Here is a 60,948-nt window from a genome sequence, read left to right on the forward strand (position 1 = left end):
CACTCTCTGTAGTGCCTTACGGTCAGAGGCCGAGCAGTTGCAATACCAGGCAGTGACGCAACCAGTCAGGATGCGCTTGATGGTGCAGCTGAAGAACCTTTTGAGGATCTGAGGACCCATGCCAAATCTTTTCAATCTCCTGAGGTTTTGTCGTGCCCTCATGACTGCCTTTGTGTGCTTGGACCATGTTAGTTTGTTGGTGACGTGGACACCAAGGAACTTGACGCTCTCGGCCTGCTCCACTGCAGCCTCGTCGATGAGAATGGGGCGTGCTCGGTGCTCTTTATCCTATAGTCCACAATCATCTTGTTCGTCTTGATCACGTTGAGGGAGAGGTTGTTGTCCTGGCACCACACGGCCAGGTCTCTGACCTCCTTCCTATAGGCTGTCTCATTGTTGTCGGTGTTCAGGCCTTCCACTTAACTGCAAATCTAATGATGGTGTTGGAGTTGTGCCTGGCTTTTCATTCATGAGTGAACAGGGAGTAGAGTAGAGGGGACTGAGCACGTAGTGGATGTGTTAACCTACCCTTGCCACCTGGGGGCAGCCCGTCATGAAGTCCAGGATCTAGTTGCAGAGGGAGGTGTTTAGTCCCAGGGTCCTTATCTTACTGATGAGCTTTGAGGGCTCTGGTGTTGAACGCTGAGCTGTAGTCATTGAATAGCATTCTCACATAGGTGTTCCTTTTTGTCCAGGTGCGAAAGGGAAGTGTGGAGTTCAATGGAGTGTGCATCATCTGTGTTGGTGTGGTATGCAAATTGGAGTGGGTCTAGGGTTTCTGGGATGATGATGTGAGCCATGACCAGGCTTTCAAGGCACTTCATAGCTACAGACGCGAGTGCTACGGGTTGGTAGTCGGTTAGGCAGGTTACCTTAGTGTTCTTGGGCACAGGGACTATGGTGGTCTGCTTAAAACATGTTGGAATTAGACTCGGACAGGGAGAGGTTGAAAATGTCAGTGGAGACACTTGCCAGTTGGTCAGTTTATGCTCGCAGTACACGTCCTGATAATTGGTCCGGCCCTGCAGCCTTGTGACTGTTGACCTGTTTTTAAAGGGCTTACTCACATCGGCTGTGGAGAGCATGATCAGTCTTCCGTAACAGCTGGTGCTCTCATGCATGTTTTAGTGTTATTTGCCTCGACGCGAGCATAGAAGTAGTTTAGCACGTCTGGTAGGCTCGTGTCACTGGGCAGCTCTCGGCTGTGCTTCCCCTTGTAGTCTAATGGTTTGCAAGCCCTGCCACATCCGACGAGCGTCAGAGCCGTTATAGTACTATCCGGTCTTAGTCCTGTGATGTTTTGCCTGTTTGATGGTTCATCAGAGGACATAGCAGGATTTCTTATAAGCTTCCGGGTTAGAGTCCCGTTCCTTGAAAGCGGCAGCTCTAGCCTTTAGCTCAGTGCGGTTGCTGCCTGTAATCCATGGCTTTTGGTTGGTATGTACGTACGGTCATAATTTTGCTGTGTATTTCGGGTGGAATCAAGACATTAGACTGTACCAGAGGCCATCGAAATATAGGTTGTGGCCGGGGAGGCCTGGCTGGCTACTTTCCTATTTGGCTGGTTATCCAGATACCCTTTGAATCCATTTTCCCATTCACTGAGTTGCTGGTGCTCATAAAATGTATCATACCTTCAGAATTAGCAGAGCCCACTCTGGAAGTTTGATACAAATGTAAAAAATTATTTTTAACATCTTTCCTCCTAATGAAGTTTCTGTGAGAAATGCCAGAATAATCTGACATACTAAAAACATTTCAATTTTCAATTAAATCTACTATTTAATGGATGTATTGGTAATCCCTCTCCCTCTTTCTCTGTCCCTCAGCCCTGTGATGATCAAGGACTGTGGTGTGGAGTGGGTGATTCTGGGCCACTCGGAGAGGCGCCACGTGTTCGGGGAGAGTGACGAGCTGATTGGTCAGAAGGTGGCCCACGCCCTGGAGAGTGGCCTGGGGGTGATTGCCTGCATCGGAGAGAAGCTGGAGGAGAGAGAGGCTGGAACCACAGAGGAGGTGGTGTACGCCCAGACCCAGGCCATCGCAGGTAACCGCTAGGTTCAAACCCCATGTTCGCTGTGTATCACAGGAATGTATTAGTCTGCTCATCTAAAGCGTTCTCATCATGCAAGCGTTGAACCCTTGCAACACCAGGGTTGTGGTTCGATTCCCACAGGGGACCAGTAGGAATATGTATGCCCCCACTAGTAAGTTGCTTTGGATAAGAGTCTCTGCTAAATGACCAGTGTAAACATTTAGATCCTTTATTTTCTCTCCTGAATGACTCTTTGGGAAAGTTGACTAAAAATGTCCATGAAATCTTCATTTTATATATTCTACCTGCTCTGTTGCACTCCTTCCAAAAATATTTTCGCCATTTTGGTTTAAGTTGAAAATGTTACTTTTTATTTTTTTTAATGAAAATATACATAGACAAAAACAATAGACAACTTACGATTTACATACATTTCAACAAACAATGACATCACACCTTCTCATAACTTTGCCTGACTCTGGGGTCCATTCCATTAGTCTACGTACCGCATGTTGTATTATACATCTTAAGGCAATTAGTGGTAGGCCAAACATAATTTACCATGATCTACATACAGTGCCGTCCATTATATTGATGTAAAGTTGTTGTTGTAGACAACGTGAAGGACTGGAGCAAAGTGGTGCTGGCTTACGAGCCGGTGTGGGCCATCGGTACTGGCAAGACAGCCTCACCCGAACAGGTACGACTCATCGCTGTTTCATAACAATATTTACTTACCTACAACATGCATACTTTACTATATTTTTTTGTAAGTTACACACAGATCTGTGGGAAATGGAATTTGGTTTTTGTAATCGCATGCATTTCATTTTTTTTAAGTTGGCAAGAGTTGTCTGTACATGACTGCAGTGAGCGGGATTCTGTTACGTGAAAGGCACCCGTTGGCTTCTTAGGATGGCCCACTTCCATCCAATCTTTATAGACCACCACATGTTTAGGCCTGCAGTACACTCACTAGAAACGAGCACTGTGCATGTTGGGCTAACAGTCCACTGTAGTCACACAAACGGTTATCATTGTTGTCAGGGAGATGCTACAATGACTGGGGTTAAAGTGCAGACTGACAGCTTCAGCTTGAGGGTATTTTCATCCATATGTGACCATTTAGAAATGATGACACTTTTTGTAGGTAGTCGCCCCCCCCCCCAGTTTTAGGGGAGCAAAAGTACTGGGACAAATTCACTTGTGTGTTATGAGTCAAACCGTTTTTTATTTAGTCCCATATTCCTAGCGCACAATTATTTGCATCAAGCTTGTGCCTCTAGGAACTTGTTGGATGTACACAAGTATGTGGACACCAGTGGAGGCTGCTGAGGGGAGGACAGAATGGAATAATGTCTGGAATGGAGTGGTATCCATGTGGTTGATACCACTCGATTGACTCTATTCTAGCCATCTTATGAGTGGTCCTCCCCTCAGCAGCCTCCACTCGTGGACACCCCTTCAAATCAGTGGATTTGGAGATTTCCAGGCACAGATGTTGCTGACAGGTGTATAAAATCGAGCACACAGCCAGCCATGCAATCTCACCATGCGTAATGCCAGGCATCGGCTGGAGTGATGTAAAGCTCGCCGCCATTTAACTATGGCGCAGTGGGGGGGAATTCTATGTGAATGACTGAGAAAGTTAGACGCACAAATATCATACCCCCAAGATATGCTACGGTATTTGTGCGTCTAACTTTCGCACTCATCATTCAGGACTATACGTTATCATGGTAGAATCCACATGAATATACAAGTATTTATAAACATTTTATTCTTATTTACAATGAAAGTGACTCCAAAATGACAATACATTACTTACCATTCATATCTATTGGGAACGAAATAACCTGAAACACAACCAAAACAAACAACAAATGCATCTAACAAATTTGTAGTCAACGCAAGCTATGAATACGGAACTAAATACTTAACTTTTGACTACTTTAATATACTTAAGTGAATTTGTCCCAATACTTTTGGTCCCCTAAAATGGGGCACCATGTACAAAAAGTGCTGTAATTTCTAAATGGTTCACTTGTAGTTGAAATCACCCTCAAATTAAAGCTGACAGTCTGCACTTTAACTTCATTGTCATTGATTTCAAATCAAAAGTCCTGGAGTACAGAGCCAAAACATGTCTGTGCCAATAGTTTTGTAGCTCACTATGTTTTTAAGTAAATCTTCAACGATAGTTCCATTGTTTCAGTTTTGTTTTGTTAGGAACAGCTTAGTGGTTTATGCTAAATGTGGTTATATTAAAGCACTAGTTTGTTTCTGCTGCAAGAGTGTATTTTCTGTTTTTTATTTATTTGAAGGCCCAGTGCAGTCTAATGTGATTTTAAAAAATATATATTTTTCCTGTGTTTTTATATACATTTCCAGATGGAGGTTGGAATTATACTGTGAAAATGATAATGCACTAAAAGGGCAAGTGGTTTGAAATTTCAGCCCTTGGTGGGATGGAGTTTTGTCCTGCCTGGTGACATCACCAGGTGGTAAATTAGGTGATAGACTAGGTGATAGACGGATAAGTGAGTGAGTTCCAAACCTCCCTGCCAATAACAGCTAGTTTTCAGTTTTTCCCTCCCCACTCGGACATCTCCCAGACAGTCCTAGCAAAATTGCTCTTGCTAAGAAGCTATTTGTTTTTTTTCACCATTTTAATTCAAATTAAACACAAATTTGCCCAACTGGGGACTTATATTTTTTTGTCCTCACAAGGTCAAGTGTGATTTCTTGGGAGTTTAGGGTTAAGGTTATAATTAGGGAAAGGGTATGGGTTAGTGGAACTGAATTGTGTGTCCCCACAAAGTTGGCTGTACAAGACACTGTGTGAACTTGTCTCGCCCCAGGCCCAGGAGGTGCATGAGAAGCTGAGGGAGTGGATGAGGGCCAACGTCTCTGAGGCCGTGGCCGACTCCATCCGCATTATCTATGGAGGTCAGTAGGGACCACACTGAACTCAGGCTGCTAATAGCAACGAGAAAATCCCCAGAGCCACTGTTTCTAATGGAAATCTAAACATATGTATTGGGCTGAATAGAGTTAGAAAAACGCATATTACTGACATCAAATGGAGCTTGTAACATTATTTTAGTGTCTGTTGAAAGAATATGAATGTGCTCCTAAACCTTTGATAAAATTATTGTATGTATTACATGCACACTTGAGTGTTTTTACAAGTCCCTCCCTTCTCCAGGCTCCGTGACGGGGGCCAACTGCAAAGAGCTGGGCTCCCAAAACGATGTGGATGGCTTCCTGGTGGGCGGAGCCTCCCTCAAGCCTGAGTTTGTTGACATCATCAATGCACGTGCCTAGAGCGCACGAGCAACCTGACCTGCTGCTCGTAGTGTCCTGTGGCTGCATCTCTTCCCTGAGTTTCTGTGACAATGAATGACCTGCTGCTTGTGTTAACAAGGGATGATTTGACTCATTTTGAAATGCACTATAGTTTAGGGGCCGGCCACAGTAAAAGTCCCACATTGATAATACATGTCAGTCTCCATTGGTTGACGGATTCTGTGTGAGGGTGGGACTTTTATTATGGAATGTCTCTTTGGATGGAAGATCCTAACTACATGCATTGTAAAAATGTACATTCCTGATATATTAATAAGCACTGCACTTAATGATGTTCCATATAGGATATGTGGTCATTACTGTAAGGGGACCAGTACTTTGTGTATTGCTAGTGACTACAAGTTCCATTGTCACTAGAAGCAGTCATGCTCACGCTTGGTTTAGTCCCTCCTTTCTCTCCTATTGGTTGAATCATGTCAGTAAAGTTTTCCAGCAAATGACTGTCAAGACAGACCCACAAGGCTGAAGACCACTTGAATAAATGGTTTAGTCTGCTGTGAACTTGCGTCTGTCTTTCTGTTGGTTCTAAAAGTCGGCAAGTCTCCGGTTACTGCATGACTCTAGCAGCAATATGGCTCCTTCCACCAACCCAAAGCAGGCTGGATAAAACTTTTCAAAATGACTGAAAAGGCTCAGATTTAAAAAATCTGTTGAAACATCAAGTTTATAGTTTAATCAATGGCCTTCATTAGAACCTTTTCAAGTATCACTTATTGTATGCACCCTCCACTTCTTTCCATTAAACATAATGATTTCAGTGTTTTCCCTATTCATTTAGCAGCTTTTGAAATCGGTTACAAGTTATAAAGTTTGGACACCTCCAATGGTTTTTCTTTAATATTGTCTATATTGTAGAATTAATAGACGTCAACTATGTAGTAACCAAGTGTTAAACAAATCAAAATATTTGAGATTCTTCAAAGTAGCCACCCTTTGCCTTAGACAGCTTTGCACATGCTTGTCATTCTCTCAACCAGCTTCATGAGGTAGTCACCTGAAATGCCTTTGAATTAACAGGTGTGCCTTAAATTCATTTGTGGAATTTCTTTCCTCAATCCATTTGAGCCAATCATGTGTGTTGTGACAAGGTACATTGCCCTATTTGGTAAAAGATCAAGTCCATATTATGGCAAGAAGACTTCAAATAAGCAATGAAAAACAGTCCATGACTTTGACAACAAGGGCAGTCAATCTGGAAGATTTAAGAACTTTGAAAATGTCTTCAAGGGCAGGTGCAAAAACCACCAAGCGCTATGATGCAATAGGCTCATGAGGACCGCCACAGGAAAGGAAGACCCTGATGCAAAGGATATGTTCTTTAGTTTCCAGCCTTAGAAATTGCAGACCAAATAAATGCTTCACAGAATTCAAGTAAGACATTTCAACATCATTTGTTCAGAGGAGGCTGTGTGAATCAGGCCTTAATGGTTGAATTGCTGCAAAGAAACCACTACTAAAGGACACCAATAATAAGACTTTATTGGGCCAAGAAACATGAGCGATGGACATTAGACTGAAGAAATCTATCCTTTGGTCTGATGAGTCTAAATTTGAGATGTTTGATTCCAACCGATGTGTCTTCATGAGATGTGGTGTAGGTGAACAGATCTCCGCATGTGTGGTTCCAACCGTGAAGCATGGAGGAGGTGCTTTGCTCTGGTGACACTTATTTAGAATTCAAGGCACACTTAACCAGCAAGGCTACCACAGCATTCTGTAGCCATACGCCATCCCATCTGGTTTGCACTTAGTGGGATTATCATTTGTTTTTCAACAGGACAATAACCCAACACACCTCACACGTGTAAGGGCTATTTGACCAAGAGAGAGTGATGGAAAGGTGCATCGGATGACCTGGCCTCCACAATCACCCGACCTCAACCCAATTGAGATGGATTGGAAAGTGAAAAAAGCAGCCAACAAGTGCTCAGCATATGTGGAAACTCCAAGACTGTTGGGAAAGCATTCCAGGTGAAGCTGGTTGAGAGAATGCAAAGAGCGCAAGTCATATTTTTTTAACTAATTGATCTTTTGACCAATCAGATCAGCTCTGAAAAGGATCAGGTGTGAAAAGATATGATGGGGTTGCTCAAAAGACAAATTAGTGGAAAAATATAAAAATGGGGTTGCCTGTGTAAACACAGCTTAACTTCCTTCATACTGAACACAGAGACATACAAATTGTATCCAGGAGTGTATCTGACTCTAGGGGAGTAGTTTTGCCAAAATCCTGAAGTATACCTTCAATAGATATACACTGACTGAACAAAACATTAAGAGCATTGCACCCCCCTTTTGCCCTCAGAACAGCCTCAATTCGTATGAGCATGGACTGTACAAGGTGTCGAAAGCATTCCACAGGGATGCTGGACCATGACTTGTGTCAAGTTGGCTGGATGTTATTTAGGTGGTGGACCATTCTTGATACACATGGGAAAACCCAGCATCATTGCAGTTGTTGACACAAACCGGTGCGCCTGGCAACTTCTACACTAACCTGTTTAAAGGCCCTTAAATCTTTTTTCTTCCCCATTCTCCTTCGGGAATTGCACACATACACAATCCATATCTCAAGGCATAAAAATCCTTCTTTAACCTGTCTCCTTCCCTTTGTCTACACTGATTGAAGGGATCATAGCTTTTACCTGGTTTCACCTGGTCAGTCTGTCATGGAAAGAGCAGGTATTCATAATGTTTTGACACTCGTTTTTTTTTGGTGTAGAAGTGATCTCACGTTTGTTCAACAACAAAAAATATCCCGGACTCTGCCATCGTCCGCTGCTGAAAATTAACATTGGATTTACAAGCAGTTAACAAATGTGATATAATCAATTCACTTGCCAAACACAAAATAGTGTTATAGTGTTACATCAAGTGTATGTCATCTGCTGTGTATTTATTTGACGACTACATGGAAGGTTGTGTGTGACAGTGGGAGCATTCTGTTGCCCTCCAGTGTCTTATATTGAGAACTACAAGTAGAGCACAGCGATGTATGTGCATTGGTTGTAGAACCAGAAAAGATTTTAACATTTCAGTCATTTACTTCTCTCACTATTCAAACCTTTCCATTTACATGATGTAGGAAAAAATTGCCCCCCATATGCTGATCTAGGGTCATTTTTGTGTAACATTAAGATTAGGGGAGGGTAAACTGATCTAGATTTGTACAACACTGATATTAATCCAACAAACAAAACAAAAAGACACCAATGTGGTTGAAACTGTAAATTACAATAATTTTATTTCACATGTATTTTTTTCATGACAGTAGTTTTGTCTTTCAACAGCAAGTATTTTGACAGAGGAATCAATGGAAAGTAGGGAAAGGGGAAATTGGGACTTCAAGCGTGGAGGAATAGGATCATTTCTGCAATCATAGCAACACCAGGAGAGGGAGTGTGGAGGTAACCAAGAAACAACAACAAGAACAAGGGACGACTGCAGGGCCAGAAAAGAGAGGGGGATGAAGGAGGGAGAGTTCAGTTTGTGTCATCATGGGTGAAAAAGCAAACAACTGTGCAATACAATATGTATTCCTTTTTTTTTCTCCTCAGTCCACCTAGTTAGTCTGTCCTTGTCGGCCATCGGTCAGTGTTTTTTGTTGTTGTATACAGCAGTGTGTATTTCATTTTTTTAAACAAATTATTTGTGTGTATTTCATTTTCTCTTTTTTTTCATTGACACTCATCTCAGTCTTGCTTAGGTGTGCCTCAGGCTTCATTTCTACACTTGTGTGTCTCTATTTTCATGTTTGTGTCTGTCGGTCAGTCAGTCAGTCGGTCTCTTTACATTTTTGTCTATCAGTCTATGTGTCTCAAAATCAGAGTTAACTGTACATATTTAATGTTACCCTGTAGTTCTTCTGTGCATGTAGTTTAGAGTCTCTGAGTATAGTCGGCGGTGATGTGTCGGTCTGTCTGTCGGTCTGTCTGGTCTCACAGGGCAGTGGGGTTTCTGAAGTTATAGCCCGCAAAGCGAGCTTGATCCCCCAACTCCTCCTCGATCCTAAAGAGACCAACAGAATGGACAAAGAGAGAACGGGAAAAGAGTGATACAACAGGTAAATGCATCCGACATCCATATGCTCTAGGTAAAAGCCCAGGCAATCTGAACTTAGATCTGTGGTTAGACTAGGGGGCAACTTCTACCTGCAGCTGACCCCGTGATCAGGGAAATATAGTTGCCATTATTGGTTAATGCTGCTGTAATTGGGCAATCAGATCCTAGATCTGGGGTTACATACAGTGCATTTGGAAAGTATTCAGACCCCTTGACTTTTTCCACATTATTACATTACAGCATTATTAAAAACAAGAAAATCTACACACAATATCCCATAATGACCAAGCGAAAAAAAGGTGTCTAAGACAGAAAAGACAGAAATACCTTATTTACAGAACCTTTGCTATGAGACTCAAAATGGAGCTCAGGTGCATCCTGTTTCCATTGATCATCCTTGAGGTATTCTTATCTTAACTTGGAGTCCACCTGTGGTAAATTCAATTGTATGGACATGATTTGAAAAGGCACACACCTGTCTATATAAGGTCCCACAGTGCATGTCAGAGCAAAAACCAAGAAATGGGGTAGAAAGAATTGTCTATGGAGCTTCGATACAGGATTGTCTTGAGGCACGATACCAAAAAATGTCTGCAGCATTGAAGGTCACCAAGAACACAGTGGCCTCCATCATTCTTAAATGGAAGAAGTTTGGAACCACCAAGACTCTTCCCTAGAGCTGGCCGCCTGGCCAAACTGAGCAATTGGGGGAGAAGGGCCTTGGTCAGGGAGAACCTTTCAGAAGGACAACCATCTCTGCAGCACTCCACCAATCAGACCTTTTTGGTAGAGTGGCAAGACGGAAGCCACTCCTCAGTATAAGGCACTTGGCAGCCCACTTGAGTTTGCCAAAAGGACCTAAAGGACTCTCAGATCATGAGAAACTAAATCATCTGGTCTGATGAAACCAAGATTACTCTTTGGCCTAAATGCCAAGCGCCACGTCTGGAGGAAATCTGGCACCATCCCTACGGTGAAGCATGGTGGTGCCAGCATCATGCTGTGGGGATGTTTTTCAGCGGGAGGGACTGGGAGATTAGTCAGGATTTAGGGAAAGCTGAACGGAGCAACGTACAGAAAGATCCTTGATGAAAACCTGCTGCAGAGTGCTCAGGACCTCAGACTGGGGCCAAGGTTCACCTTCCAACAGGACAACGACCCTAAACACACAGCCAACGCATGAGCGGCTTTGGGACAAGTCTCTGAATGTCCTTGAGTGGTTCAGCCAGAGCCCAGACTTGAACCCGATCGAACATCTCTGGAGAGACCTGAAAATAGCTGTGCAGCGACGCTCCCCATCCAACCTGACAGAGCTTGAGAGGATCTGCAGAGAAGAATGGGAGAAACTCCCAAAATACAGGTGTGCCAAGCTTGTAGTGTCATCTCCGAAAAGACTCACGGCTGTAATTGCTGCCAAAGGTGCTTCACCAAAAGTACCGAGTAAAGGGTCTGAATACTTATGTAAATGTGATATTTCAGTAACAAAATACATATATATATTTGCAAACATTTCTCAAAACCAGTTTTTGCTTTGTCATTATGGGGTATTGTGTGTAGATTGATGAGGGGGGAAAAAACTATTGAATAAAATGTTAGAATAAGGCTGTAGCATAACAACGTGGGAAAAGGGGTCTGAATGCACTGTACACCTCCACCTGCAACTATTAACCCAGTGATCATTATTAGGAGTCAGGCAATCAGATTCTAGAACTGTGCAACTTCTACCTGGACCATTAACCCAGTGATCAGGGTGTTATAGTGGCTGTTATCGGTTAATGCTGCTATGATTGGGTAAGAGGCCCTCCCTGCCCTGCTAAGAGCCCAATGGGATTACCCTGAGCGGATCCCAGGTGCTGTCTGCGCTCTGACTGGCTCTCATGGGGTGACATTGGGTGACATTGGCGTGTTAGCATGAGTGTTACAGCAATTAGCTCAGCGACGCTGTTTTAGAGTGGGATGTGTATGAATACGCTCCTGGGCTGCGCTCCTGGGCTGCGCTTCGTCACACTCAGGGTGGAAGCTGGCCTTATATGCAGGTACAGGTCTAGGTTCAGTTTACAGTAACTGAATGCTACTAACCTGACCGTAAACCATTCAAGGTGGAAAGTAAAACGTACGTTCGATCAGTGTCTTGGTGCAATGTGGTCCTACTCCTATTCTTACTTTGAGGGATTGTTGACCTGTAACAGTAGCTTGTTGGTCTCTACACAGTATATGTTAGTGTATGCTTACATGCAATAATAGAAGCGTATTATTATTCCTTTGAGTTGCAGTGTTTTTTATGGAAATACAATGGGGGGTATAAAACATTAGGAATACCTTCCTAATATTGCGTTGCGCCCTCAGAACAGCCTCAATTCACTGGGGCTTGGAATCTACAAGGTGTCGAAGGCGTTCCACAGGGATGCTGGCTCATGTGGACTCCAATGCTTCCCACAGTTGTGTCAAGTTGGCTGGGAGTGGATCTCTACTCCGAATAGCTTGTTCCATCTCATCCCACAGATGCTCAATTGTATTGAGATCTGGTGACTGGGCGTGCTACTGCAGTAAGCTGAATTCACTGTCATGTTCATGGAATCTTTCCTGGACAATCTTAGCCTTGTGGCATGGGGCATTATCCTGCTGAAAAAAAATATATTTGCAGATGGATACACCATGAAGGGATGCACCTGATTGGCAATGATGTTCAGATATCCTGCGGCATTCAAACGTTGCTCCACTTTTATCAAGGATGAAAACGCTCCACACCACCACCACCAGCATGCAATGTTGACACGTGGCATGATGGATGCATGTACTTATGTGGTTTTCGCCATACCCTAGTCCTGCCAGCAGGAACCGAGATTCATCAGACCAAGCAATCTTTTTCCAATTCCCCAGTGTCCAGTGTTTTCGTTCCTTAGCAAACTGTGGTTGTTCTTGTTTTTTGAGGAAAGAAGTTGAACTCTGTACATCGTTGGCTGCCATACCCCATTCGTCTCAAGGTACGACGAGTTGGGCATTATTTTATGGGTCTTTGAGCACCAATGTTGTACTGGACTGTCAGTTGACAAACTGTAGCCTATCTGTTATGCTGCACAATTCGTGTCAGTGTCCTTTGTCCTCTTTCATCAATGAGCAATTTTCGACCCCTGTTCTGCCGTTGGCCCGGATGTCCATTGGGTAGTGGACCATTCTTGATGCACACAGGAAACTGTTGAGCATGAAAAACTCAGCAGCTTGGCAGTTCTTGACACACTCAAACCGGTGCGCCTGGTACCTACTACCATACCCCGTTCAAAAGCACTTAAATATACTGAACTAAAATATAAATGCAACAATCTCAACGATCTTACTGGGTTACAGTTCATATAAGGAAATCAGTCAATTGAAATATATTCATTAGGCCCTAATCTATGGATTTCACATGGGTAGGCTGGGAGGGCATAGGCCCCAACCACTGTGGAGCCAGGCCCAGCCAATCAGAATGAGTTGAGGTTTTCCCCACAAAATTGATGTATTACAGACAGAAATTAACATTCAATTCTCTGGAAAAAACTCTGGTGGATATTTCTGCAGTCAGCATGCCAAATGCACACTCTCCAAAAATCGGTGGCATTGTGTTGTGTGACACAACTACACAACTAAAGTGGCCCCAGTGCAAGATGTACCTGTGTAATGATCATGCTGTTTAATCAGCAACTTTCCGCAGCAACCAGTGATCCGGGTCAACAGCATCAATTTAACAGTATAACTTTAGACCGTCCCCTCGCCCATACTCGGGCGCGAACCAGGGACCCTCTGCACACATCAACAACTGACACCCACGAAGCATCGTTACCCATCGCTCCACAAAAGCCGCGGCCCAAGCAGAGCAAAGGGAACCACTACTTCAAGGTCTCAGAGCAAGTGACGTCACCAATTGAAACGCTATTTTAGCGCGAACACCGCTAACTAAGCTAGCCGTTTCAGATCCGTTACACGTTTATAGTTTTGTTCAGTGTATTTTGTCTTATCCGTTCACCCTCTAAATGGCACAAATACACAATCTCATGTCTCAATTGTCTCAAGGCTTACAAATCCTTATTTAACCTGTAGATTTAACAGGTGACATCAATAAGGAATCATAGCATTCACCTGGTCAGCCTGTCATGGAAAGAGCAGGTGTTGTCATGGAAAGAGCAGGTGTTCTTAATGAATTGTACACACAGTGTAAAAATGATTTATTGTTTTGAGGTGCAAATTCCATCAAGAAGCAATATAAGCCACCGAATAGCATTTGTCAGGATAGCTAAAGACGATCATGTTTGAACACTGACCTCATGAGCTGGTTGTACTTGGCCAGCCTCTCAGATCTACACGGGGCTCCTGTCTTAATCTGAGAGCGAGAGAGAGAATTAGAACAAATTTAGGGAAAGCGATACAATTTTGTGGTCAGATTTGTATAATGATCAGGGACCTCTGTCTGTGTGGAATGCTCCGCATCTCTCTGAGTGAGTGTGTACCTGTCCAGTGCAGAGCCCCACCACCAGGTCAGCGATGAAAGTGTCCTCGGTCTCTCCCGAACGGTGACTGACCATCACTCCCCAGCCATTGGCTTGGGCTAGCTTACACCTGAGAGGGAGAGAGAAGGCGTCAGGCAGATATATAGAGAGAGATAGCGAAACCGAGAGTAAGCAAGAGACATAAAGAGAGAGGGATAGAGAGAGATGGAGAGTAGAATAAGCGTGAGACAACGAGGATAGGTGGGGTGTGGGCGATAGACTGTCAGAGAGGGTACCAAAAGGATAGTTAAATGAATGTAGGATTCAAAGTGATTAACGGCTATATTAATACATTTTAATTGAACAACTTTCAATGACTGTTGGCTGTACCTATGGTCAAGATTGATGACAACAGTTATAGATGATGGATAGCTGTAAAAGGTCAATGATTGATGGCTATGAGTGTTGTAACATTTGACAGGTATATAGATGGAAGTATTGGCTATATAAATATGACTGATTGATGATCATGTGAATGTAAAAAAGCTCATTATTTGCTTAATTAAATTATATTTTATTTGAGCATGTAACCACCATTGACATCCCTTGCTCAAGGACTTCCAACCTGGCCAAGAGACAGACGTGATGATTGACGCTACATAAATGTGTATGAATGACATCACACTTAACTTGAACCCTACCTACTAGAGGTATTTTGGAACCGTTCCTAAATGGACCTGGGGCTTTCCCACCCGGGCCCAAAATAACAATTGTAAATATAGAGACCCATTCCGAACCGATGACAACTAGACCTGTTCCGTATAGACCTAGTCGGATCCAGACCCGGTCCGATCCAAGTGAGGGAAGCAGCAGTAAAGTCATATGTTAAGCTACTTTATTAACCGGAGCTGGGAGGGGCCGTACCCTGAGCGAGTGACACCGGGAGGAGGGAGCGAGAGACGAGAGACAGCAACCAGCCGACTTGCGCTTTAGTAGACTAATAGCTGCCAAATCTAGGTTATTTATCATCAAATAGGATGACGTTGCACCTGTCTTGACTGTTTCAAACCGGGAGAGGCTAATTAAGCTAGCTAACGTTAGCTGCATTATATTTACTTTATAATCCTACAGTTACAAATAACAACAACTCTATATTCAGAATATTAAGTAGTAGCCTATCTGTTGGCTCTTGGTCATTGTAGTCTATCCATCACCTTTAACTTTTCATTCCGTCCATCTTCCATTGATTAGATGTCTAACTTTTGCTACAGAAAGAGCCAGGCTCTATATGACTGTAGACTATTGCCGCTTTGACGACTCATGATTGGCTAACAAGAGCAGCAGCATAAATTACAACATTTCTCTTTCTCACTACTGCAGCAGTCGCGTTCGGATCTGTATGGGTCCTTCCAGACAAGTCAGTTAGAATTACACATAACCAAGACCCGTGACAATCAGATTTGACCAAGACCGTGACATTTTATCAAAATTACCTACCTCAGCTGTCCCAAACTCTTGTCCTCCAGTACCCTTATAAGCAAACATTTTTGTTGTAGCCCTGAACAAACATACCTGATTCAACTCATTAAAGGGCCTGATAATAAGTTGAATCAGCTGCTTGTCCTGGGCTACAATAAAAATGCTATTGTTGGGGTTACTTAAGGACCAGAGTGAGGAACCACAGACCTACGTCATTAGAGCTACATAAACTTATTATAGAGCATCACAGTGTTCCTTCTATATATTACTAGGTAAATCATCTCTTTTTCAAGGACAACCTAGCCCGGCCAAGTGACAGAGATTGACATCTATATACAAGTATATCAACGTGATTGATTGACTGGTCATGTGACGTGGGGTCATGTGACATGGGGTCACTTACGCCTGGATGGCTTCAGTGACAGAGCCAATCTGGTTGACTTTGAGCAGCAGGCAGTTGCAGGCCCGCTCCTCGGCAGCCTTCTCTATCCTCTTGGGATTGGTCACCGTCAGGTCGTCCCCGACAACCTGGATGCCCACGGAAGCGGTTAGGCGGGACCAGGCGGCCCAGTCGTCCTGATCAAATGGGTCCTCGATGGACACCACTACAAAGGGGACAAAGGTATTTTTATTTATTTCACCTTTATTTAACCAGGTAGGCAAGTTGAGAACAATTGTTTATTGTGTTATCAGTCTAGTTTTAAAGAAATAATGCACTGTGTGTGTTTTTTGTTTAACTCTCAAATAAAATAAATAAATAAAATTCATGTTCGATTGAATTAACAATCTTGTAGGTGTCAAATAACCGTCTGCCTACCTGGGTAGTCGTTAACGAAGCTTTGGTAGATGTCTGACAGCTCCTCTCCGCTGATGTGTCTGTTAGCATCCGGAGGAGACTTGAAGTCCAGGTCGTATTTTCCCTCGCGGTAAAACTCGGACGCCGCCACATCCATCCCAATCACCACCTTATCCGTGAAGCCCGCTTTCTCGATGGCTGTCTTTATCAGCTCCAACGCTGAAGGGAGAGACAGAAATAAGAAGGAGGGAAGGAAAGAAAGAATGAGAGAGGAAGGGTGTAAGGGTAGACTCTACCTAGCATCTGAACTAGAGGTCGGCTGATTAATCGGAATGGCCGATTTCAAGTTTTCATAACAATCGGAAATCGGTCATTTTGGACGTCGATTTTGCCTATTTTATTTTTTACAACTTTATTTAATCTTTATTTAACTAGTCAGTTAAGAACACATTCTTATTTTTAATGACGGTGGGTTAACTGCCTTGTTCAGGGGCAGAACGACAGATTTTCACCTTGTCAGCTCAGGGATTCAATCTTGCAACCTTACGGTTAACTAGTCCAACGCTCTAACCACCTGCCTCACGAGGAGCCCGCCTGTTACACGAATGCAGTAAGAAGCCAAGGTCGTTGCTCCAACGTGTACCTAACCATAAACACCAATGCCTTTCTTAAAATCAATACACAGAAGCATATATTTTTAAACCTGCATATTTAGCTCAAATAAATCCAGGTTAGCAGGCAATATGAACCAGGTGAAATTGTGTCACTTCTCTTGCGTTCATTGCACGCAGAGTCAGGGTATATGCAACAGTTTGGGCCGCCTGGCTCATTGCGAACTAATTTGCCAGAATTTTACGTAATTATGACATAACATTGAAGATTGTGCAATCTAACAGGAATACTTAGACTGATGGATGCCACCCGTTAGATAAATGTTAGATAAATTATAAAATACGGAATGGTCCCGTATTTCACTGAAAGAATAAATGTCTTGTTTTTTTCGAGATGATAGTTTCCGGATTCGACCATATTAATGACCTAAGACTTAATTCTAACATAATAACACAGAAATGCGAGCCTATGATTTGATAGAGCAGTCTGACTGAGCGATGGTAGGCACCAGCAGGCTCATAAGCATTCATTCAAACAGCACCTTCGTGCATTTTTCCTGCAGCTCTGCTGTTTATGACTTCAAGCCTATCAACTCCCGAGATTAGGCTGGTGTATCGATGTGATGTGAAATCAAATCAAATCAAAATCAAATCAAATTTATTTGTCACATACACATGGTTAGCAGATGTTAATGCGAGTGTAGCGAAATGCTTGTGCTTATAGTTCCGACAATGCAGTAATAACCAACAAGTAATCTAACAATTCCAAAACTACTACCTTATAGACACAAGTTTAAGGGGATAAAGAATATGTACATAAAGATATATGAATGAGTGATGGTACAGAGCGGCATAGGCAAGATACAGTAGATGGTATCGAGTACAGTATATACATATGAGATGAGTATGTAAACAAAGTGGCATAGTTAAAGTGGCTAGTGATACATGTATTACATAAAGATGCAGTAGATGATATAGAGTACAGTATATATGTACACATATGAGATGAATAATGTAGGGTATGTAAACATTATATTAGGTAGCATTGTTTAAAGTGGCTAGTGATATATTTTACATCATTTCCCATCAATTCTCATTATTAAAGTGGCTGGAGTTGAGTCAGTGTTGGCAGCAACCACTCAATGTTAGTGGTGGCTGTTTAACAGTCTGATGGCCTTGAGATAGAAGCTGTTTTTCAGTCTCTCGGTCCCAGCTTTGATGCACCTGTACTGACCTCGCCTTCGGGATGATAGCGGGGTGAACAGGCAGTGGCTCGGGTGGTTGTTGTCCTTGATTATATTTATGGCCTTCCTGTGACATCGGGTGGTGTAGGTGTCCTGGAGGGCAGGTAGTTTGCCCCCGGTGATGCGAAATGGCTAGCTAGTGAGCAGGTTGCACATTAATAGCATTTCAAATGTCACTTGCTCTGAGACTTGGAGTAGTTGTTCCCCTTGCTCTGCATGGGTAACGCTGCTTCGAGGGTGGCTGTTGTCGTTGTGTTCCTGGTTCGAGCCCAGGTAGGAGCGAGGAGAGGTACGGAAGCTATACTGTTACACTGGCAATACTAAAGTGCCTATATAGAACATCCAATAGTCAAAGGTATATGAAATACAAATGGTATAGAGAGAAATAGTCCTATAACTCCTATAATACCTACAACCTAAAACTTCTTACCTGGGAATATTGAAGACTCATGTTAAAAGGAACCACCAGCTTTCATATTTTCTCATGTTTTGAGCAAGGAACTTAAACATTAGCTTTCTTACATGGCACACATTGCACTTTTACTTTCTTCTCCAACACTTTGTTTTTGCATTATTTAAACCAAATGTAACATGTTTCATTATTTATTTTAGGCTAAATTGCTTTTATTGATGTATTATATTAAGTTAAAATAATTGTTCATTCAGTATTGTTGTAATTGTCATTTTTACAAATACATTTTCAAAAATCGGCATCGGCTTTTTCTGTCCTCCAACAATGTGTATCAGCGTTGAAAAATCATAATCGGTCGACCTCTAATCTGAACCACTCCGTTTCTGCTTTAGCCAACTTGTCTTGTCGTTTGTTTGGTGAGATGATGCTGCTGTGTTGCTGAAAGCAGAAATAGTCAAGTATCCACGCTGGGGTGGGGTTGAGAGTGAGGCAGAAAGGTTGCAAGACTACACACACGATTCTGTTCTAGATGCTTGAGAGATACTACAGACCAAAATCTATTCTAAGAGGCTACAGCTGACACTCCTTTAGGCTTTTCACACTTCTTTTTTGATCTTGCCAGGGTTCTGACTTCCTGTCACACCTAGCTACTTATTCAATAGTGGGATAGCGGCATCATTCTTAGCCCAAGGCCCAGTGTTATCGCACACACCAATGCAAGCTCAAGTACAAGCTTAAGCACTCACACACACACAGTGTCAGTCCAAAGATCATCTGATACACATTGCCTTGGCTTGTTGGGAAATATGAGAACACATCGTGACAAACATACAGATGAGCAGACACGGTCACAGAGGCAGGTTGCAAACTCATTACCACCTCAGGATTTAATTTCTGTAGCGTAGAGTAGTTTGTGGGTGAGAAAATGTTGTCTAGTGGTGTAAATGCACATACAGTATATTAACATTGGCACAGTCCACTATTTTCAAACAGCCACCAAGAGAATGTATAATTTGAACTCTGGTCAAAGGGTTACCAGAGTCGTGTTCAGAGGAGCACATAGCAAAAGGTTTTTAAAAACAGATTTGTACCGCGGATGTCTCGCTCGGGAATCTAACAGCTTAACCATTATAAACTCAGCAAAAAAAAGAAACGGACCCATTTCAGGACCATGTCTTTCAAAGATAATTCGTAAAGATCCAAATAACTTCAGACCTTCATTGTAAAGGGATTAAACACGGTCTCCCCATGCTTGTTCAATGAACCATAAACAATTAATGAACATGCACCTTTGGAACGGTCGTTAAGACACTAACAGCTTACAGACGGTAGGCAATTAAGGTCACAGTTATGAAAAGACACTGAAGAGGCCTTTCTACACCAAAATAAAGATGACCAGGGTCCCTGCTCATCTGCGTGAACGTGCTTTAGGCATGCCTCAAGGAGGCATGAGGACTGCAGATGTGGCCAGGGCAATAAATTCCAATGTCTGTACTGTGAGACGCCTAAGACAGCGCTACAGGAGACAGGACGGACAGCTGATCGTCCTCGCAGTGGCAGACCACGTGTAACAACATCTGCACAGGATCGGTACATCCGAACATCACACCTGCGGGACAGGTACAGGATGGCAACAACAACTGCCCAAGTTACACCAGGAACGCACAATCCCTCCATCAGTGCTCAGACTGTCCACAAAAGGCTGAGAGAGGCTGGACTGAGGGCTTGTAGGCCTGTTGTAAGACAGGTCCTCACCAGAAATCACCGGCAACAACGTTGCCTATGGGCACAAACCCACCGTCGCTGGACCAGATAGGACTGGCAGAAAGTGCTCTTCACTGACGAGTCGCGGTTTTGTCTCACCAGGGGTGATAGTTGGAGTCGGGTTTATCGTCGAAGAAATGAGAGTTACACCGAGGCCTGTACTCTGGAGCGGGATCGATTTGGAGGTGGAGGGTCTGTCATGGTCTGGGGCGGTGTGCCACAGCATCATCGGACTGAGCTTGTTGCCATTGCAGGCAATCTCAATGCTGTGCGTTACAAGGAACATCCTCCTCCTCATGTGGTACCCTCCCTGCAGGCCCATCCTGACATGACCCTCCAGCATGACAATGCCATCAGCCATACTGTTCGTTCTGTGAGTGATTTCCTGCAAGACAGGAATGCCAGTGTTCTGCGATGGCCAGCAAAGAGCCTGGATCTCAATCCCATTGAGCACGTCTGGGACCTGTTAGATCGGAGGGTGAGGGCTAGGGCCATTCCCCCCAGAAATGCGGTGCCTTGGTGGAAGAGTGGGGTAACATCTCACAGCTAGAACTGGCAAATCTGGTGCAGTCCATGAGGAGGAGATGCACTGCAGTACTTAATGCAGCTGGTGGACACACCAGATACTGACTGTTACTTTTGATTTTGACCCCCCCTTTGTTCAGGGACACATTATTCCATTTCTGTTAGTCACATGTCTGTGGAACTTGTTCCGTTTATGTCTCAGTTGTTGAATCTTGTTATGTTCATACAAATATTTACACATGCTACGTTTGCTGAAAATAAACGCAGTTGACAGTGAGAGGACGTTTGTTTTTTTGCTGAGTTTATCATTAAAGTCCCTGTAGTCTGAGGGTGACAACTGGGCTTATCGGTCTCAGGCAGGTCTGCCCCTCACAGGACTGTGATTCTCTAAATCAACCCTGCTACACTTACCCTCACTGTTCTCCAGGATATTGGGGGCGAACCCCCCTTCGTCACCCACGTTGGTAGCATCCTGGCCGTACTTCTCCTGGATCACCCCCCTGAGCGTGTGGTACAGCTCCGAGCCCACCCGTAGCGCATCCCTGAAAGACTCCGCCCCGACAGGAAGTACCATGAACTCCTGCATGGCTAGCTTGTTGCCCGCGTGGGAGCCGCCGTTGATCACGTTGAACGCCTGGAAAGGAGATGAGAGGATACAGAAGGGAATTAGCCTTTCGGCCAATACCCATGTTCCGCACGTATGGTGCAGTACATTTCCCATATTTTTTTCATATACCGTATATGTTACTTTTATCATACATACCATTATATTTCAGTGTTAATTATTGTTATTATGCTATACCACCTCCTCCTCTGATATGACAGTTGTTATATAAGTAGTGTCTCTCACTGGAACTGGCAGCACCAGCTCGGTGTTTCCCGCCAGGTCAGCGATGTGACGGTACAGGGGGACCTCTTTCTCCGCTGCACCAGCCTTGCAAATGGCCAGGGAGACTCCCAGGATAGCATTTGCACCAAACTGAGCTGTCGACGATGAAGGAAATGTGATAAATTCCAAAAGGGCTACCAAAATCTAGGTTCGGACAAAAGCCCATTCTTTCAGTTAATGGTGAACCTGAATTGATCAGGGGATACAGCTTGACACATTTGATCTGTTTCTCTGGTAGGAACCTGGAGACTCACACTTGTTCTCTGTGCCGTCCATTTCAATCATCGTGTTGTCCAGTTGTTCCTGCTCCACAACACTGATACCCTATGGGACATATATTTATAAGCATATTAAAACGTTATTTCAATTGATATGTCATCGAGGACCAATCCCTTCTTCAACAAATGAACGGATAACCCGCAACACATGGCGACTGCACACAAAAAAAGATCTCATATTTGTAGCCACCTTTGAGCAAGGAGCCAAACCCTCAAAAGTATTACCTCTTGCACATATCATAGGTATAACAGATGTTCTTGTAAAGAATCAGAGTACAACATCATTAAGTTGTAAGATGTTCGTCTCATTTCTACATGCATCCTATACCTACGTTCTATAAGTGCAGCACAATGGCAATGTGATTTTCGTACGTTGCATCAATGTGTTTTTACTGGCTGACAGCATCCTGAGATTTATTGTCCCCTCAAATCTGCCTCGGCATAAATCTCTCTCTCTCTGTCTGTGGCGCAGCTGTCTGATTCATAGATACACACAGAACAATTGCTCCATACTCTTAAAATCACTCATACCAACACATCCCCATTTCACTGCACCTATCTGGTGTTTGTGACCATCAAACACATTTCTTTTTTTCTTCCACTGTCCTTGGTCCATCTTCACACATTCGTTTATCTACGCCTGTCTGGATAGGTCAATCACATCCACTCAGCTTCCTGAAAAGTCCACCTGGAGGTGATGGTTATCTGCAGATCAATATGTACTCACACTACAACATGAGCCCTGTCACCTAGCTGGCAAAACACAGTCCCCAACTCACCGTTGCTATGAGGGCAGGAGCCAGAGTGTCATTGATGTGGCCCACTGCCTTGAGCACACCTAGGAGCAGAGAAAGAAGGCAGATAGGAGAGAAGACGGTGAAGGAGAGACAAACATCAATCTGTTTACTCCAGCATTAGATATACGTGGACTTGCGAGCGCAAGAACACAAACAAACCTTTGCCCTTGTAGCGGCTCTTGTCTCCATCCCTCAGCTCTAGAGCCTCATAGATACCTGTGGACGCTCCACTGGGCACTGCAGCCCTGAAAAGACCTGAGAGAGAGATAGAGAGAGAGAGAGAGAAGCTAGGGAGGTCCTCTATAGAATTTATCATAGCTTTTGGCTAGTCTTAGCTCTCTTTGCGTGGTGTGATGCTCAGCTTTGCAGACAGGCATGAGAGAGATCACCTTTCTCTGTGCACAGGTCCACCTCCACAGTGGGGTTTCCTCGGGAGTCCAGGATCTCCCTCGCAATGATGCTCACAATTGACATCCTGTGAAAGAGAGAGCGAAGGGAAGGAGAGAAAGAAAGAGCAAGAGGGGGGAAGAGATCTATTTTTACCATTACATTTGCGCATACAGTAAGGAAATGAATAATGAAAGTGCAAAGCAAGTGTGCAGAGAGGGACATTACGATGGCTATAAACCCGTCATGATTTATGAGAGCATTCCAACATGTAAAGTTGCAAGACATCCAACAGTAGGAATTGAATTGATTTTACGATGTCGTGTGCCAGAAGGTTAGATGGAGTCCATGATGCTAAAAAAACATTGCTCACTCAAGACACTATTCCGCTGTCAGGACTGAGAGTTGTGGAATCGGTGGTGAGTGACTCAAGCCAAATGACAATATTGTTCCTAGTCACCTGGCTCACGACTCAATGAGACACAGGGAATCCGCCACTGCCATTGGTCAAGATCGGACTATCAGCGCCTAGCCCACCTTGACAAGCTTTATCCAGAAATACACAGTTAAGAAGGTTTTGCAATTTTATAACTCATTTCATGCAATTCTACTCATTTTGCCATGGGGCAGAGAGAAAAATATGCAGGGCTGGGCTCTGACTGCATGTGTGCGTATGGATGTGGGTACACAGATCCGCGAGCCACTGCAGCACCTCAAGATGAGCTCAGATTTTTGTGTGGCTTCCACCACCATCAAAGTTGGCCATCCCTGCCCTATGGTGTACCCATATGATGTCATTATCATTTTCCTTCTTAATAGTAATTAGCCCCTAATAGTCATTTATTTGGATCAACAAAATAACAAGGATCCCTCCAGAACTGCACAGCTACGTAATCTTCTGTTTTCACAATAAGACTGAAATGTTGCAGCAGCTGAGCATTGCTGTCGATAAACGTATGAACGTCGCTGTGTGTTTTCCACAGACATTTTTGTGGTGGACAAATATATCATACATTCCTTTCAGCCCCTATGTTTTCAGTCACTATGAATGTATTTAACCATATGTTGTTCAGGTAAATGCTTGTAATTTAATGGTGCCACAATATGCATAAATCCCTATCCACTTTCAGCCCATCATCAATCAGCCCCCTTATCGGGACTCATATGAATGCAGCCGTAAGTTATATAACCCCTCCCCCCCAGCAGCTTGCCTTATGAGGACACCCATGTCCACACCGAACCTACTGTAGATTGCAGCACTCAGCACAAATACCCAGAGAGAGCAAGATAGAGGGAGGGAGAAGGGAAGGGGTTGGGGTGATGGGGAGAAAAATAGATAAATAATTAAATCCCTCCTTTTGGCTGAAGAACAGGGGAGATTCAGAGATGGAGGAGAGGGTTGGTGTGGTAAAAAAGGAGAGCAGGGGGAGAGCGAGAAAGAGAAGCAGAAGGCTTATTTTCGCAGGATTGGCACCGATTGGACTGACACAGACGCATGGAGAGCAGTCTAACGCACGGCACACACACACACACACACACACTTTTGCAGACGCTGACACTATCCCTCTTCTTCTCTCTCACACATTCACTGTACACACACACACACACGCATCCGTACACATAGTGATACAGACATTCAAGGCTCTCTTCATCCCCTTCACTGTCTCTCAAAAACACACAAACACGCACACACACAGAGACATGTAGAGCTCTCCCTTCCTCTACCTGCCTCATAGACACACCTGCTAGTTCAAACACAAATCACATTTTCTCCACATACACAGAGAGGCACCGTCAAAAGAACTCAGACAATACAAAAATGCTCTTATAGAAACGGACACATGTATACACAGTAAACACACACACACACACTCACAGTGAAACAATAAAATACCTAGAACTCAGTGCTCAGGGCTGACACATTAGTTAGCATACACAACGGTAACACCTCACATACAGAACTAGGCAAGCAGAAGCATCACCCCAACCCACTCCAACACAGAACATCTCTGCTACTGGGATGCAATCAATACCAGATGCAGGAATAAAACAGGGGATGACAGAAAGTCTGGAGAATGAAAATGGAGAGAGGAAGAGAAGAGAATGAGGATTTTCCATCGTTACCTGACGTCTGTATGTTCCGCCTAATAGGGCTAGCCAGAAAATACTGGAGAGAGAGGGAGCGAGAGGGAGAGAAACAGAGGGAGGGGGAGAAATGGAGAGAGAGAGAGAGGGAGAGCAAAGGAGGAAAACAGGGAGGGGGTAAAAATGTGTGACAGAAGGGGGAGGGGATGACGGGATGACTCACAATAAGATGCTGAGAAAAGAGGAGAGAGGGAAGAGGGAGGAGGGGGAGGTCAAGGGGATTGACTAATTAGACGGAAAGGGGGACGGAGGAGAGGTGGATCGGAGAGAAAAAGACAGGGTACTGCATTTGGAACTGCAAATCAGCTGTAAAAATAGAGAGGGGAAGGAAGAAGTGGAAAGGGTCTGTCTACCCCCTTCTCTCTCATCTCTCTCTCTTATCTAGATTCATCTCTCATCTAGCTTCAATTCTCTCTCTCATATCTAGATTCATCTCTCATCTAGCTTCAATTCTCTCTCTCATATCTAGATTCATCTCTCATCTCTCTTATCTAAATTCATCTCTCATCTCTCTCTCTTATCGAGATTCATCTCTCATCTAGCTTCAATTCTCTCTCTCATCTCTCTCTCTCTTATCTAGATTCATCTCTCATCTCTAGATTCATCTCTCATCTCATCTCATCTCTTTTTTTCCTCTCATCTAGCTTCATCTCTCTCGTATCTCTTTCTTTCCTCTCGCTTCATATCTCTCTGTCATCTTTCTTTCTTTCATGATCCTGCAATGGCAGTGTAGTCGGTATATAAGGCACCATCTATATACACTATTACATAATCTATACTAAACACAGGCACAGCAATGATGCACCTACAGTGTATACCATTTCTTATACACTCAGTGGCCAGTTTATTGCGTACACCAACCCGTTCAAGAAAATGGATCGCTCCTACAGATATAAAAGCAGGCAGATGGGCATGGAGGCATTCAGTTACTGTTAGATTGAACTTTAGCATGGGCAAAACGAGTGACCTATGAGACTTTGAGCATGGTATGATCGCCGGTGCCAGGCGAGCCTCTTCCAGTATCTCAGAAACGGACGGGATTTTCACACGCACAAGTGTGTTTACAAAAACATCCAGTCAGAGGCAGCCCTGTGGGCGAAAACAGCTCGTTGTGGAGAGGTCAAATGACAATGGCAAGAATCATGCAAGCTAACAGGCAAATAACGGCGCATCTCGGATGCACATCTTGGAACGCAGAACTCGTCGATCCTTGTCACGGATCGGGTATGACCACACCGGGTTCCCCTCCTATCAGCCTAAAACAATAAGAAGCCACTCCAGTGGCGACGCGATCATCAATACTGGACAATTGAGGAGTGGAAAAACATTGCCTGGTCCAACAAATCCCACTTCCTGTTGCATCATGGGAGTCAGGATCTGGCGTAAACAGCATGACCCATCCTGCCTGGTGTCAACGGTACAGCCTGGTGGCAGTGGTGTAATGGTGTGGGTATGTTTTCCTGGCATGTTAGGCCCTTTGATACCAAGTGAGCAATGTTTCCATTCCCCAAAGAATTTAGTCTGTTCTGGAGGCAAAGGGGGTCCAACCCAGTACAAGATGGGTGTACCTACTAAACTGGCCACCGAGTGGATATGACTTACTGTGTCGGCACTAAGCACCGTTGCACTGTTAGAGCATCAAAGTGGATTTGGAAACATTGACTATATGCCCCATTGAATAGCATACATCAAAATTACTATTATCTTGTTTGAAAAATATAATATATAAGCTGTAAGAGAACAATTACACAGAAATACTAAAACATTTCAAATGTATTTTTGCTTTAAAAAGTTGCTCATATGCAAAACCAACCACGAAATGTCATGCCCTTAAAAATGGCAAGTTGTTGATTACTGGAGGGGTTTATGTTTTAGGTCCGCTTGACGGTTATACAGATAGACAGGAGGTGAGGGTGAAATAGTGTGGAAGTAGTGTGTGTGTGTGTGCATTCCTGTGGATGTATATGCATGCGTGTGTGTGTCAGGGATAGTGTACATTCCATGTGTGTATGTGTGTATGTGTTTCTGTGTGTGCATTCCTGTGGATGTATATGCATGCGTGTGTGTGTCAGGGATAGTGTACATTCCATATATGTATGTGTGTTTCTGTGTGTGCATTCCTGTGGATGTATATGCATGCATTGTGTGGATGTATTATGCATGTGTGTGTGTGTTTGTGTGTGCATTCCTGTGGATGTATATGCATGCGTGTGTGTGAGGGATAGTGTACATTCCATGTGTGTATGTGTGTGTGTGTTTCTGTGTGTGCATTCCTGTGGATGTATATGCATGCGTGTGTGTGTCAGGGATAGTGTACATTCCATGTGTGTATGTGTTTAAAGGGGTATGCCTAGACAGATGAGAGTTAGAGATCTAAAATTCTATAATAAAATGGCCAAGTTTAATGGGATTATATTTGAAATACAAAAACAATGTCCTTGACACCCATCTCACACACACAGAGAGAGGAGAGAGAGAGAGAGCGAGAGAGAGGCAAAGAGCAGAGGGAGTGAGAGAGATGTACAGGGAAAGTGCTTCTATCCAACTGCTATTTTAATCATGGTTGATTGACAGTTTGTCCGCCCTCTGGTCACACGTCTGGTTCTCCAACCTCTGTTTCAGTCCACGCAGCTGCTGCTGTCCCATCCTCCTTCCTCTTATTTCCTATTGGAATGTTTGTGTGTGTCTGTGTGCGTCTATGTTATTTGTGAGGACAGAGGGAGCCAGAGGAGGTGCAGATGTCAGGGGAGGCACAGTGGTATATGAGAGGCCAGTGGACAGAGAGCCAGTGTGACAGCTAGGGGAGTCTGCATGGACTCCTCTCCTAGGGCAGCGTGCGTGCGTCCGTGTCAATGGATGGAGAGAGAAAGCAAAGGAAAGAGAGAGATTCGCAAATAAACACAAATTGTATTCATAGCCATTATTTGAAATAATGCATTGGTATAACGCACTAGATTCTAATGAAGTTACAGTCTTTTCCCATCGAGAGGCGAAGATCAAGAGCTATGGGTCCTCCGAAACACGACCTTGCCAAGCCGCACTGCTTCTTGACACACTGCTTGCTTAACCCAGAAGCCAGCCGCATCAATGTGTCAGAGGAAACGGCGTACAACTGGCAACCGAAGTCAGCATGCATGCGCCCGGCCCGCCACAAGGCGTTGCTAGAGCGCGATGGGACAAGGACATTCCGGCCAGCCAAACCTCCCCTGATCCAGACGACGCTGGGCCAATTCTGCGCTGCCTCATGGGTCTCCCGGTCGCAGCCGGCTGCGACACATCCTGGGATCGAACCCGGGTCTGTAGTGCTGCCTCCTAGCACTCTGATGCAGTGCCTTAGACCGCTGCGCCACTCTGAAGGCCCATAAAGAAAAAAAAGTCTTTATGGGCCTGAATGTTATGGTACGTACAGGACAGGTATCAGGCTTGTCTTGTAGATGGAGGTTCATGCCACAGCCCTGCTATCCTCTAGCTTGACGACTCACACTAAATTCTTTCCGCTGCTCGCTACATCCTTTAGTCGGAGACTGCCATCATTGAAGTTGTTTGTGGTGAGGAGGGGCACAAGGGGTGTTGTACAAAACAAGGTAATCAGATATTGAATCATCTCTAACCACTCACAGTATCAAAGCCAATGATGAATTTTCAAACCTCCGCTTTACCCGGTTTCCACTAGATAGCACAGCCACAAAGTCACAAAATGGGCTGTATCTGAAATATTCATGGGGAAAAAAATGCTTTTTGGTCTTAATTTAAGGTTGGAGTTAGGAAAAAGGTTAGCAGTGTGGTTAAGGTTAGGGGTGAGGTAAGGCTTAAATCACATTTTAAAGCTGCAATATGTAACTCTTTGGATGCCCTGTCCAAATCAAAATAGAAATGTGATTTTTAGATGTCATTCTCATTGAAAGCAAGTTTAAGAAGCGGGCGAGCTGTTCTTGTACGCTATTTCTATGCTTCCAGTTCTTAAGATTTTGTGTCTTTTACACCAGCTTCCAACAGCTAAAAATATAATACGTTTATGCAACCAGGAAATGGCAGAGTGATTTCTGCATATTGCACCTTTAAGAAGAGAAATTGTAGAAATAGGCATGGTTTAAGACTTTGTGGCTGTGGTAACTAGTGATGCCCACTTCACCCAGGTGTGATCTGGCTGTGGCCCTACCCATTGGTTTCTGGACCAATCAGACTGCCCCGAATGTGTTCATGTTCATTGAAGGCGCAGATTACCCATTAAATTGACTAGATGGCCACTCTATCAATGAATTGAAATGTCTTCAAAACTGGAAGGCAGTTGGGAGGAGGCAAGATCAGGTGGGACCATTCTAGCCAATGAGAGGGCAGATAGGCACTCCGATATAAAGTGTTTGTTTTTTCTCAAAATCTCTCTCGGACAAGGTGACTTTCATCAATATATTCGCCTCTATTTACTCTTAGATTCGAAAATGCTAATTGGCATCATGAAAGACTACAGATCTCTGCATCTCATCTCTTGCTAACAGGTATTGTGTCAATTAAAAGTTGCACAAGAAAGTTCACAGAATTGTCAATTTAAAGAAATGTAGCCAACTTATTCATGACTAAATTTAACATTAGATAGCTCATCCAGAGATTCGTACCTTTTCCTCAGTTTGGCAGTCTCGTCCAGATTGTCAAGGCATTTGTAGTTCTTTATGATAGCCACATTAGCAGCTAATTAGCATTTCATTTTGTATTTTGGGGGGGGGGAGATACATGTGAATATATTGATAAGTCACCTTGTCCTAACGAGATTTACACGGTTATCAAAATGTCACACCAGGGTAAGCCTACACAGACCTTATTTTAAGTGTTTCTAAAATCCCTATAGGAAAAATGAATGGTGGAAAAACGATTGGAACCATACCATTATGACTCATACTGTGGTACTCTATAGTGGAGAGGAAACTAACGTCTGAGCTTGGCTAGCGTTTGGCAGGAGCAAGGAGTCTGGGTAGCCAGGCAAGCTATCCTCTCCTTCATTCACTATGCTCACAAAGTAGCACGCTGGTAAAAATGTGTTACTTACTCCTGCTAGAATAGCATTCAGTACCCACTACACCTAACTCAACTCTCCTGTGGCATGCCGCACCACCAGGCGGGTCCAGGCTTGTTCTGAACTTAAACATGTACAGACTCACTGTGCACTGATCAGTAAAGCAATACTGCAGATTGAAATTATTTTAGTGAAAAACATGGTGTTACCAATGTCAACCCCTCTCCACTGAAGATCACCTGCATGCTCTATTAAAAGCTATTCAAAGGTCTCACCACTTGCCAAGGACAATGTAGGTAGTCTTCATAGAGGGTGTCTCTCTTTTACGCTCTAGATGTTGTTATATAACTAAGAGGGAGGGTAGATAAAATAAAAAAAAAGTAGTATATACTAACTACATTCCATTGTTCAGCCACAGCTGGATGAACATCAAGAATACTGAGGGCTGGGTTGTATGACACGCCTCCTTTACAGTGAGCTCTCGCGAGCGAACCCCAGATCTAACAACGCCTGGTGGTGGACTGATAAGGTAGCTAATGTTAAGCTTTTGCAATCTTAAATCTGTGATTCATATTAAATAAATCGTTAAATGTACGTTGTGTTGAAAGAATACACATTTACGCTTTACATTAAGTTTTACATTTGGAAGAACTTAGTGTATGTATTTATTTTAAAACAGCTTGACAGCTAGCTAACCCTAGCAAGCTGCTAAGAACGTTAGCTAGCTTTTGTTTGTTGTTTTTAACTAGCTAAGTATGTCATAGCAGATTGGGGAAATGGTATTCGTTTTTGTTTTGTTTGCTTAGTTATATATATATAGAGAGAGAGAGAGAGGGAAAAAATGACATGACACTGAAATGATTGTGCCGAAATGATTTTACAGGCCGTGTCTGGAATTTAGCTAGCAAGGTAACGTTAGCCTAACGAGATATAGCCAAGATATATTTTAGTAGGGTTGGCAAGCTCTAGTTGAATTTTGGTATGGTTAACTTTCCATCTTTTTTTCTCTTTGTTAGCTTGCTATGGTCATTACCTCGCGCGTTGTATGCGGAAGTGACAGCCAGTAGTTGGCTCACTAGCAAGGTTGGAAAACGCTAACAATTTAATTAGCTAGCTAGTAAGTTCTAATTGTGTCCATACAATTCATGTCGATATGTTATAGTGAATGACAACTCTTAGGAAAATGTATTTTTTTGTGGTTGGCTAGCCTGTAATACTACTGTGATAGCGCTATTCAGTGTGATAAAATGCCTTGTACTTTTGGGGGGGTAACAGGTCTCACACAGCACCTCTGCAAGCCAGAATGTGTTCTGTTTTTATTGAACAGCATTTCGAACTGGCATTGCTAATTACTTATCTTTGTCTTACTCCTATCCAAGCCCACAACCAAAAAAAAAAAAATAAGACCCTCAATGACGAAACTGTGATGTAAACCAGACATATTCTATAATGACTAGGTGGTATTGTCTCTGCCCTAACAATGGGAGTCGTTGTCGAAACAAGGCTCCAAGCGGCCCGTCTTTCCGCGGTTATGGCTCCAGGACTGACACACCCACATGTTAAGAATACAATTTTAAAAACATGCTGGTCGCGTAGTTCTCTAACGTAAAATAGGTACACACAATTCCTGTGTGAACCATTAATAAAAAAATATATATATAAAAATTGCATTAAACGGTGATATTATGGGGGTACAATACCCTGAACATACTTGCTTCGTCCGGCAACGAGCCATTGTTTACAGACTGATGGCTTGTTGCGGAATCTTCCGTAGTCAGGCATCCTTGATTCAACAAAATAGTTGTCAGATGCATCCAATATCTATAGGAGCTATGCTTACGATGTGGCCTTGCCTATCAAATAAGCATTTAAAACAGATTTATATTCAGGGTCTCCCATTTCCGCCTGTATAAGTGGTAGATTACGTGATCTAGAATGTACTACAATGGCAGCACACATGCGGAAAAACCTGGATTTAAACGTTTTAAACTCAATTGTTAGCGAAGGACACATTCAACCTGGTGAGTCGTAAGTATTGTTCCTCGAGTTATTGGATATGCCAATGTTGACTGGAAACTGTATTTTGGTGAAACAGAATTGTTTAGATTTGGTTGATCAAGGACGCCAGGGTACGGAAGCTTCCGCAACTAGCCATCTATCTGTACACAATGGCTCATTGCTGGGGGGGGGACAAACTACTCATCCCATACAGCATTACGGTCTGTATCGTCCAATCACAGAGCAGACAAAAGTGACGTCCCCCTGGAATCTTTCATTGGAAATTTTGCTTGGGCGAGGTGTTGCGTTACCAATTTATGTTAGCTAGCTAAGCCACAGTCCTAAAATAAACCTTGAACTGTTAGCGAACTCATGATAGCACTGTCCCAATTGCAAAGTGAATTTGTTGGTCCTGTTATCTCTTGTGGGCAGTTCGAGCATCTGACCAAATTATGCAATATTTTACCTATTTGTTAAACGAAACGAAAAGTTGTGCAGGTCCAGGATATGTTTCTGTGGCGGTAGAAACGCCGAGGCTCATGGTTAGTGTCGTTTTGTTGCTGTTTGAAATCAGGAACCGACGGTAAATGCTTTTTTTGTTGCTATCTCTGGAGAGAGAAAAAACGTCCTAAATTGCACAGTAATATCGCTAATATTTCATATCACCACTGGTTACGAGGATTGATAATCCACTTTCGGGAGGAGGCAAGATCAGCTGGGAACATTCTAGCCAATGAGAGGGAAGATACGCATGTAAACGTCCAACACAACTCCGAAATTAGTTTTTCCTCAAAATTTCGTGGGCGTCCACTTATGTCATTCGTAACAACGAAAGCAACTTACGAAACTACTATTACACTGAACAACAATATAAATGCAACATGTAAAGTGTTGGTCCCATGTTTCGTGAGCTAAAATAAAAGATTCCAGCAATGTTCCATATGCAAAAAAAGCTTATTTCTTTCAAATGTTGTGCACACATTTGTTTACATCCCTGGTGGTGAGCATTTTTCCAAAATAATCCATCCACCTGACAGGTGTGGCATTTTTCTAAGAGGATTGAACAGCATGATCATTAGTGCAATTTGTGCTGGGGACAATAAAAGGCTGCTCTAAAATATGCAGTTTTGTCACACAACACAATGCCACAGATGTCTCACGTTTTGAGGGAGTGTGCAATTGGCATGCTGACTGCAGGAATGTCCACCAGAGCTGTTGCCAGAAAATGTAATGTTACTTTCTCTACCATAAGCAGACTCCAATGTCATTTTAGATAATTTGGCAGTACGTACAACTGGCCTCAGAACCACAGAGTACGTGTAACCATGCCAGCCCAGTGCCTCCTCATCCGGCTTCTTCACTTGCTGGTTCATCTGAGACCAACCACCCAGACAGCTGATGAAACTGTGTGGGTTTGCATAACTGAAGAATTTCTGCACAAACTGTCTCAGGGAAGCCCATCTGAGTGCTCATCTTCCTCACCAGGGTTTTGACCTGACTGTAGTTCAGCGTAGCAAATGCTCACCTTTGATGGCCACTGGCACGTTGGAGAAGTGTGCTCTTCACAGATAAATCCCGGTTTCAACTGTAACCAGGCAGATTGCGTTGTGTGGGTGAGTAGTTTGCTGATGTCAACGTTGTGAACAGAGTGTCCCATGGTGGCGGTGGGGTTATGGTATGGGCAGGCATAAGCTACGGAAAAACAAACACAATTGCATTGTATCGATGGCGATTTGAATGCGCAAAGCTACCGTGACAAGATCCTGAGGCCCATTCATCTGTCACCATCACCTCATGTTTCAGCATGATAATGCACTGCCCCATGTCACAAGGTTCTGTATGCAATTCCTGGAAGCTGAACATTTCCCAGTTCTTTAATGGCCTGCATACTCACCAGACATGTCACCCACCGAGCATATTAGGGATGCTCTGGATGGACGTGTACAACAGCTTGTTCCAGTTCCATCAACTTGGCACAGCCATTGAAGACTAGTGGGACAACATTCCACAATCAACAGCCTGATCAACTCTATGCAACGGAGATGTCGTGCTGTGTGAAGCAAATGCAGGTCACACTAGATACGGACTGGTTTATTGATCAATGCCCCTACTTTTTTTTTTTTTTTCGTTGTAAGTTATCTGTGCTCAACAGATGCGTATTTGTATTTCCAGTCATGTGAAATCCATAGATTAGGGCCTAATAAATTTGTTTTTTATAAGTTAAGTAGCAAACACGCTCATTTACAGCAACGACCTGGGAAATAGTTACAGGGGAGAGGAGGGGGGGATGAATGAGCTAATTGTAAACGGGGGATAATTAGGTGGCCATGATGGTATGAGGACCAGATTGGTAATTTGGCCACAACACCAGGGTTAACACCCCTACAGTTGCGAGAAGTGCCATGGGACTACAGGGAGTCAGCACACCTGTTTAAAGTCCCCGATCACTTTCCTGGGGCGTTGGGATATTTTTTTAGACCAGAGAAAATAGTGCCTCCTACTGGCCCCCCAAACCCCTTTCAGCAGCATCTGGTCTCCCATCCAGGACCAACTCTGCTTAACTTCAGAGGCAAGCCAGCAGTAGGGTGCAGGGTGGTATGCTCTTGGGTGGTATTTCAATTGACTGATTTCCTTATATGAACTTTAACTCAGTAAAATCTTTGAAATTATTGCATGTTGTGTTCATATTTTTGTTTTAGTGTAGATCAAATAAATCGCACTTAGCAAATTAGCAATACATGTTTTGTTGACCAAATCTGAAACTCTCATAAAGCAGGTTTCCATCCAAGTAAAGTACATGTTGAATAAAAAATGCTAAATGGAAAAAGCAAAATTGTCGGTACACTTTTCAAATGTCGATTAAATACACTAGACAAGGTGGGATCTTTTTTGTGTTTTTTAAAATTAGTAATGCGAGAAATGGCGTTGGAAGTTCTTTTATGTGCAAATAATGATATAATAACCATCATATTGAATTAAACTTGGAGTCACAATGATAAGTTGTGTGGTCCTCCCGCTACGACTCGGGAAAGCATGCCGTTTATTAGGCAACAGGTGAAATAAGTTATTTACATTATCTTTGTCATTGAGCAGACGCTCGTATCCAGAGCGACCTATGATGAACTTCACAGGGTGGCGAATGTGCACGGGGATGAACTTGATGCTCCCTCCAATAAATATTGAGGGTCTTACTCTGGTGACATGACGATCGATGCTTGGCTAGCGTTTGACAAATTGAAAGACTCTCGCTCTTTTCCATAATAACCTTATCGTGTAGGTAGCCTGCCCTTACTGTAACTGCGAGTTGTTGGCTAACACGCATGTGCCAAGACCAGAGTGGGCACATTCACTATATATTGCAACATTTGTTGTGACAAAACGATCAGCAGAGTTTAATATACTTTTTTTTTTTTCGGTACATGGGAATTTAACCTCAAGTCATTTTTATGTGCACTACGTCATCACGCACAGTCTTTTATCTGTAACAAGTCAACTTGATGGAAACACATCTCTGGTGGGAGAATGCGCATATTATTTTTTTTACGGTACTTGGATATTCACACATCTGTCGTCAATATGATGGAAACCTAGCTACAGACCTCCAAACAAAAAGTCTCCACTTTGTCTGCTTATCGCTGTATCTCTTGTGGACAGATTTTGACGTGAGTGGAGCCTCTCACTTAGCCTCTTCCTGTCATTGCTATTGTCATTTTTTTAACCAAATGAGCAGGTATGTGTATTGCTGAGCAACATACTGTTCACAGGGCCTTGTGCTGTAAACAGTGTATTACACAGCCACCCGCGTTTGGACTGTCTGACTGCCTATTGTGTGCACTTGAGCTATTAAGATGTGTGGCATTCTTATCACTTGTTATTCACATACACACTGTTGGAGCTGTAGCCAAGGAGTCATACAATGGTGGTGTCTGCTCTCACTCTCGTGCCTATCCTCTCATGATGTTTACACACAAAAAAATCTTTCCCTCTTAAATATCTTTCATCTCTAGTAGAGGTCGACCGATTATGATTTTTCAACGCAGATACCGATTATTGGAGGACCATAAAAGCCGATACCGATTAATTGGCCGATTTAAAAATAAAAAAATAATAATTAAATAATAATAATAATTATATATATTATTTATTTATTTGTAATAATGACAATTACAACAATACTGAATGAACACTTATTTTAACTTAATATAATACATCAATAAAATCAATTTAGCCTCAAGTAAATAATGAAACATGTTCAATTTGGTTTAAATAATGCAAAAAAAAAGTGTGGGAGAAGAAAGTAAAAGTGCAATATGTTCCATGTAAAATATGTGCCATGTAAGAAAGCTAACGTTTCAGTTCCTTGCTCAGAACATGAGAAAGCTGGTGGTTCCTTTTAACATGAGTCTGAAATATTCCAGGTAAGAAGTTTTAGGTTGTAGTTATTCTAGGAATTATAGGACTATTTCCCTCTATACCATTTGTATTTCATTAACCTTTGACTATTGGATGTTCTTATAGGCACTTTAGTATTGCCAGTGTAACAGTATAGCTTCCGTCCCTCTCCTCGCTCCTCCCTGGGCTAGAACCAGCAACACAACGAAAATTAGCGCTAACTAGCTAGCCATTTCACTTTGGTTACACGAGCCTCATCTCGGGAGTTGATAGGCTTGAAGTCATAAACAGCGCAATGCTTGACGCACAACGAAGAGCTGCTGGCAAAACGCACGAAAGTGCTGTTTGAATGATATGTTTACGCGCCTGCTTCTGCCGGCTCAGTCAGATACTTGTATGCTCAGTCAGATTATATGCAACGCAGGACACGCTAGATAATATCTAGTAATATCATCAACCATGTGTAGTTAACTAGTAATTATGATTGATTGTTTTTATAAGATAAGTTTAATGCTAGCTAGCAATTTACCTTGGCTTACTGCATTCGCGTAACTCCTCGTGGAGTGCAACGAGAGACGTAGGTCGTTATTGCGTTGACTTGTTAAGGTTGCAAGATTGATTCCCCCGAGCTGACAAGGTGAAAATCTGTTGTTCTGCCCCTGAACAAGGCAGTTAACCCACTGTTCCTAGGCCGTCATTGAAAATAAGAATGTGTTCTTAACTGACTTGCCTCGTTAAATAAAGATTAAATAAAAGTGTTAAAAAAAAAAGCAAATCGGTGCCCAAAAATACAGATTTCCGATTGTTATGAAACTTGAAATCGGCCCTAATTAATCGGCCATTCTGAGTAGTCGGTCAACCTCAAATCTCTAGTGTGATAAACAAATGATGATCGCCAAGTAGTGTTTATAAGTTATGACGACAGCTGCCAAAAGAGTGCAGATTCACTGGCGTCAGCATATTCAACCGTGTGTCTGTCTGTCTCCCTCCTTCCCTCCAGATGCAGACCATAAAGTGTGTGGTGGTGGGTGACGGTGCGGTGGGGAAGACTTGCCTGTTGATCTCCTACACCACCAACAAGTTCCCTTCTGAATACGTCCCCACGGTGAGTGGCACTGGAGTGTTGTCGAGAAAGGTCTCGAGCGGGACTTGGCGGAGTGTCTGGGTCTGTCAAGTGTCTAGGCTAGGGGATATGCAACAGGAGCCGTCGCACTTTGCGCCCTTGTTCCAGACCATTTCTATCACATCTCTGATTCAACTAATCCATTTTAAACAACCATTGGATGAATTAGGTGTGTTTAGTGCTGGGCATGAGCAAAAGCCTCCACACACCATCTGTAATTCTTTATGGCTGGAGTTACCAATCATTGGCTTGTGTAGAATCTCAAATATAGAATGGGTTTTGAGAGAAGGTATTTGTTTTCGAACTGAAAAGAGGAACCCCTTGAGGAAGGGCCAAACTCAAATGGAAGTGGTTATGGACCAAAAAGCATGAGTCAGGCTACACACCGTTTCATACTATTTGACAAATGGGGATGAGAACAGACAACTCAGTCCAACTGAAATAAATCAATACAGTTGGTAGACCAGGGATGGGCAACTTTGAAGGGGGTGGGGGCCACAAAAATGTGAACTCATCATGGGGCAGCATTTGATCACAGGTCTGCGTACACACAGCAATAACATTTTATAGCTAATTTCCTGCAACATAACACATTTTGCCTTAGGGTGGAGAGGAATATTTGCCGTTTTTAATATATCTGAGTGAAACTGACTAACAAAATCAATGCCCCCCACCGGACGGTAATACAACCATGCCTTTTATTTAACCTTTTTTTAACTAGGCTAGTCTGTTAAGAACAAATTCTTATTTACAATGACAGCCTACCAAAAGGCAAATGGCCTCCTGCGGGGATGGGGGCTGGGATTAAAAATAATCTTAAATTAAATTATAGGACAAAACACACATCACGACAAGAGACAACACAACACTACATAAAGAGAGACCTAAGACGACAGCAACACATGACAACACAGCATGGTAGCAACACAACATGGCAGCAGCACAACATGGTAGCAGCACAAAACATGGTACAAACATTATTGGGCACAGACAACAGCACAAAGGGCAGGAAGGTAGAGACAACAATACATCACGCAAAGCAGCCACAACTGTCAGTAAGAGTGTCCATGAATGAGTCTTTGAATGAAGAGATTGAGAACTCGTTGCAGCTCGTTCCAGTCGCTAGCTGCAGCGAACTGAAAAGAGTAGTGGCCCAGGGATGTGTGTGCTTTGGGGACCTTTAACAGAATGTGACTAGCCAAACGGGTGTTGTATCTGGAGGATGAGGGCTGCAGTAGATATCAGATAGGGGGGAGTGAGGCCTAAGAGAATTTTATAAATAAGCATCAACCAGTGGGTCTTGTGACAGATATACAGAGATGACCAGTTTACAGAGGAGTATAGAGTGCAATGATGTGTCCTTTATAAGGAGCATTGGTGGCAAATCTGATGACCAAATGGTAAAGAACATCTAGCCACTCGAGATCCCCCTTACCTGCCGATCTATTTATTGCGTCTCCGTAATCTAGCATGGGTAGGAGGATCATATGAATCAGGGTTAGTTTGGCAGCTGGGGTGAAAGAGGAGCGATTACGATAGAGGAAACCAAGTCTAGATTTAACCTTAGCCTGCAGCTTTGATATGTGCTGAGATACGGACAGTGTACCATCTAGCCATACTCCCAAGTACTTGTATGAGGTGACTACCTCAAGCTCGAACCCCTCAGAGGTAGTAATCACACCTGGGGGGAGAGGGGCATTCTTCTTACCAAAACACATGACCTTTGTTTTGGAGGTGTTCAGAACAAGGTTAAGGGCAGAGAAAGCTTGTTGGACACTAGGAAAGCTTTGTTGTAGAGCGTTTAACACAAGATACTCCCCTGAATCGGCCCCTCCCCGGATAAGAATGTATCATCTGCATATAAGTGGATGAGAAATGGATGCTAACACGTTTAGGTAGTTTAGCGGCCGGCTAACTTAGCAATCTAAAAATGTTTAGCTGACATTGGCTAATTAACTGACATAACAGGAGAAAAACTGCTGATGCACAACCACATTTAGAAATTGCACCTTGTGTAATCTACCAAGTTGAGACCCTGATTGAGTTGCTCCTGAAGGGGGGGTGTTGTTATCCAGGTGCACATCCCTGAGGTAGCATTGGGACTCAGCACAACAATGGGGTGCTGCAGATAGTGTGTGATGAGTAGCTGTTTCTATCAGTCCCGTCTCTGGCAGTAATCAGCACTGTGCTGTACCAGAGTGTGTCGACTCAGCCCTCTCTGTCCTCTGCCCAGTCAGGCTTAACTGGGTGTGTTCATGTTGTTGGCCCATAAAAACAGACCCAACTTTCTCCATGACATTTCTCTGTCTGTCTGTGCAGTTCAACAGTGCACTCTTCTCATAAGAATCACGTGGCAATTTAAGATTTTTGATTCTAAGCAGATTACTCTCAAAATCCTCAGAAACAATGCTACTGGTTGATTTGGTAGGTATTGAAATAGTCTTACACGTCATACATGTACAGAAGTAGGCTGAGAACCTACAACAGCCTAATGTATTCTTATATTAGATGTATGTAGTGCATTCTTATAACATTTCATTTATTGGTGAATACAGTCCTTGTACTACTGCATTTGGGAGTTGAAACATCTGAATATTGGTGTAGTGTGTACAGTCTCAATTGTAGAGGCAGGTTTTTTATTTTTTTACCCACCATTCTCTGTGGCATTAGGCCTAGCTCTGTCCAAACACATTATTGTCATGACGGTCAGAGATGTGTTTTTTTTTACTTTGCTTGGTTGCTCTTCAATGTGTTCGGTCTGCCGTGCCTCGCCTTTCCGCTACGTGCCCCAACGCCTCACTCTTTTTATGTCTGAACTTGAACTGCCCTAAGAAGCCCTGCCTCCCATGGTTTCTCAACCCAATAGAGGCAGACTATTCTCCTTCTGGATCAGATAACCGATTAGCTGACCAAGGGTGTGTACAAGACTGAAGTGCATGGTTGCATCTTAATAGTTGAAAGTGTCTACCTCGCCTCCTCGCGTTCATCTTTCTGCACTGATGTGTAAACACGTATGAGAGATGAAAGAAATAGGCCTATGATAGGCAGACTACCTCCTGGGAAATTGCTATCACCTCTCCAGTTTTTTCATATTCAGACGGTGATCAGTAGTGTTGGAAATGATTGAATGGTGACAATAAGCTTTGAAATCAGCATATTTTGCTTTATGATTTAAATATTATCACAAACAAAATACTAGGGTTGTGAATTGATGTTAGCTTCAGCTGTACACTAGCAAGGACAGTTAGCCTACAAAGCTGGAAGCTATCGGTAGCCTCTTACATTGTAAAGTGTTCTAGCCTGAAATGGACATTGTTTTGCGAACATTAACAGTTGCAACATCTCTACATGCTGTGTTGCATTATTCAAGTGTGTTAACTTCTGTACAGCATGTTAGCGCTTCTGTACAGCGCTAATATGATGCAGCCAAGACTCCCAGTGAGTACAGTGGTTTCTCATGACAGGCTAGAGCTAGCAATGAGTAAGTGGGGCAGGCAGAGTGCTCGCTCCAAAAGGGGAAATCGACTGTGTTGATAGACGGGCTTGATCGTCTCTCAATCAGTAGACAACGTGAGACACATTTTGATATTGATAGAAGAACCGAAAGTAACACCTTCTAGTACCAAACTTTTTTTCATGTTCTAGTAATGAAAAAGTACCATGCAACACTAGTATTCAATAATATTCAGTGCAGTTAAAGGAAAGGTGACAAGGAGAGGAAGACATTTTAGACCATTGAGATGCACCCCAACTCTAGCAAGCATGACTTGTGGGTGCATCTCAAGTCTGAAATGGCTTCCTCTCCTTGTCGTCCAGGTGAGATCCCTTAAAAGAAAAATGGCAGTTGACTCCAACTAAAGTGTAAGAATGGACTAGGATGAGGCCTGAGATGAAACAGGCAGTGGACAGCCAGGGAAGATGGTAAATTGGTGGTTTAGTGACTGCACAAGGCTGGAATGTTGTCTGGAATCTCCCACCCAAATTGAAGGAATGTCCCTCATGTTCCACATTATAAAGACAAACATGTCCACTAAAGTAATAGAAGTTAACACTGTTATTCATTTCCAGGTGTCAGCGATAATATATATATATATATATATATCCCATTTAGCAGACGCTTTTGTCCAAAGCGACTTACAAGTCGGCTGGGGCCACTACTTTTGCATATGGGTGGCCCCAGCGGGAATCGAACCCACGACGCTTGGCGTTGCAAGCGCCATGCTCTACCGACTGAGCCACACAGGCTCCTTTTTAAATAGAATACCGAGTGTTTTAACACTAATCAACATTTTCCAAAGCAACGTTAAAAACTGGATACACCATTTTTAGTCACTTGTTCGCACCCCACCTAAGTAACATTTTTATTTATTTTATTTAAGGCAAGTCAGTTAAACCTGTCTAGGACTGGGGTTCCGCTAGCGCCAAATACAAAGCAACAGAAATCTCATAAATCAAAGTTCTCAAACATACAAGTATTAAACACCATTTTAAAGATAAAATTCTCGTTAATCCAGCCACAGTGTCTGATTTAAAAAATGCTTTACATTGAAAGCTCCACAAATGATTATGTTTGGTCACCACAAACTCACAGAAAAACCCAGCCATTTTTCCAGCCAAAGAGAGGAGTCACAAAAAGCACAAATAGAGATAAAATTAATCACTAACCTTTGATCTTCATCAGATGACACTCATAGGACTTTATATTACACAATACATATCCGCCATGTTGTGTAGTCAACATTATTCATAAATAGCATTATAAATATTCACTTACCTTTGATCTTCATCAGAATGCACTCCCAGGAATCACAGTTCCACAATAAATACTTGTTTTGTTCGATAATGTCCATCATTTATGTCCAATAGCTTCTTTTGTTAGGGCGTTTTGGTAAACAAATCCAAAAGTGCGATCTGGTCCAGGTGAACGAAAAGTTCAAAAAGTTATATTACAGGTTGAAGAAACTTGTCAAACTAAGTATAGAATCAATCTTTAGGATGTTTTTATCATAAATGTTCAATAATGTTCCAACCGGAGAATTCCATTGTCTGTAGAAAAGCAATGGAACAAGAGCTACCTCTCATGTGAAATAGTCTGAATAGTCCCATCCGGCCCCCCTTCACATGAGAAGCCTGAAACAAAGTTCTAAAGACGGTTGACATCTAGTGGAAGCCTTAGGAAGTGCAAAATAACCCATACCCCACTGTGTATTCGATAGGGATGAGTTCAAAAACTACAAACCTCAGATTTCCCACTTCCTGTTTGGATTTTTTCTCAGGTTTTTGCCTGCCATATGAGTTCTGTTATACTCACAAACATCATTCAAACATTTTTAGAAACTCCAGAGTGTTTTCTATCCAATAGCAATAATAATATGCGTATATTAGCATCTGGGACAGGGTAGGAGGCAGTTCACTCTGGGCACGCTATTCATCCAAAAGTGAAAATGCTGCCCCCTATCCTAAAGAAGTTTTAATAACAAATTTTTATTTACAATGATGGCCTACACCTGCCAAACCCGGACGACGCCGGTCCAATTGTGCGCCACCCAATTACAGCCGGTTGTGATACAGCCTGGGTGTCTGTAGGGACGGGTGTCTGTAGGGATGACTCTTGCACTGAGATGCAGTGCCTTAGACCGCCGCGCCACTCGGGAGCCCCAATGGTAGTAATGGTAGGAGAAACACTGGTTGGGCTAAAGAGAGTGTGTTTGGAGCACAGGATTAGAATTGTCCTTAAGTTTGCTGTCCTTAAGATAAGCTTGGCAATTATACTGCCCATGAACCTGCCCTATGGGAGTCAACCAGCATTGTGCGACGGAGACGAAACATGAGAAATGGCGATGCCATTCAGCAGCATTTGGGACAAGGCATAGTGGTTTCTTCAGCACATATAAATGAGCTGAGTCAGACTGTTTCTCATTCTTACTGAACAGTCGGTTGTTTCATTGCCTCTAGTGGGAGGCACCTTAAAGAGGAACAAGAACACTGTGAAACATTCGGTCTCCGACCTAAACGATACCCTACGTACACAACACAAGAACTTGTCAAGTTATGAATGGCGGGGCGCCACACGTCTATGTAGTGTCCCTATGCAATACGTAGCTAATTGTAGGTCTTCCACATGTTTTAAATCAAGGCTTACTTAGTTGACAACATGGATCCCTTTGACCAACTACCACTCTGTGTCATAGACCGTTCTGTGACACATAGGGAATTCCATGTGTTCAGTGTGATGGAATATCGGCCTAGGTTATGAAACGGAACCACAGCATGACCCATATTCCTGTATCCACACGTGTACCAGGTATGATGTAGGCCAACTGTAAACTCGCTCTGTGGAAAGACTCCAAAATAGTCCAGTTCATTTCAATTGTTCTAAAACCATGATTTGGCCAACAGTAATAGCCTATGCATTATTTTGATTCCTGCTATGAAAGTATCTTCCTTTCCCTGTTTCACTGTCGGGTGCTGACTCTTATTCCCTCTCCCCATTGTGCTCACAGAGGAGAGAGCGTTGCATTCTGAGAAGCACAGGCATATGAAAGTTGCTATAAAAAAAAGGCTATTGCGGGGAAAAGAGTTTTCAAAGCAACTACTGTTGTTCTAGTTCCATAGAGGAGAGTCACAGATATCTGAGAGTATATCATGTATTTCTCACCCCTTAATATTGGGTTCATGGGACCACCGGAGGAGACTATAGTTCGTTTTGATTTGGAATGAATAGGCTAGCCTAGTGCTGTAAAGTTTTTGTAGAACATTAGCCTACATTTACTGATAGCCATGTAGGCTAATTGATTCATCAATCTAGCAACAAAATCATATTTAGAGTTGGCAATCTAGCGAAGAGTGTCCACTTCCTCAGGTGGTGAATAATTTAGGCCAATGTGCACAAAGATGCCGGCAAATTCTCTGAATAGCCCACAATAAATCTGATAATTCTGGATCCAATTTTGCCCGGTTGCATATCAAAATATCAGTGATGCATTTCCTGGACATGTTTGATGAAACAGCTTGAATCATAGGCTACCCTCTCAGTTGTCTTACTTAGCACCGGAAAACAATTGTTTAGAGCCCTGCTTGCTAATGTAAAGTATATGTCCCTTCCATGTTTTTTAGGTATGTGTGTGTATATATGTGTATATATGTGTGTATGTATTTGTTGTTATCGAGCAAAATAGTTCCCGATATCAATTTTTGGCCATATCGCGCAGCTCTACTGTATAGTACAAGACTTTCTGTTGCAGGGATCATCAACTAGATTCATCCGCTGGCCGTTTCTTACATTTTTATTTATTTATGTATTTTTCTCTTGAGCGGATGATCAGGGGGCCGGCGGAACATAATTACTGCAAATTGAACGCAAGAATCCCAAAACATAATCATTTCAAACTTTGCTTACACTATATTGTATATACACAAATGTATCTCTCTATAATGCGTGGGAATACTTTGGAACAGATATCCCAAATTAGAATGACTTGGAGCTGATTTTCTGGTTTCTTATTCTTATGTCCAACAATAAGAATACCCCAAAAAATTGCTTCGAAAACTTGGGGGGACAAATAAAATCATGGCCCATGGCCGCCAGTTGGGGAACCCTGTTCTACTGTATAGTACAAGACTTTCCAGAGGTTTGGAGTGAGGCAACCAGTCACTCACTCATGTGATATTTAATAGTGAATGAGGACACTTAGCACTGACAACAGTATAGGAACATCAAAATATTGAGTAACTTTTGGCTTTTGACTTTTAAGTACTTTCTCCATGTTCATCAGACAGTTCCGTGGTTGCCATGGAAGGTAGCCAAGGCAGATAGTTCTGTAAATATTTGTTGAGTTCGTAAATTCACGCTGGCCATCTACTCCCGATTTAAGCGCACGCTCGTCTGAGGGTGCGTTTGAAAATTCACTCTGGCTATCTACTCAAATTTCAGAGCACACTTATCGGGGTGTGCCAGGTTCCTCAGAATAACTGAGGAATTTCCGAACGTGCAACAGCTGTTGAATATGACCGTTGTCAGTAAACGTCGGCCAAAAAACGTAATTCAATTCTTGCCAGCAGCACAGTTAGTCACCAATGCTCTAGATCAGGTATTCCCAAACTGGGGTATGCGTACACCCAGAGGTATGTGCAATGCTGTCAGGGGTACACCAAATAAAAATGTGATTTGCATTTTTAAAATATATATTTTTATATGTATAAAAAAATTTACACATTTTCAAACAGTACATTTATATTTTCCAAAGGCGGCTAAACATTTGGGTGAGGTTTATTTCTCGCCTGAGTAGCCTCGTTTTACTGCCAAAAATAAAATGAAACCATCTAGTGTTCAGCGAAATAGCAACACAATGTCAAATACAGGTAGCCTAGTCAAATAATTAACATCCAATCACATTAACTGTTACTCTCTCCCGGGAAACCTTCACTCTTGCGCAGACATTTAGAAATGAAACATGACAATTTGAAAAATAAGCTGCAGGAGGTTTTTGAGCGAGAAGTAAGACATGTATAAAAGTGTAACAGTATAGCTTCCGTCCCTCTCCTTGCCCCTACCTGGGCTCGAACCAGGGACCCTCTGCACACATCGACAACAGCCACTCTCGAAGCATCGTTACCCATCGCTTCACAAAAGCCGCAGCCCTTGCAGAGCAAGGGGAACAACTACTTCAATGTCTCAGAGCGAGTGACGTCACCGGTTGAAACGCTATTAGCGCGCTCCCCGCTAACTAGCTAGCCATTTCACATCAGTTACAAAAGCAACAGATACCATTAATAAGAAGGGGCTAGAAGCGTCTTATATGGTGAGCTACCGAGTGGCTAGTACAGACAAGTCCCATACTATTGTGGAGGACTTAATTGTTCCTGCTGCTGCGGATATGGCTGGGGGAAAGGCCAAAAAAACTATACAGACAATGACTTCATCAAACAACACTGTTTCACGGCACATCGGTGACATGACAGGAGATGTTTTGAAACAATTACTGCTTCACATACAAGCCAGTGAATTATATGCGTTACAGCTGGATGAGTCAACAGACGTGGCGGGCCTGGCACAGCTCCTGGTATATGTCCGTTACGCTTATGGGGGGTCAATTAAGGAAGACATCCTCTTCTGCAAACCAGTGGAAATCAGGATATCATGAGAGGATATTTTTAAAGTACTGGACAGCTTTGTGGCATCAAATCGACTTTGATGGTCAAGATGTGTTGGTATCTGTACTGATGGTGCAAAAGCCATGACAAGGGAGACATAGTGGAGTGGTAACACGCGTGTAAGCAGTTGCTCCCAATGCCACTTGGGTATACTGCAGCATCCACCGAGAGGTTCTTGCTGCCAAGGGAATGCCTGACAGCTTGAAAGACGTTTTGAACTTGGTTAAAGCAAAGCCCCTGAACTCTCGTGTATTTTCTGCATTATGCAATGATATGGGCAGCGACCATGTAACGCTTTCACAACATACAGAAGTGCGCTGGTTATCAAAGTATTGACATGTTCTTTTAACTGAAAGACGAGCTTAAAGTTTTCTTTACTGACCATAATTTTCACTTGTCTGACCACTTGCATGATGAAGAGTTTCTCACATGACTGGTCTATCTGGGTGATGTTTTTTCTCGCCTGAATGATCTGATTCTATGATTACAGGGACTCTCCTCAACTATATTCAATGTGTGGGACAAAATTGAGGCTATGATTAAGAAGTTGGAGCTTTTTTCTGTCTGGATTAACAAGGACAACACACAGGTCTTTCCATCATTGTATTTTTTTTTGTGCAAATGAATTCCAGCTTACGGACAATATCAAATGTGATATAGCGAAGCACCTGAGTGAACTGGGTGCGTAATTACGCAGGTACTTTCCCAAAACGGACGACGCAAAAAACTGGATTCGTTATCCCTTTCATGCCCTGCCTCCAGTCCACTTACTGATGTCTGAACAAGAGAGCCTCATCAAAATTGCAACAAGCGATTCTGTGACATATTTATTTAATCAGAAGCCACTGACAGATAGGGCTGCGCTCAAAGTTTCTTGCCCTGGCAAATCGCGCAGAACCTCTTGGAACTCCCCATCCCGGATCCGGGATCGTGACTAAAGCCTCAGGCTCATTAGCATAACGCAACGTTAACGATTTCTGAAAATCGCAAATAAAATGAAAATAATGCGTCTGCTCTCAAGCTTAGCCTTTTCTTAACAACACTGTCATCTCAGATTTTCAAAATATGCTTTTGAACCATAGAAATTGACTAATTTGTGTAAGAGTATGCAAAGCTAGCATAGCATTTTGAGTAGCATTTAGCACGCAACATTTTCACAAAAACCAGATAACCAAATAAATAAAATCATTTACCTTTGAAGAGCTTCTGATGTTTTCAATGAGGAGACTCTCAGTTACATACCAAATGCTCAGTTTTTCCTGAAAGCGTCTGTGTGTAGGAGAAATCGTTCCGTTTTCTACATTGCGTCTGGCTACCGAAACGAACCGAAAATTCAGTCACCTACAACGTAAAACTTTTTCCGGATTAACTACATAATATCGACCGAAACATGGCAAACGTTGTTTGGAATCAATCCTCAAGGTGTTTTTTCACATATCTCTTCATTGATATGCAGTTCGTGGAAGCTTGCTTTCCTCTCTGTATCCCATGGAAAAATACTGGCAGCTGTCTTTTGCGCACCAACCGGGCGGACACCTGGTAAATGTGGTCTCTTATGGTCAATCTTCCAATGATCTGCCTACAAATACGTCACAATGCTGCAGACACCTTGGGGAAACGACAGAAAGGGCAGGCTCATTCCTCTCGCATTCACAGCCATATAAGGAGACAATGGAAAACAGAGCCTCAAAAATCCTGCTCATTTCCTGGATGCCGTCTCATCTTGGTTTTGCCTGAAGCTCACGTTCTAGGGCACGCACATAAAATATCTTGGTAGTTCTGGACACGTCAGAGTGTTTTCTTTCGAAAGCTATCAATTATATGCATAGTCGAGCATCTTTTTGTGACAAAATATCTTGTTTAAAACGGGAACGTTTTTCATCCAAAAATGAAATAGCGCCCAGAGCATCAACAGGTTAAGAAACTGATGCCCTTTGCAACCACATACCTATGTGAAAGTGGATTCTCGAAACTACTAGCACAAAGACTAAATACAGGCACAGACTGTGTGTGGGAAATGATTTAAGACTGAGACTATCTGCAATACAACCCAACATTGCAGAGTTATGTGCATCCTTTCAAGCACACCCTTCTCATTAACCTGTGGTGGGTTATTCACAATTAATGATGAACAAATAAATAAGGTTTTATATGTAAGATGGCTAAATAAAGAGCAAAATTATTGATTATTGTTATTTGGTCCCTGGTCCTATAAGAGCTCTTTGTCACTTCCCACGAGCCGGGTTGTGACAAACTCGCATTCATTCTTATGTTTAATAAATGTATCATATAGTGTGTGTGGATGGCAAAAAACAACATTTGAGAGTGCGCTGACCCTGGCGCTAGAAGGGGTATGCAGCTGGAAGTTGAATGTTTGAAGGGGTACGGGACAATAAGAAGTTTGGGAACCACTGTTCTAGATAACAAGTAAACAGCCTATCCAGCTCTGCTAGGGTGAGTAAAATTGCCAGAGTGAGGTGTTCTCTCATTTGTGTCTGGAAGTAGCTAGCAAGCTAGCCACCTTTAGCCAGTTAGCTTGGGTGCTTGACTGCCGTTGGACACTCTGGCCGAGGACCACAGTGTGCGCTCTGAACGCTCCGAGAGTGAAACGCTTAGAATTTACGAATGGACAATTTGACGCCCAATTTGACGCCCACTGTGGCACTCCAGAGTGAATTTACAAACACACCCATTGTATATGTTTTGTTATTGAAAACATATCCGTGTTTTGTTACATTAAAAATATATATTTGGGGGGTTTTGATTGCTCTGGGGTTTTTTCACCGACATCTGGTTGTCATGACTCACAAAGTTGCAGGTCTGAGATTAAAAGTCTACTTGTTTGGCTTGACAGCTTGTTATCTGGCTATTTGGATTTAAATCTGTTGCGAATGACAACTGTATGTGATGTCCGGGGATGGCAGTGAAGGCTAAGGGTCTGTTTCCTAACCACTCTCGACGTGTGGTGGTTTTTGAGAGCTTTTTCGGCAGCCATGGCATCACGCAGGTGGGTGCCACATTTTCATCAATGGAGGACCAATACCTGCTGGGGAGCAGCTTCTGTGGTGGAACTGAACGCCAGAAACGGATGTGGTGTCCTGATGAAGAGCTCTTGGCCTGTTCGTCAGACTGCATTTGTTTCTCCCTAGCTGTATCATCAATGCCCCCACCACTCAAGCTATACTGCCTTTCCAGCCCACTGCCTCAACTCCCTTCCCATCACCTGGAACCTTCTACTAGGGACTATTCAATCTCCGTCAGACTTCTTAATCACTTTTTTTTTGGGGGGGGGGGGGGGGGGGGGCTACATTGGAAATGTCTCTTTTTTTGTGTGTGTGTGGATTTAAAAAATGTAAAAAATTAAGTAACTGTCAAATAAAATAAACATTTTACATTGAAATCCCTAATGATGTATTCTATTTCTCTCCTATCTGCCTCTTTCTCAGGTGTTTGATAACTATGCGGTGACCGTGATGATCGGAGGGGAACCCTACACTCTGGGGCTGTTCGATACAGCAGGTAAAACAAAATGGCCGCTCCCCACTACATGAGCTCTTCTTAACTACAGTGTCTTGAGCATCGATTTGCAATACCTTCTTCTCACTCACCATGGTCTGCCTGTATTACTTTCACATGGTGCTTACATTGGGATTATGGATTGTGTTTCTCTCCAGCCATCTAAGCGTTTGAACATTGCATGGGTAACTCACCTTGTGCACTGGCCTATGTAGTGATAGGATTTACCATGGTGTCTAAACGTGTTTTTGTGTTTGTGAGTTAGTCTACTAGTGTGTTAGTCCACTGAGCTCAATTATTTGCAAGATAATGTAGAGCCCATTGTGTAGTTGTCTTATTTAGGCTTGTTCTTGCATATGAAAGGTAGCCTTGATGAACACTCCTCAAATGTTTGCTGTCTCTCTCTGTCGCCCTCTTCAGGTCAGGAGGACTATGACAGACTGCGACCACTCAGCTACCCCCAGACAGACGTCTTCCTTGTGTGTTTCTCTGTCGTATCGCCCTCCTCCTTTGAGAACGTCCGCGAGAAGGTGTGTGTGTGGAATATAACTTTAGTGACCATTGGCTGGAACGTATGAGTCATCTGCCTTTCACAACACCACCAGATACACACACACACACGTGGGACTAGTGTTTTCTAGCCCATGTCTTTACACCTATGATTCTCTATAAACATAGCATTATGTTCCTCTTCGGTTTGTGTTTCGTGAGTTGAGGTTAGTGTTCTTTCTCTCCCCTCCCTCTTTCTCTCTCTCCATTACTCACACCTGCATAAAATTATTTACAACATGAAACCCTCCCATACTCTATGGACATAATATAATGCAGGATCAGAACCTAATATGCCCCCCCCTTCCTCTCCCACAGTGGGTCCCAGAGATCTCCCACCATTGTCCGCGTACACCCTTCCTGCTGGTGGGAACCCAGATGGACCTGAGGGACGACAGCAACACAGTGGAGAAGCTGGCTAAGAACAAGCAGCGGCCCCTGGCCCCCGAGAGCGGAGACAAGCTGGCCCGGGACCTCCGGGCCGTCAAATATGTGGAGTGCTCCGCCCTCACCCAGGTGCGTGTCTGTGTGTGTGAGAGACACAATCTCTATCTCTTAAGTCTGGCCCTCATTCAGGGAAACAGGAAATGGTGGGTGTAAGTGGCTGTTGTGGCTTCTGAAAAGTAACTTCCTCTAACTTCCTCTCACTCCGTTCTCCTTCGTGTTGATGGATGTCATACTTACTCACTTCAAACTACTACCGGATGATGGCTAATGTTGACAGCATTTCATAGTGCCATCTTGTGCAACTGAGGCCATTGTGAAACTAGGCTAGTGGGTCAATAAGTAAATTGACTAACTTATTCCTCTTTTTCTCTCTCTCGCAGCGAGGTCTGAAGAACGTGTTTGACGAGGCCATCCTGGCGGCGCTGGAGCCGCCAGAGACCAAGCCCAAGAAACGCTGTGCACTCTTATAATTTTTTTTTCAAATGGGGCCAAAGAGCCAGGGGAAAGACCGAATTTAGAGGCGGACAGGGGAACAGACAGGGAGGGGTGTAACGCTGGGGGGGGTGTAGAGGGAGGGAGCAAGAGAGGACAAGTGAGACATTCGTTTAACAGTGCCTTCAGCGATAGAGGTGGGGAGGGGCGATGTTGGGTAAACACAGTCAGAAATAAATCACAATGTGTAATAGAATGTAACAAGCTGATCAATTCTCTTCCTAACCAGTATAGTCCTTCTTAAAAGGAGACCGACTGAGCAATATAGGGAAAGAGACAAGGATTTGAAACCTCTATTGCCTTATAGTTACAGGACAAATGAAATGGGTTTGACAAAAAGAGGTAGAGACGGTGTGGAGTTTATTTTGTGTTTGATGATACTAAAAACTGACTGGAAAATTTTGCTTAAGACGCGCAACCTTGACGTTCACACACACCTGCTTTACTCCCTTCAACCCAAAACGGCTTCTCTCTTTCAAACTGCCCGCCATAGTTTTGAAAATGCTGCGTCTTCAAACATGAACTATTCTGCTTGACTCGCTATCTGCCGTCACCGCTCCAATGGGAACTACAAGCGCTTCTTACTTCCTCTTGGTTTTCACTGCTCCCTAAAGGCAATAACATGAACTGAATTCCCGCTCGCTTTTTTTGTTGCCATTTATTGTTTTAGAGATGATGGTGTATTATTGATGATAATAAGAGTATTATATATTTTTTGGCTCTTTATTTCTGGGGTACCCCTAGTGGTTAGTGGTTTGGACTCTTGTTGTTTTTTTTTATATATATTTTTATTATTAATTTGATGGTTGTGTGCCAATGTGTTGAGTGTCACTGGTTTCATTTGACATAACAATCATAATATGCCTCTAATGACTACGTAGCTGGATGTGATGTCAGTAGTAATAACAGGAAAAAGCAATAATGGTTATGAGTAACAATAATAGCTCTTTTGAATCATCCTCATCTGGTTGTTTGAAATAAATAAAAATACTTGAACTTGAAAACTAGTCAATTTCCCCATTTATTTTTATTTTACCTTTATTTAACTAGGCAGAGTGAAGGAAAAGCATACTATACTATTTTATGTAAATTATATTTGTGTGTGTGTATATATACATATATATATATGTATGTATGTATGTATGTATGTATGTATGTATATACATATATATATACATATATATATATATATACATATATACACACACACAGTAGCAGTCAAAAGTTACACCTACTCATTCAAGGGTTTTTCTTTATTTTACTATTTTCTACATTGTATAATAAGAGTGAAGACATCAAAACTATGAAATAACACATGGAATCATGTAGTAACCAAAGTGTTAAACAAATCAAAATATATTCGAGATTCTTCAAAGTAGACACCCTTTGCCTTGATGACAGCTTTGGACACGCTTGGCATTCTCTCAACCAGCTTCACCTGGAATGATTTTCCAACAATCTTGAAGGAGTTCCCACAAATACTGGCTGCTTTTCCTTCACTCTGCAGTCCAACTCATCCCAAACCATCTCAATTGGGTTGAGGTCAGGGGATTGTAAAGGCCAAGTCATCTGATGCAGAACTCATTGCTCTCCTTCTTGGTCAAATAGTCCTTACACAGCCTAGAGGTGTGTTGGGTCATTGTTCTGTTGAAAAATCATATCAAATTTATTTATATAGCCCTTCTTGCATCAGCTGATATCTCAAAGTTCTGTACAGAAACACAGCCTAAAACCCCAAACAGCAAGCAATGCTGTTATTTAGAATGGCGGCCTACACGGCCAAAAAACAAATGATAGTCCCACTAAGTGCTCCCGAATGGCGCTGCGTTCTAAGACACCGCAACTCTGTGCTAGAGGCATCACTACAGACACCCTGGGTTGAATCCAGGATGTATCACAACCGTCCGTGATTGGGAGTCCCATATGGCGGCGCACAATTGGCCCAGCGTCATCCGGGTTTGGCCGGTGTAGGCCGCCATTTTAAATAACAATTTGTTCTTAACTGACTTGCCTCGTTAAATAAATGTTACTTTAAAAAAAATAATAATAATTAAAGCGCAAACCAGATGGGAAGGCATATCGCTGCAGAATGCTGTGGAAGCCATGCTGGTTTAGTGTGCCTTGAATTCCAAATAAATCACAGACTGTGTCACCAGCAAAGCACCATCACACCTCCTCCATGCTTCACGGTGGGAACCACACGTGCAGAGATCATCCCTTCAACTACTCTGTGTCTCACAAAGACAGGGTGGTTGGAACCAAAAATCTCAATTTTGGACTCATCGGACCAAAGGACAGATTTCCACTGGTCTAATGTCCATTACTCGTGTTTCTTGGCCCAAGAACGCCTCTTCTTATTGGTGTCCTTTAGTAGTGGTTTCTTTGCAGCAATTCGACCATGAAGGCCTGATTCACAGTCTCTGAACAGTTGATGTTGAGATCTGTCTGTTACTTGAACTCTGAAGCATTTATTTGGGTGGTAATCTGAGGTGCAGTTAACTCTAATGAACTTATCCTCTGAAGCAGAGGTAAGTGTGGGTCTTCCCTTTAATGTGGCGGTCCTCATGAGAGCCAGTTTCATCATAGTGCTTTGGTGTTTTTGCAACTTGACTTGAAACTTTTAAAAGTTCTTGAAGTGTTCTGCATTGTCTAACCTTCATGTCTTAAAGTAATGATGGACTGTTATTTCTCTTTGCTTATTTGAGCTGATCTTGCCATAATATGGACTTTGCCCTTTTTGGTAAATGACCATCATTCATTTATGTAAACTACAATGTCAAAAAAAAAGTATTTAATAAGAATAGTTCATTCATTCAGATCTAGGATGTGTTATTTTAGTGTTCCCTTTGCTTTTTGAGCAGTGTTGTATATATGACAGCTATAAAACTTCACAAGGATCCTTTAAAAATATATATTTAAAGTATCTACAAGTACACAATATGCTATCCTTGTTTTGCAGGCTTTACCCAAACACATCAAACAACTATTTGACTTCACATCTATTTGTCACTCAGTGAGTTTTTAAACTTGAGGTAGTAACTGCTTAGTCTGCTTGTTACAGTGCATTCGGAAAGCATTTAGTCCCGTTGTCTTTTTACACATTTTATGTTACAGCCTTATTCTAAAATGGATTAAATATAAAAAATGTCCTCATCCATCTACACCCCATAATGACAGTGAAAACAGGTTTAGACATTTTGTCAAATGTATTAAAAATTTAAAACAGATTCCTTAGTCACATAAGTATTCAGAACCTTTGCTATAAGACTCGAAATTGAGCTCAGGTGCATCCTGTTTCCATTGATCATCCTTGAGATGTTTCTACAACTTGATTGGAGTCCACCTGTGGTAAATTCAAATGATTGGACATGATTTTGAAAGGCACACACCTGTCTATATAAGGTCCCAGAGTTGGCAGTGCATGTCAGAGCAAAAACCAAGACGAGGTCAAAGGAATTGTCCGTAGAGGCACAGAAATGGGGATGGGTACCAAAAAGGTTCTGCAGCATTGGATGTCTAAAAGAAGACCGTGGCCTCCATCATTCTTAAATGGAAGAAGTTTGTAGCCACCAAGACTCTTCCTGGAGCTGGCTGCCCGGCCAAACTGAGCAATCGGGGGAGAAGGGAGCTGACCAAGAACTCAATGGTCACACTGACAGAGCTCCAAAGTTCCTCTGTGGAAATGGGAGAACCTTCCAGAAGGACAACCATCTCTGCAGCACTCCGCCATTCAGGCCTTTATGATAGAGTGGCCAGATGGCCGCAACTCCTCATAAAAGGCACATGACAGCCCACTTGGAGTTTGCCAAAAGCCACCTACAGACTTTCAGACCATGGGAAACAAAATTCTCTGGTCAGATTTTCATCTGATTGAACTCTTTGGCCTGAATGCCAAGCATCACGTCCAGAGGAAACCTTCCCTACGGTGAAGCATGGTGGTGGCAACATCATGTTGTGGGGATCTTTTTCAGTGGCTGGAACTGGAAGACTAGTCAGAATCGAAGGAAAGATGAACGGAGCCAAGTACAGAGAGATCCTTGATGAAAACCGTCTCCAGAGTGCTCAGGACCTCAGACTGGGGCGAAGGTTACCTTCCAACAAGACATCGACCCTAAGCACACAGCCAAGACAAAGCAGGAGTGGCTTCGGGACAAGTCTCTGAATGTCCTTGAGTGGCCCAGCCAGAGCCCGGACTTGAACCCGGTTGACCATCTCTGGAGAGACCTGAAAATAGCTGTGCAGCTACGCTCCCCATCCAACATGACCGAGCTTGAGGATCTGCGGAGAATAATGGGAGAAACTCCCCAAATACAGGTGGGCCAAGTTTGTAGCATCATAACCAAGAAGACTTGAGGCTGTAATCGCTGCTAAAGGTGCTACATAATACGTATGTAAATATGATGTTTCAAACCTGTTTTTGCTTTGTCATTATGAGGTATTGTGTGTAGGTTGATGAGGGGGGGGGAAATGATTTCATTCATTTCATAATAAGGCTGTAATGTTACAAAGTGGAAAAAAAAAAGTGAATACTTTCCGAATGCACTGTATATATTTTCAGGTAAGTCTCTTGTATTGAAAAGGTTGGGCTTCTCTGAATATCAAAACTATTCTGAACAAAAGTAAAAACACAGTGTTGGTTCATGAGTTGAAATAAAAGATCTCAGAAATGTCCCATTTGCACAAAAAGCTTATTTCTTTCTAATTTAGTGCACAAGTTTGTTTGCATCCCTGTTAGTGTGCATTTCTCCTAGATAATCGATCCACCTGACAGATGTGGCATATCAAGATGCCGATTAAACAGAACGATCATTACACAGGTGCACCTTGTGCTGGAGACAAAAGGCCGTACGTCCAACCAGCGTCAACCGCAGACAACGTGTAACCACGCCAGCCCAGGGCCTCCACATCCGACTTCTTCATCAGCCACCTGGACAGCTGATGAACCTGAGGAGTATTTCTGTCTGAAATAAAGCCCTTTTGTGAGGGGAATTCTCAATCTGATTGGCTGGGTCTGGCTCCCCAGTGGGCCTGGCAATCAAGTTGGGTGGGCTTACGCCCTCCAAGGCCTACCCATGGCAGTGCCCCTGCCCAGTCATGTGATATCCATAGATTACAGCCTGATGAATTTATTTAAATTGATTGATTTCCTAATATGAGCTGTAAGTTAGTAAAATCATTGGAATTGTTGCATTTATATTTTTGTTCAGAATAGATGCAAAACCAAAGTTGATAAAGGTGGTGAAAGAACAAAGTAGCTGCTTAGAAACTACTGTCCACTTTTTGAGGAAATATTGTTTATAGCCACTCTATCTCATGGTATGGTGAAGATGCTAAATATAACTACATGATGAGAGATGGGTGATGTTCCTAGTTTTCTTAATGTCATAACCCATACAATTTATTTAACATTCTCTGAATCCAATGCAAGCAATGCAAACAGTTCAGAGAAAAATAAGATGTATAGAAAAACAAACATGCAATGTCCTTTCTTCCGTAAGTTTATCTATCCCTGGGCTGCTCAACCCTGCTCATCATGAGGGATTCAGTTCATAAGGGTTTGTAGCAAATTTGGTAGGCTTTTCTGTAGGTAATTAATGCATGCTTTTTCATTCATTCTAAATGGAAACAACCTCAATCAAAGTATCCTTTTTCCCAGAGGTTAATAGCGCTGAAACACGTTGATGAAACACGTTGATGAAACCAGTGGAACCAGTATTTGAAGTGGATGGACAAAGAGAACCGTCATGTATACTAGTAACCCCCCAGGGGTGGAAGAGTTCAGGGTTAACTTGTTCAATCTTATGGCCACTAGGGGGAGGTATGCCATTTGTTTTGAGTCGAACTCATTGCTCAAAGTCCCATTTTGACTGGTGATCTAAAATGGATCTCATTCCAATAAAATGAAGTGATTAAATTAAATGAAGAACCATTGGCTTTAGTCTCCATGAGGGAAACGTGGTGGAGAGATTTAAGCAGAGCAGTGTGTTGGTTTGTGTGATTTGATTAAGTGAAAAAGATAGTTCTCCGGCGAGTTGAACAAAAACAAAGATAATCCTTAGCATTAAGATGACTGCTCGTCCATTGCATAGTGCATACCAATGGAATAATCTTATTGGTATGTATAGATGATCTTTAGGTTTTTGTCAAAACCCTGGACAGCAAATGCATTGGGGAACTCCACTCTATGGATAATTGATTGAGTAAGCAAATAGCCACAAAGGGTCTTCACAGACAAATGGAGGTCCAAGTTCACCTCTATTTCTTCAACAGAATGATGTTTAGTGCTACATCTCATCTTATGTCACAGTAAAGGTGTATCAGTCTGACATACTAGTCTCTACATTCTCTGTCACCATTCCTCTCCCACAGATGGATTTCCCTCCATTACAAAGCTAAACTATAGCCACTGCACTTTTATCATACATGTTCTTATCTTTTATGAATTTAGCATCTTTCCACATCACAATACGGTCATTGAAGGTAAAGCCTCTGTTCTCACGAGTGAGGCTACATTCAAGATCTCCGTCCCAACCTAACCCTCTTCACAGCCTGTACCCACGGATACTGTAGGCCTATGTGTGAATCGTTGGGAATGGAAAATGTTCAATGTAATCCCATCCTGCCATCAGTGAGTGTAGACCCTATACTCTTACTAACCCTGTATCTTCAGTTGGTGCATTTTTAATGCGTCGGTCATGATTACTGTGGCCCTGTTATCCTAATACCACGGTCCGGAGAATCACTCACCACAAGTGTCCGGATATGATCTGTTCATTGACAATCTTAGAGACCCTTTTCACTGTGGAGTCTAGCCCACTTTAGTGGATGCTCCCATAGGCTACTCCGCCTCAAATAACATGTATTGATCATTGCCTTTCTGTAACTTGGGTAGGACAACAAACTACCTGTCAAATATAATGCCGAACAGTACAGATGTCAGCTCTCTTTTAGAACTAAGCTGATGAGCTTGATGTTAAGTAGCCAAGAAAGGTCTCATGGAGTAAGGGGGTCCTTCGTTATCCACAGAGAAATTAGACACAGCTTTCTTGCGTCGTCAAGTGGTTGGTGTTAGCCAGTGACACATTGACTGCTGTATGTTCCACATTGCCTGAGTCAGAGTGGTTAGTGCATATTATGGGATGCCAATTTGACCTCATTATAAGAGTGTTGTCATGGGCAACAGTGTGTGTGTGTGGGGGGGGGGGGGGGGGCAGAAGAGAGGAATTATGGGATAGAAACCGGACCTCTCATTCTCATTCTTTTTTCTCTCAGAGGACTTATGGTTTGCCTAAACAAAGATACGTCAACAACAGATTTGAAAATAGAAAAGGCATATCGCTCTTGAATTAACTTCTGCATCCAAAGGACAGTACCTGTTTAGATTGGTGATATATACCATGTACAGGTTCATAAAAACATACATGGGGACATTTAGACATACACGGTTAACAATAGCATGTACATTGCATCTATGGGGAAATTATAATTGTATGTGAACTGTTTAAAGGCTCATGCGTTGGTTTGTATGTCGAAGTACAGTCAAGCGTCACAGTCCCTCTATCTCTGACATAACCGGTTACCATGTACACTGTGACGGTGAGGCAGCCAACTGTGATATTATGGGATGTTCTTTGTTTTGTCATGACTTGTCCTGGTATGGGGGGGGGGGGGTAGAAATACATGTTGACGTGTGTGTTAGGCCTCTTGAGTGGACCTGGGAGCAGAGAGAAAGCAACCTTCCTCTGGATGTAAGGACTTAGACAGATCTGCATGGCATGCTCATGATAGAGCACATTACACCATTTATCCATTCAGCCTGTATTGCCATTGGCCATCTCCCTAAGGTGACACTCAAGACAGTCAGGTTTAAACAGCACCCAGATAGCACAAACAATCTAAGGAAACCACACAGATTATGACATGCCAACACTTGAAAATGGGGCCTGATGTAGCCTATATCCGGGAATGGTGTGCGCATACATTTAAACCATACTGTGGTTTTATAAAGGCTGCCTGAGAAGGAGAAAGAGGAAAAAAAAGAAAAAGCGAGAGAAGAACCCTTGTGCATGATGAAGTCCGTTGCAGACGTCATAAAGTGTATTTTGAGCTCTGGGGCTCCTGTGTGCCCCCAGCTTCATTTTTTTAAAGACGCACTGTACTCTGTAAGGAGTGCTTATGAGATAGTAGTGAGACAGAGCTGGGGAGGGTGAATTAGCACTCTGATTATTATGGAGTGGCAGTGGTGTGGGGGAGGGAGAGATGGTGGGCAGCAGCTCTGCATATTATGGGATGCCGGGTGTTGTGATGTGGGGGAGGTGTGGAAATTAAGGGAGGAGGGTGAGAGGGGTGATGTGAAAGGGAGGAGAGAGGGAAGGGGGGACTAGGGAGGGAGGGGGTGGCTGGTGGAATATTATGGTCTGGCCTAGGCCTGTTTTTGAGTGCTGTACAGTGGCCCTCCCTCCCTCCTCCCTGCCTGAGAATGCGCTCCAAGGGAGCCCTGTGTATGGATCGAGATCAAGGCTCTACGACATGTTGAGTATTATGGGATGTTTATCCTCAGGTGTGAATTGAATAAAAAGAGAGACAGACCTAAGAGACAGAGAGAGACTGTCTGGGAAACTCAGTCTAGGCTTGTGGGAAGAAATCTGCCAAAGTATGTTTTCTGTTCATACCTTATCACTATTCTTCAAAGAGACCTTGATGAAGGGTTGGAGATCTTTGCACTATGAAACCAGAATGTATATACTCATACATTGGCCCCACTGATAAGAACAAAGGCTCCTTTTCAACAAGCCAATGCAATGCAGTATACAACAGCAGGGTGAAACCTTGACACTGAATTCCAGAAGTAATATTGACCAAAAAAGAGACATCATCTGGTTTTCTTGGACCACAGGTGAAATAGAATCAACTGTATTCTATTCCTTGGCTATCTGTCTCAGCTTATTGTCTTGTCTCCTGCACTCTCCCATAGATTCATTCAGATGAATTACATGCATCCTATTTTTGAAGAC

At 42.9% G+C, this 60,948-nt stretch overlaps 3 protein-coding genes across 4 annotated transcripts in view; 2 read left to right on the top strand and 1 right to left on the bottom strand.

Annotated features, from left to right (window-relative positions):
- The window catches only part of LOC135549993 (triosephosphate isomerase A-like), an 11,382-nt gene extending 5,477 nt beyond the window's left edge, over positions 1 to 5,905 (top strand). Inside the window, exons 3-6 of the mRNA XM_064980413.1 lie at positions 1,830 to 2,047; positions 2,650 to 2,735; positions 4,897 to 4,984; positions 5,244 to 5,905. Coding sequence (XP_064836485.1) covers positions 1,830 to 2,047; positions 2,650 to 2,735; positions 4,897 to 4,984; positions 5,244 to 5,362 — 511 coding nt within the window. The 3' untranslated portion in view covers positions 5,363 to 5,905. The remainder of the gene's footprint in view (positions 1 to 1,829; positions 2,048 to 2,649; positions 2,736 to 4,896; positions 4,985 to 5,243) is intronic.
- A 2,724-nt stretch (positions 5,906 to 8,629) lies between these two features.
- LOC135549994 (gamma-enolase) lies at positions 8,630 to 30,646 on the bottom strand. Of its 2 annotated transcripts, none has more exons than XM_064980414.1 (12): positions 30,540 to 30,646; positions 23,114 to 23,199; positions 22,884 to 22,979; positions 22,707 to 22,765; positions 21,904 to 21,973; positions 21,611 to 21,744; positions 21,172 to 21,394; positions 16,226 to 16,423; positions 15,812 to 16,013; positions 13,951 to 14,059; positions 13,765 to 13,823; positions 8,630 to 9,412 (listed from the first exon to the last, which is right to left on the bottom strand). In XM_064980414.1, the coding sequence occupies exons 1-12, from the start codon at positions 30,569 to 30,571 to the stop codon at positions 9,343 to 9,345; spliced, it is 1,338 nt and encodes a 445-aa protein (XP_064836486.1). In that variant the 5' UTR covers positions 30,572 to 30,646; the 3' UTR covers positions 8,630 to 9,342. The 2 variants fall into 2 exon arrangements, with proteins under 2 accessions (XP_064836486.1, XP_064836487.1); XM_064980415.1 differs by lacking the exon at positions 30,540 to 30,646 and adding an exon at positions 25,236 to 25,342.
- A 38-nt stretch (positions 30,647 to 30,684) lies between these two features.
- On the top strand, positions 30,685 to 52,938 carry LOC135549997 (cell division control protein 42 homolog). Its single transcript, XM_064980416.1, has 6 exons — positions 30,685 to 30,793; positions 37,655 to 37,759; positions 50,377 to 50,449; positions 50,867 to 50,976; positions 51,314 to 51,511; positions 51,823 to 52,938. Exons 1-6 carry the CDS (start codon positions 30,719 to 30,721, stop codon positions 51,910 to 51,912), a joined length of 651 nt encoding a protein of 216 aa, XP_064836488.1. The 5' UTR covers positions 30,685 to 30,718; the 3' UTR covers positions 51,913 to 52,938.
- Positions 52,939 to 60,948: the final 8,010 nt, after the last annotated feature.

This window comes from Oncorhynchus masou, chromosome 12 (genome assembly GCF_036934945.1).
Source record: "Oncorhynchus masou masou isolate Uvic2021 chromosome 12, UVic_Omas_1.1, whole genome shotgun sequence".
Lineage (NCBI taxonomy): Eukaryota > Metazoa > Chordata > Actinopteri > Salmoniformes > Salmonidae > Oncorhynchus > Oncorhynchus masou.

Excerpts from the sequence above, each read along its gene's own strand:
- LOC135549997 (XM_064980416.1), top strand. The coding sequence starts at position 30,719 with ATGACACGCCTCCTTTACAGTGAGCTCTCGCGAGCGAACCCCAGATCT. Across the intron at positions 30,794-37,654 it reads CCTGGTGGTGGACTGATAAG|ATGCAGACCATAAAGTGTGT; the intron begins GTAGCTAATGTT and ends CCTTCCCTCCAG. Across the intron at positions 50,977-51,313 it reads TTGAGAACGTCCGCGAGAAG|TGGGTCCCAGAGATCTCCCA; the intron begins GTGTGTGTGTGG and ends CCTCTCCCACAG.
- LOC135549994 (XM_064980414.1), bottom strand. The coding sequence starts at position 30,571 with ATGAAGACTACCTACATTGTCCTTGGCAAGTG. Across the intron at positions 22,766-22,883 it reads GAGCCGCTACAAGGGCAAAG|GTGTGCTCAAGGCAGTGGGC; the intron begins GTTTGTTTGTGT and ends CTCTGCTCCTAG. Across the intron at positions 16,014-16,225 it reads CTTCGTTAACGACTACCCAG|TGGTGTCCATCGAGGACCCA; the intron begins GTAGGCAGACGG and ends TCCCCTTTGTAG.